The sequence below is a fragment of the Lissotriton vulgaris genome, chromosome 8 (assembly GCF_964263255.1).
Source record: "Lissotriton vulgaris chromosome 8, aLisVul1.2, whole genome shotgun sequence".
Lineage (NCBI taxonomy): Eukaryota > Metazoa > Chordata > Amphibia > Caudata > Salamandridae > Lissotriton > Lissotriton vulgaris.
Genome location: NC_141696.1, coordinates 1,480,739,155 through 1,480,811,243, shown reverse-complemented (window position 1 = coordinate 1,480,811,243; position 72,089 = coordinate 1,480,739,155).

Here is a 72,089-nt window from a genome sequence, read left to right as displayed (position 1 = left end):
GCAATCAGTAAGGTACGGATTAAGGGCTGCGAATGTAGCTACTTTTGGCGTGCGCTGTAATGCTAGTTCTCTTAGTGACATTCGTTTTACTTGAGGCGGGGTGAGAGGGGATCCTCCTACTGCTCCTCCTGAATTGAGATCGTCGACTATCACAGGCTGTGCTGTCGCTGGTAGTGTAGCTGGTAATGTAGGTACTGGTAACGTGGGTTGATCCTGAACTACAGGTGCTGTGTGAAAAGAATTGGGAGGGGGGTTGGTAAGAGGAGGAACGATGGGTGGAATCGTGTTAACAGGGTGCTGAGGAGGAGGATTAGTAGGTGGTACATGTACATTGACATACTCTGGAGCAGCGTCATCTAAATAGGAGGAAAGGAAAATGTCAGCTGCGGTCTGTCTATGACGGAGTTTAGTTGGAACCAGTGGTGGCGGTAAATTACTGGGTACTTCCGGGGTGGCCTTAGGTAGGCCCTCGGCGAGAAGGGGGTACATGCCTTTCATAAGGGCATTTCTTTGTCGGTCTAATTGTTCTGCTCTAACTCGTTCACCTTCTTCTAGTAGTTCTTTTTCTTGGGCTTTCTCTGATGATTCCCTACTTCTTTCTGCTTTTCTAATTTCTTTCTCTGTTCTTCTATGCGTTTCTTTACGCCACAATTCTATGGCATCTTTCTGGGATTGTCTGGCTTTCTTTTTCCAGAGTGCTTCTTCTACTCTCATAATGCAATCAGCATCCCATGTCCCTGAGACAGGCCATCTATATTTCTCTTCCAGATCCTTGGTGTAGTCAACCCATAAATCTAAGTACAGTATGGCATCTAAGCCATGTTTATGGTACATAAAATGACCGGGAGTGTCCCTAGGTGGGACGGGAACTGCTTCTTCGAGTATCCCTTTCCTGGTTCCTATCTGACGTAATTTCGAAAACAACTGCATATTTGAACTTACTTGAACGTGAACACAATAAACACAGTAATAAATTGCAAACAAACATTCATACCACGACATTAAACACATTGCGAACAGTGATTACCTAATACATAGAATAATACAATTCTGAAAATCTCGAAATACAACACTAGAATACTGAATTACTGGATGCACTGCTAAAACAGTACAGACATACCGGTCCCATAAAGAGACACGTCATACCGTATTCAACTAAGTGAACACGTCTGGACCGGGTCTGTGTACCCAGACCCGTCTGGACCGGGCACAAATTAATGAACCCGTCTAGATGCGTTCCCAACAACGGTACTCACCGGGAAGCAAAGCTGAAGGCCTCGGAAACTCGATACTGGACTGGACTGGACTGCTTCGGACTGCTACTGCTACTACGCATGCGCTTCAGAACAGGTGGGCCTCCGGATACCTCGGACCTTGCTCTCTCGGCTTGGGCTCTGGTCGGGACTCTCCGCATTCCTCACCGCCTCGTCTGGATGCCGGGTCGCAGTCTCCGTCTCCTCCGTGGGCCTGAGGGAGTTAGCGGGAAAACCAGCGGGTGTGCACAGGAGTCCGTCACGGCTGTAGAAGGGGTCAGGGGCCTGCGTTACATCGCCGGCACGTGGGGAAGGGGAGGGGTACCTATTCGGGTGCCAGATTGTGTGGTAAATAAAATTACCGGGACTATTTTTCTATACATTAAATGACAATAAGGATAGCTCAATAAAATGAGAGGCAGAGTCCGTGGTATCTGAGTCATACGGGCTTTAATTAAGTGGCTCGAGTCACTGGACATCGGGTTCCATCACCACTAAGGTTCAGGAAGGGATATTCAACGTTTTATTAACATCACACATTATATATAGTAAAACTGTGCAATTACAATGAATACAGTAGGCGTAACAAGTGAAAAGAGAGAGATAAGAACACATGGGCGTAAAAGAAGGCGTGTAAGGAGGCGTACACGTAGGCGTGCACTAGATGAGTCACAGAAGTGTCATAAGTGGGTGTATGTAAGGAGAAAGTTTGCAGGGTCAGCAGAAACCTTTACCACATATGCGCGCGCAACTGAGCATGACGTGGTATTGACGTGTAACTGGGGAGAGCTGGGGGGCTTGACTTTAGCACTAGTAGAGGAGTCTGGTGTCTGGGATGTCAGAACGACCTGCACCTATAGCATATCTGGTATCTTGTGTTTGGAGGATGTATTGTCTGAAGTAAAAGGTCTCTCGGGCAGAGGCCGTTCAATACTGAATGCTAGTGCGTGCATATGGTTCTTCATGCAATGTACGGGGGCCATGGGCCTACCATGGCAACGGGTTCGGTAAATCACTTGCAAGGAGACAGGAAGGCAGGGCCCTTTGCTCTGCAGCCGGGAATATGTTTACCTATTTCACTAGACTGGAATGTGTTTTTGCGGAGGCTGAGCAGATAACTGTAGGCAAAATACCGTCTTGGCAGGCAGGCCAGGCCGAGCCGGGCACCGCTCGTCTGGGCAGGTAGTAAGGCAGAGGTCAGGGATGCATACCTAAACTGCAGCTTTCTGAGACAGAAGAGGCTCGGAGCCTCAATTAAGGGCCTGGCTCGACTGAGCCAGAAAAACGTGGAAAACATGTGCTTTGCGATATTTAAAAGTGCACCATTTAAATGCATTGGAAACGTAGGCCTTAATGCGGAATCAGTACTTTATACATGGAGGGTTCACTAACTGACATGCTAACATTGGACGGAAATTCAGAAACATTATCATGGCAGACACGGGAAGGGATTTACATGACATACATGGGGCATGAGTGCATGGATAGGGTGCGAGTGGGGGTCACACTGACTACCTAAAAATTTCTATTTCCTCACAACAGCAGTGCGACATCCGTAAATCTGCGGTGAGACCTTGGCACGTCTTTCGTGTATCCCAGTACCATAATCAGGGGATCCAAAGTTATAGCCCCCTCAGTCATGATCTGTAGTGCATCATGAACCTGAGCCCAGAAGTCATGCACCACACCACATTCCCATGCTAGGTGGAGAAAGCCAGCCCCCTCTGCCCGACAGCGAACACATCTGTCATCCTCTGCCAACTGAAACCGAAATTTCCGAACCGGTGTGTAATAGAATCTCTGAACAAATTTATAGTGTATAATCTTAAGCCTGCAGCTTGATGAGATGTTAGCAGTGACCCCACAACAGTATTTCCATTGTTCATCAGTAATGTCAATGCCCAACTCCCGATTCCATTGCTCTCGTGCATAATTAATAGGAGTCTCTCGCTGCGTTCTAATGGTGTTGTACAATTTGGACACCAGATGACGGCCATCAGATACCAGCATGACGTGTAGCGGTAAAGCCACCCCTGGCTCGTCCGGAAAATGGGGGAGTAAATCACATAGACCCTGATGGAGCCTGATATAATAGAAGAGGTCCAACGGAGAGGGTCGCTCCACCCGAAAGAATTGGTCTCTCGTACGGAGTTGACCTTCGAGGAATAGGTCACCCCACTTAGTCAGCTGGTTTCGCCTGCACATGTTCTGAAACCCTGTTTCTTGCATTAGGTACAGCTTGGGGTGAAACGTAAGTGGCATCGCCGGCGAATAAAGCAGCGTGACTTCCAAAACCCTCGCGATACGAGTCCACGCATCAATCGTGCATGTCACCGTGGTAGCAGGGGCCTCCACATCTCCCACCCTCCCCTGTATCATGCCATTTAGTGGGAGTGGATGCACTATCCATTCCTCAGCAGCTATCTGTGGCATGAAAGGCGCAGGGTGTACCCAATAATATGCGTATTGCGCCTGGGTGCTTAAATAATATACCTCCATATCCGGGACATCGAACCCACCTTTTTCATAAGGCAGTATTAGGGTGGACCATTTCAATTGTGGCTGTTTGCCCCCCCAAAATAGTCTAAGGAGTTCAGATCTGAGCCGCTTGAAGAAGTAGGCGCCGGGGTGGTAGGGGACATTTTGAAATAGGTACAAGAAACGGGGGAGCACCACCATTTTCACCAATGAAGCTCTACCCCCCATAGAGAGCGGCAGGGACATCCATCGCGTGACATTATCAGTGAGTTTAGTGATGGCAACTCCATAATTAAGTCTGATCGTCTCCTCCCTATTCAGCGAAACCAATTACCCAGATATCGAAGATCGGTATCACACCACTCCAGGGGATAATCAAGTTGAAATCTCTCAACAGCCGCTGTGAGTGGGAAGAATTGCGATTTTTTCGAATTTATATACCCCTGATATTTGTCCAAAAACAAGGAGCTCACACAGGAGCGGATTGAGATTTACTTGCGGCTCTTTCACATACAGGGTGATGTCGTCCGCATAAAGGGACACTCCTATCTGCCACTGAAAGCAGTTGAACGCACTGTGCTCATGTAATTGTCTAATCCGGCATGCTAACGGCTCTATTGCTATGGCAAAGAGTAACGGGGAAAGAGGACAGCCCTGCCTAGTTCCTCTCGTTATAGGCATCTGGGGAGAGAGTGTGCCGTTAACAATCACTCTAGCCACTGGTCTGGTGTACAACGACTTCACCCACGCGATAAAGATTTTCGGAAACCCCGTTCTGCACAATACATCGATCAGGTATGTCCATTCCACCGAGTCGAATGCTTTCGTAGCATCCAAAAATACTGCGGCGACAGGGAGTTCAGGCGCTATAGTCGGTATTAAAGAGAAAAGTGTGCGAAGGTTATGGGTAGTGGCGCACCCGGGAACGAAGCCGGACTGATCCGGAAGCACTATAGTGGGCATAATCAAAGACAGCCACGACGCCAGTACCTTCGCCAGAATTTTTGCGTCGCAATTAAGCAGCGACAGGGGTCGGTAGGAGTCCGTGTCTAGGGGGTCCTTACCAGGATTCAGTAAAGACGTAATCGCCACCTCCCTCATCGAGCCTGGCAGAATCCCCACCTCCAGTGATTCCTCAAATACCTCCTTAAGCACCGGGGCCATCGTGTCCACATAGCATTTATAGAACTCAGCAGGGAGTCCGTCCAACCCCGCCGCCTTCCCATTACTCAAGGACATTATGGCATCTCGGATTTCGTCAACCTCAAGAGGTCCTCCGAGAAATGCTCTGTGTCCATCGGATAACCAACATAGTGCAATATCGTCCAGAAATCCCCCAAAGGAGACCTCCCCTGATTGCTGCGTAGAGTATAACTGTTCATAGTGTTGCAGGAAAGCCTTCTGTATCCCCAACGTGTCTCGGCACCGTGCCCCATCTTGCGTAGTAATTTCAAGGATGCCAGTGCTAAAGCGTTGGTGTCTCGTGAGAGCAGCAAGTACTTTGCCCGGTCTTTCCCCTTCGCAGTACTTTCTAGCTGTCCAATATTTCTCCCTATATTTCGCTTCTCTAGCGACCTCTTCTTCAAATTCCGTCAGTTTGTCCCTAAACTTATGGCAAATCCCAGGATCAGTGTTACTTATCATCTCTCTCTCCAAGGCCTTCAATTCCAATTCCAGTGGCGCTATGGTTTTGACGATGGCTCGTAATATCCCACAGCTTTTAGAGATTGTGATCCCTCGAATCATCACCTTAAATGCCTCCCAAATCATCTCCACACTATCAACCGATCCCTTATTCCTGGGAAAAAATGACTCAATCTCTTCCCCAAGTTCCGTCTTAAAGACCGGATCTAAGAGTACTGAAGGAAACAATCTCCATGGTGGTCGGGGCCTGTTGAGACCTGGGAAAGTCACAACAGCCAGCACTGGACAGTGGTCCGAGTAAGTCCTAGAAAGGTGTTCCACCTTATGTAAGCCTATGCTAAGGCCCAGTGAGAGAAAACAATAATCCAATCGAGCCCATGAACGTGCATGTGTAGTGAAATGTGTGCCCTCCCTGTTGTCGGGGTGTGTGAACCTCCAGCTATCCACCAATCCTGCCTCCTCCAGTATGCCTTGTAGGACGTCCCTCGCTTGTCTGTTATACTGACTGCTCCCGTCAGATCTATCCGCACCTGGCTACAAGGCTAAATTAAAGTCCCCGCCCCATATGATGTGTGTGGCTTCTGTGGCAAGAACGTGTCCCCAGAGAGTAGTAAAAAAACCCAGAGTGTCTACATTGGGTGCATAGCAGTTCACGATTACAACAGTATCCAACCCGAGCCTCCCCCACAATATCACATAACGCCCCGCATCATCCAGTCTCACCCCCAGCTCCTGAAAATGAAGTGACCTTTTAACTAGCACAGCAGTCCCTCTGGCGTATGACGAAAATGATGAAAATTTCCTAACAACAGCCCAGCGACTAGCAACTTTAGGGTCCACCCTTGGGCGTAGATGCGTCTCCTGTAACAAAGCGATCTGCACCTGGTGCCTATCCAAGTACGCCAAAACATTCCTGCATTTCCTTGCATCATTAAGACCTCTCACATTCCAAGACAATATCGATATTTTGTCCAGCGCAGTGTCAGCCATTACCCACCGTGCAAATCATCATCACCAGCATGGCCATGTGCCCACACCGCCGTGCAAATGCAATACAACTCAGCCAAATCTCAACGTGCAACCGCAACCACATCCAATCCACATTACAGTCTCTCCCCGTGATCCTCCCCCCCCCAGCTTGAGAACACCCAATTACAACACCCCAACCCCGCAGTATGCTAAGGCATAAGTCTAGAAACAAATACATTTCGATCAGTGCAGGCAGCCCAATACAAAGGTACACAACCCGCCACCCATCAATCCACAAGCAAAAACCTGCACCCCAGCAGCAGCAGGAGTGCAACTGAGAACTAAGCACAAGATTTCTATATGCTGTAAATAAACAAACGTGGCCCATTACGACATAACCTCGTCGAGGCCCCTTAACCAAAGTAGTAGTCAAGAGCACAGGAGTGAAAAGAACAAAAAACCAAAGGAAGGCAGTCCCAAGGGACCACCGCATCGTAAGACAAATGCACCCACCCTCCTCCCACTGAAGCTTCCCCAACCTGTCAGTAACCCCTACCCTCCCCCCACCCTGTACAAACCCCACACACCCCAACATTTGCATCAGAAGCAACAGAGACAATGGGGTATACCCTTTAGGGTGAAATCTAGAGGTGCACATAACCACCCCCCACACCTCGCCTTTGACCCACAGATCACACATTAGGCGTGGCCCAGGTAGTGGGAGGGGGGTGCCTGGAGTACATTACCACCGCAGTCCAGTGTTCGCCCAATGACCTCTCGCAGCAAATGTGATGTCCATCTCCAAGGCCTCCGCAACGGTTTCACAGACATAGGAAAAGGAAAAAAAAGTGGCGAGGCCTCTCAAGCGCGAAACCAGAGTTAATGCATATAATGTTCAGTGTCATTCGTCCTCATTGGCCGAGTGAAAGTCCTCCTGTCTATCTTCCCCATTTCGCCGCCCTGCTGCTCGCTCTCTCCTAAGTTGTTTCACAAAATCCTCCGCCTGCTGTGGATTTGGAAAGAAATACTGCTTCACCTGGTGCGTCACACGTAATTTAGCAGGGTATAACAGTGCGTAGTCCACCTGCAGCTCCCTGAGTTTCTTTTTGACGTCAATGAACTTCAGCCTCTGCTCCTGCACAACAGGGGTAAAGTCTGGATAGATGGAGAAGTTGACCCCCTCACAGGATAGTGTGCGGGTGGCACGTGCCGCTCTGAGAGCTGCATCACGATCTCAATAGTTGAGGAGGCGAGCGATAATGGGTCGCGGCGACGCCCCAGGATTAGGCCTCGGTCCCAATGATCGGTGTGCCCTCTCCACTATAAATTGCTTGGAGAACGCCTCCAGACCGATCGCCGCGAGTAGAATCTTCTCCACGTAGATCTCCATCCTCCCCACATTGGTCGACTCCGGAACATCTACCACGCGAATATTATTGCGTCGGCTTCTCGCTTCCAACTCCTCATTCTTCGCAGCTATAATCCGGAGCACATTGTCCATCCTCGCAATTTGCGTTGTGTGGGTAGCTGCGGCGTCATCATGGTCAGAGATACGCTGCTCGGCCGCTGTGATACGTTCCTCATGGACGTCCATTTTCTGTACCACGGCATCCATTCTTGATGACATCTTGTCCACCTTATCCACAATGGTGGCAAACCCCTGCCTCATTTCCTGCATCATCTGCTGAAAATCAGGAGCAATCGGTTGGGAATCAGTGTCTGGCATAGCAAGTGCCCGGGATCCTCCCGCGTCCTGCACATTTCGCAGTCCCCTCTTGGCCGCCGTCGAATGAAACAACAGCTTTGGTTGTTTATTATCCCGTTTGCCCTTGGTTGGATGTCAGCATTTGTCCGAAGCCGATAGCTGTATATCACAAAATCGATCCCCAACACCAGATAGGAAGAGGACAAGAACGCCGTGGTATTAGGAGCAGGAGTGGGATCGTGCAGTAGGCAGGCAGCACTTCACACCAATGTCGTGGCACCCCAGCAGCAGTCAAGGCAAGTTCAGTCCAGTGCAGTGGATGCTCTTCAGTAAGCAGGGTTGTGAATGCCAGAGGCGGTCACTCCTATGCGCAGTTCTCCCAGTCTCTGGAGTGGCCCAACAGCGCAGCTATTTGGAAAGAGGATCTCCAAGCCCGTGGATTCACCCCTAGCAGCTGGCACCCCCGCCGGGTACAACAAAGATCGTTCGGGGCGTCCGGAGTAGGCCCCAGGCAGCTAAACAATGCCCTGTAGCCACAGCAGGGCGGACCAGTGCCCTGAGGGAGCAGCACCCCACATCTAGCCAAAGTTAAGGGCGGATCTCAAATGCCCCCTCAGCAGACACCCGAAGCGGCTTCCGGGATCACCACAGAACAAGGAGACAGTGTCAGCGCACACCGTAGGCAGCACTCCTGGATTTGCGCAGTCCGGGTGAGTCGGCAGTTCTGGCGCTATATGCGCCCGCATGTAGGCAGATCAGACACCCGGCACAGTTCCCAGCACCAGGGAGACCATACCCGGCAGGCAGGCACAGCCCCGATAGGGCCCAGTAGTATCGCCCAGTGACGGCAGTAAGCAGGGACACGAGCCGCCAAAATGCTTCCCTTCCGCCGCCTCACGCAATGGCCGCCAGCTCTCCCTGCCTCAGGAGCCCCGTACCTTAGCTCGTCTCACCCGCCGGCCGCCTCCGCTATATACCTCAGCCGAGACTCGGGATGCACAGCAGGGCCGCTGCCAGTCTACTCCTCACCCGCTTAGGGGCCGCCAGTCGGCCAACGCCGGTCCGGTAGGGACTATCGAGGGCCCAACTGCAGGCCCACTCGCCTCGTGGTATGCCGGGGATTCACGTAGCTCGTAGCCCCGCCAGCGGCACCGGTCACTTCCTGGACGCCTCACGGGTGGATCTTCCAACGGCTATAACTCCGGCTCAGAGTGTCATAGCCGACCAAGACTTGCACCGAGGGTGCACCAGAGTCGGCTCAGCCGATTTACGAGGTCAGCACGAACACAGAAGGTGGCTGGGCAGGATAACTATCGGATGATGTCTCCAGGCTGCAGGAGCCTCACATCGGTGCGGCCATTCTGCTAGTGCGCCCTCTAGCGCCCTATAACAGAATGGTAATTGTTAGTCCTATCCATATTATCAGTACTATTGCTACACTACACACACATACTTTGCAGCATGTTTTACAACAGTTTCCTCTAGGTCTTCCATTCACATTTGAATCAGACATTTTGGCTCAAAAGAAGCTTTCCAACCCCTCTTTGTAACAGTGCACAGGAGGCTTACGCAGTTTTACTTTCAGGTTGGGTCTTCTTCTTCGGAACCCTGATCAGCAATCGATTCTCTGTCACTTTCGTCACTTATCTCGAGATCTTCAAATTCTTCTAGCACTAGGTATGTCCACTCGGGACCCTTATAATTTTCGTTTTGTCTTTTTATCCTGCTACTTCTCCTTTTGGTTTGGGTTCCAGCTCTCTATTTTTCACTGGCAGCCCTCTTCCGGTCTTCTAGTTTTTCTTCTACAGTTTTTAATCTTAATTTCAGTCTTTTTATGAATCTGGGTTCACTTTTCTTCTTTTTGAGTCTTTTAACTGGTACTGTGATCTTGTTTTCTTCACGGGCTCTTTTGTTTTCATTCAGTTGTGGCACATTTATTTCAACCCTTTCTTCTTCCCTTCCTGTCTGACTAGTCCCAGGTCTTACTTCAGTTTCTTCTGCCTGGTCACTAAGCTGGCCTGGTTCAGGTGTATGCTGAATTTGACTTTCGTTTGTTTCAAGTGCTGTTTCCTGAACACCTTCGTCTATTTCTATCTGATCCTGTTCATGCACTTCGAACCCTTGATTTTCTTCCGCATGAACTTCAGCTTTTATTTCTAACTGTCCCTTCTCAGTTTCTGGAGTTCTTGGAGGTGTGTCGATAACCTGTTCTGTCCCTACCTGGCCTTCCTCCTCAGAGTTGTCGTGGATTTCGATTATCTGATTTTCTCCTCCTAGTCCTGTCTCATCCTCACTATCCCACTCTCTATCTAAGTAGGTGTATCTCCTGGTTCTTATTGGATCAAAGGTTAGACCATCTGCAGGGAACCACTCGTCTCGACTGGTGCTTGGTTGCTCGTCACCAGCTATTTCAGGACCATCGTCTGGAGACCCTTCAGCTGCACAACCTTCAGCCTTATTTGCTTCTTCTTCTGTCACCCTCTTGGTATGACTGGCATGGATCCACTTTGGCGCGCCGGCACACTTTACCGCAGTTGTGGTGACGAGGATCACTTGTCTCGGTTTTCCCCACTTCGGTGCCAGGCAACTTGACCGGGTGTGTTTTTTAAGAACAACCCAATCACCTGGGTTCAGATTATGCACTGGAGTTGTTGGCCTGGCGACTGCGTCTTCCCCAATCTGGTGAGAGATAGAACGCACTTGGTCACCCAGCTGCTTGCAGTATTCTAGTACCAAATCATCAGAAATACTTAGCAGTTTGTGTCCTGGTACCCATGCCTGCCGCATCACTCTTCCCATTATTATCTCATGGGGGCTCAGGCCTGTCTTTCGGTCTGGGATGCTTCTCAGTCCCATCAGGACAAGGGGTAACGCGTCTATCCAATTCAATCCAGTAGAGTTACACATTTTTCCCAGTCTTGACTTTATAGTGCCATTCACTTGTTCAACTACTCCAGAAGCCTCTGGATGATATGCTCAGTGTAGTTTTTGGGTAATCTTAAATGCCTCAAAGAGCTGGGTTATTACGTCATTGGCAAAATGCCCACCTCTGTCCGATTCAACTGTGACTGGGAAACCGAACCTAGGTATCAGCTCCCTTAGTAACAACTTGGCTACGGTAATGGCATAATTTTTCTTGGCTGGGTAAGCTTCCACCCACCTTGAAAATAGGCAGACTATGACAAGGACATACCTCATTCCTTTGCAAGGAGGTAACTGTATAAAATCAACCTGTAGTCTGATAAAAGGACCCTCTGCCTTTCCAATCGTACTAGGTAACACTACTGTCTTTTTCCCAGGATTAAACTGCTGACACGTTAAGCACCTCTGGCAAAGTGCCTCTGCAATGTTTCTGAACTTCGAATTGTACCATATTTGTTTGAAAACATGGACCATCGCATCTCTCCCTATGTGTGCGTCCCCGTGTATTAGTCGAGCCATAGGAGCAATCATGCTGTCTGGTAACACAGGCAAACCACTACCATGAACAACAACACCATCTCTACTCCTAGGTTGACAATCATCCTTCTCCCATCTTTCCTTTTCTTCTGGTTCTGCAGCCCTTTGCAACCCTTTCAGTTCCTCCCAAGTTGATACATCCTCAAACACCATAAGTTGGCAGGTGTTTCCAACTCCCCCCAATTTGATATTCAAAGACATTTTATGTCTCGCACAATATTGGGCTACTTGGTCAGCATATCTGTTGCCAGCTGTCACATCGTCATTGCCAGATTTGTGAGCAGCACATTTGACCACTGCCAATTCTTTTGGTAACTGAATTGCTTCCAGTAGGTTCTGTACCACTTTTCCATTTCTGATAGGGGTACCTGAGGAAGTCCTGAATTCCCTTTGCAGCCATAATTGGCCGAAGTCATGCACAACCCCGTAGCCATACTGGCTGTCAGTGTATATGGTTACTCTCTTGTTTTTCGCATTTTTTACAAGCTCTCGTCAATGCAACCAGTTCGGCTACTTGGGCAGATTTTACTCCTAATAGGCAGGATGCTTCTATTGTTTTTTCTAGAGTAACCACAGCATAGGCAGTACTTAGACCTCCATCCTCATGTCTTAAACTTGACCCATCTACAAAATACTCAAGGTCTTCTATTGGCAAAGCTGTTTCCTTGATGTCTGGACGTGGTTTGGTGCTAAATTCAGTCAGATCAATGCAATTATGCTCGATCTCTCCCTCAACTTCTGCACCCTGGGTATTAGGTAACAAGGTAGCTGCGTTCAGGATGTTACATCGGGCAATCGTTACATTTGCTGCACCCACCAAGATTCTTTCATACTTAGTCAGCCGACTAGGTGTGAGGTACTGGGTTTTGGTTCTGGTCAGTAAGATCACAACAGTGTGTGGGACATACACAGTTACCGGATGTCCCATGACAATGGATTCACTTTGTTCAAGACTCGTGCAGGTTGCAGCTACTGCTTTCAGACATCCAGGTAATCCAGCAGCCACTGGATCTAAAGTGGCAGAAAAATATGCCACCGGACGTCTAGTCAGACCATGAGTTTGTGTTAGGACTGAGAGTGCACAATTGTCTCGTGTGTCACAAAACAGGGCAAAGTCTTTTGAATAGTCGGGCATTCCTAATGCAGGAGCCGAACACAGACAGTTTCGCAATTTCACAAAGGATGTCATGCTTTCATCATCCCATTCAACTGGATCCTTAGCTCCTTTCTTGGTCATTTTTATTAATGGTTTTGCCAGAACTGCAAACCCCACAATCCACTGTCTACAGTATCCTAGTACTCCCAGGAACATTCTGACTTCTTTCTGTGTATGCGGCAATTCCATGTCTCGAATAATCCTGATACTTTCTGAAGTAACCTTCCGGATACCTTCTTCTATCTGGTGCCCCAGATATTTCACTGAGGTCTTACAGAATTGTAATTTGTCTGGTGACACTTTATGTCCTCCTTTACCTAAGTGATTTAGCAAGGCAATGGTATCAGTAATACAGTTGCTCCGACTTTTAGACGCCACCAAGAGGTCGTCTATGTACTGGACCAAAACCGATTCTCTAGGCAAGACTAGTGATTCAAGGCATCGTTTCAAAATCTGATTGAAAATCGAAGGACTCTCTGTGTACCCCTGAGGGACACGATTCCAGACGTAGACGTGACTGTCAAATTCAAATGAGAAAAGCAATTTGCTATCTGGATGCAATGGGATGGAAAAGAATGCGTGACACAAGTCAATGACGGTAAACCATCCAGCATTCCAGGGAATTTGGTACAAAATCACTGCAGGGTTTGGCACAATAGGACAACAAGGGACAACAATCGTGTTTACCTTTCGCAGGTCCTGCACTACCCTGTACTTCCCACTAGGCTTTTTGATTCCAATTATGGGCGAATTACAAGGACTGCTCATCACCTTTTGTATGATGTTAGCTTCTAGCAATCTGTTTATTTCAATGGCAACTCCAGCTTTCACTTCTGCATTCATTTTATACTGCTTGGTATTTGCGTAAACTGCATTTGATTTTATGGCTATTTGAATCGGATCTACATTTGCCATTAATCCTACATCCTTTCCGGTGAAATCCCACACCTCAGGTATCACTGTCTGTTGGAGCTCTTCAAGTAAGCCTTGCAGAGTTAATTTCTTAATTTCTGAATCGGGCTTTAGTAACATTAATTTGTAAAGTCCATCTTCATCTGGGTTCTGAATTTCAACGCCTTTTGGTGTTCAAAAGATGGTACAGTTCATTTTTCACAACAAATCACGTCCCAATAAGTTCACAGGACTGGAATCACAGACGACAAATCTGTGCATCTCTTTAAAGTTCCCTATGGAAATCTCCATTGGTTCAGTTACTGGGGTACTTATTATTTGATTTGACACGCCTACTACTTGGATGGCTTCTCCCGAGAGGGGTAGGTTTGGAACGTCTGCTGTTCTCACAGTAGAACGGGTAGCACCAGTGTCCAACAGAAAGGTGACGTCATTTCCTTCAACCTTTCCTTCAATGTATGGCCCTGTCTGGTCTACCGGTAAGGAGGCGCCAAGTACGCACTCCTCGTCCTTCCCCCTCAGGCCCCGTCAGTATGGTTCATCACAGAGGAATGTATCATTCAACAGGAATTGCGAGGTTGCTGTATTTCTATTCTCCCTTCCTTCCCATACCTCGACCTCCTCATTCTGCTGAGTTTGGTTCCTATAATTAGGTCTAGGTGCACGAGGCAACTGACTCTGTTTTACCTGTTGCTGGGTCTTTCGTGGCCCCTCTTTCTGCACCTGTGGATTTAAATCATTATTGGGCACATTACCATTCTGTAGCATGGGACACTCGTCTCTCCAGTGCCCTATCTGACCGCACCCATGACAGGGAAACTTCTTTTTGGCCTCCTCTCGACTCATCTTTACTCAGGGTTTCCCTCCTCCCCCAGAATTTGTGTTCGGGGTAGTATTATTTACTTTACTTAACTGTTTTTCTTGCTGTTCCGCCAATTTTACTTGAGCCCACATGACCTTCTCCTTTAATGCCTTTCGTTTGTTTTCCATCTCATCTTCGCAGTATTTTGCGTACTTTAGTACCTCATCTATGGGTTTTCCCTGCCAACAGATTTTATTATCTCTAATCCACTGGGAAATTTCAGGTCTCAACCCCAACACGAATCGATAAATGAAATGGGTCATATCCTTCATTTCAATGTTATCGATTCCACTGTAGGTCTTGAACACCTGCAACAATCGTTCATAATAGGAATGTACAGTTTCATCACGATTTTGAGTAGTTCTATCTATACGGGTCCAATCAGTTTCTTTGGCTGGCACTTTCTCCTTCAAGTATTGTATTACTTTGTCATACTTTCTCATTACGTCTGGCGAGGGAGCTCCGGTTCTGGAGTCTCTCTCATACTCTTCACTGGGCCAATCAACTGCAATTTTGCATTCTGTCCACAAATCTACAGGAACAACAATGTCGAAGAACCCATCCAGGTCCTTCAGGAGACATTTTTGGACCTTAACGAATCTCTCGACCTGTCTATACCATTCTACGGGCTTCTCTCGTAATTTAGGGAAATCATTTGTGAATGACACAATGTCCTGTCTGGACCATGGAACATGTACATATTTCCCACCTGGCACTTCTCTCATGGGATACAAATTTTCTGCCTTGTCAACTGCCTTTAGGATATATTCAGAAGTCTTTGGTCTGGCCTTACTGTCTTCCTTTTTCTTTGCCCACCTGGCTTTCCATTTGTCTAGATCTCCCCATTTCTGTAGTAGGTTTAGCAATTCCTTTATCTGTATCTGTTTCCCCGACGCATTCATATTTTCTAAATCTTTGTCGGAAAATTCTGCTCTGTAAGGTTTCTGTAATACCTTGGATCGACTAACATCTATCCCCATATTTTCTGCAGTGCCCATTAATTTTTCATGGAACACTTTGGTGTTTCCGGGTAAGGCTTTTGCATAGGAACAGCAACTCCTCTTCATCAAGGGTATTTAACCTGTCTAATCCCACATTCCCAGCCACCAGTTCCTCCTGCTCTATTCTTAGCTTGTATATATCTAATGGTTTCGGCTGAGGAGTTTCCTTTTCCAATTCTCGGGACCATCGTTCTATTTCTTCCGGAGTCACTACTGTGGCACTCCGAGTACCTGAAGCTGTTTCTATCAGGACTTCCCTCGCACTAGTCTGAGTTCTTGCCCTGGGCACACTGCTTTCCGGTTCCCTTATGGGCAGATCCATCAGGGAGATCACAGATTCGCATTCACTTGCCTGATCATCAACAATCAGAGGTTCCTTTCTGGGCGGTGCTACCACTGGTGTAATAACTGGAGTTTTCGGACTAGCCTGTCTATCTCCATAAAGAGGAACAACTGGACCAATAGTTACTGGAATTGTCAGCGCTTCAGGACTTGGATTTATCTGTGCTATTTTCTGAATGAGCTCATCTCTCTGTTTAGCTAAAGCTTCTCTCTCTCGTTCTTGTAAAACCCTTTCAATAGTGGTGTCATGCATTATTTGGGGTACTAAAGGAGGGTATATACTCGGGGCAGTTGGGATTGCCATACTTGGTCTCTCATCACCGAATGTTCTATAATTTGGGATCGCTGTGATAGGCCTACAAAATCCATCGTTACCACTGGGCCTACTACTTGTACCAGCTATATCTGTCTCACTGGCCCTTCTACTTCTAGGACGTCTGAAAAATGGGTTTTTCGAACTCAGGGGCCTAGACTCCTCATCATAGGGTGGTGGATTTTTCATTAATAAATCCTCCAGGTATTCATCTTCTGAATCACCCATAGCCATTAAGTGTCGGGTTTTCTCTGTCCTCTTTCCTCCTACCAGTTAGTTTGCTCCAAATACTGGAAATAGTACCCTCAACCATCATATTCTGTCTCCACTGTTTCATCTTTTTCTCTTTTGCCTCTCTCTGCAATTTCGGGTACCATTTACAGACCCCCTTATCCATTCGGGGTCTGTCTCGCTCTAGAGCCTCAATCTCCCATTCCTCTAAAGCCTCATATTGCGTCAACCTGGGTCTGTGGTGTAGGTCATTCATTCGGGTCCTCAAGTTAAACAGGATTCTACTATTAAAGGTACCATCTAGGGGAAATGCTAGGAATCCGTCATCTTCGGTATACTTTACCCAATTCTCTAACCATACACAGGTATGATACCCTTTGTCAAACATCATAAATGATGCAGGAGTATTAGGTGGGGGAATAATCACACCCTCTCTAGTTCTGATGGGTTTGTCTTTCTTGAAAAAATTCTTGATTTTGTCCGCAAATGACATTTTTCTCTTATTTCCGTACATATTATAAGGTCTACCTCTTAGCATCTGCTCCTTATGAAACCCTAAATTTTGGGGGTCAGGTAGAAATTCGGGATACCACATACACCTCGACAAGCTGTCTTCAAGCTCAGAGTGCGTAAATTTTGTTTATAAAAGTACTTCCAATGCTAGCGCGTCTTTCTATTTTTCAACAACCAATCAACACGGAGGTTGCAAATATTTTTGACGAATGGGTGCGCGGCCTTTTCGTGAGACGCAGTCTCACGCTCCGGCACTCACCCCTCCTTCACAATACTAGCTCCGTAACACACCCACTGCACTGACAAATAACAGCGCGGCACAGAGTGACGTCAGCGCAGCTCCGCAACTGACTCCCTCCTTCACAAGGTAACGGAAACTTTGAATTCTTTTCTTAAAGTGCAAGTGCTCTATTTAGTTTACAACGTATAACATTCGCCACTGTACTTGAGTGTCTAAACTGGAAAGAATGTGTCTCTCTGCAAGTAAACCCCTTCTGTCTACTTTTCAAACACTGCGGATAGATCCTTCTGCCTACCCTTCACACAAGCATTAGAGAACCTGTTCCTTCTTTGACTCATCCACTCTATATACTAAGTCTAAAGTTTCACTAGCGAACTCCTTTGCTATCACACACGCTCCGATGAACCTACTACTCCTTCCTCGCGTGACCCTTACTAGGTAGTATCACAATTGAAGTTTCAATAGCGAACTCGTTGCTATCATTTATTCAATTATGCATACAGAAAATCCTGATTAGCGCTTCCAGTTCTGCCTAACAATGCACTAATTTTCCTCGAGCCACTGACCTCACCGCGGAGTGGATTCTACTCACCACCCGCTATTCTACCCCCGGGGAATTTCCAGACAACATATAACAATCACTAACAATTTGTTAATCACATTAAGTAATATAGCAGCATTTCATGAAAGCAATGTCAAACCAATTTATAACATTTTAAAGTAAAGAAAAATATTTAGCAGCACATTTTATAGTTTCACGGTTTATCTACAAAACATCTTATCTGCCTATCTTAACTAGTCCTAACCATAGCTCTGCTACCAGAAAATTACTGATAGCGCGCGCAGGTGACCCGACTCTTTATATTACCAAACATACGAACTTGGGCCCATAATGTGCTTACTAATTTTCTCTGAATCAGGTAACCTACACGCTGCTATTCAGCAATTTGAGTTTCCTTTCTAATTACTCTCGTGTACCCGACTTACCAATCTTCATCACAGGTACCTATATTCTCAACAGATCAGGAGCTAGCAGGGGTAAACAGATAATTCTAAACAATATATCTTGTTCATTGACTAATGATTTATACCTTTCAATAACAACAAACACAAGAAGTTTTAAACTCTTTATCTAGTCATCAAGAAAAACTTTCCATATGCCATGAGAATGAAATATACACAGATCAGACTATCAATAACTAAGATCAGAAACACAGTGAAGCTATGAATCAAAGCAAATAGCATTTGAGATTTTCAAGAATCTAAGGTTGGGAAATGAGGAACATGCTATTATATACTATAGACTTCTCAACGTTACTAAAGGCGGGTAAAGAAAAGGAACATATTACTCAAGGTGATTTCTAATATACTGTGGGTCTAAGGGACAACGTCACTCCTAAGAGCTTCTATATCAACAAGTTCTTATTCCCTAAAGGAGGGGAAAAATGGAACATACTACATAGGCAAACAGTAATGGAGGTTTGACTAAAGGAAGGGGAAAATGCTAATAAACACTTTTCATGAAGGCAGCGTTATATGATGACAGGAAATAACACAGGCAAGTTTGCTTTATTTGGAAAATAGGAGAGAAAAGATTTAGAATAGACGAACACCCACACAAGTTATATTTACCTAGAACAGGTCGGACACTAACCCTGGCCACGGGTCAGTTGGGAAAGGCGGGAAGGGACCCTCAAGGGCTTAGGATGCCAGTAGGCGAGCAGGTACAGCTCATGGACAGTAAGGACAGGATACCCTCAGGATTGGATCAGGACCGGGATCATCAAAGGGGTACGACCAACACCTGCAGCTTCGGATGCAACGCCTGCGCTACGCCCTCTCTGCAAGGAATCTGCCAAAAACCCCGATTGGGTTCTCGAATCTCCCAGCAAAAGTGCTTCGCTAGCACTTAAGGTTTCTCCACCCCGGACTGAGTTTGCGGAAATTACGGACAGAGTGCTCCGCAGCTCTCTGTATCAATCACCTATAGAGTTCGTAGGGTCGGTGACAGGTCAGCTATTCGGACAAGTCGGACAATTTCTCTAGCTAAACCTAGGCTAGTTATACTGTTTTCGGGTCAGTGGACCACCCACAAATGTTGCTAATGAAAGGATCCCCAACTTTGGATTGGACAAGAGAGGTGGTTAGGTCATTGTCACCACCTAGAATCTTGTGTTCCCATAATTAATATTCAATTTCTTGAACCCACCCCTTACATTCCAGTTCCCATGGCATAGGAATACAGAGACAATAGCGTACAGAGTAGAAATATTACAATGTTACAAATAAAGGTAGGCATTTGAGTCTTCTCGCTGGGGCACAGGTCGATTCCCAGGAGCATCTCAGCTTCGGCAGCCATCTGGCTGGGTTCCACTGCTGCTAGACTCGCTTGCCTACATCACGTGATGAGTACCGTTCGGGCTTCAAAGATGGAGTGGCGCACAGCTCACAGGCCCCCAAAGTATGATACATGAAAAGTAAGCGAAAACAATTTAGAAACACAGAAAAATTGAATACACTGTATACCGTGATTGGCTATATTATCCCCTTACTTGTATAATAACTATAGCGTTAGGAGTTAAGCAGGACGAAACAGCATTGCGAAAGCAGCGGTGGCAAGCGAGTTGCATGTTAAAAACAAAGCGGCCATTTTTGCAATACTGCGCATGAGCGAAAATTCCCTCCAGAACTGCGAGTGCGTCACATCACGTGAGTATAACCGACGCATGCGCAGACTAGAAATCTGCAAAGCAGCGATCAGTCAGTAGGCAAGCGTTGTTATGATTAGCAAACACATAGGCAAGCGTCATTGGGACACCTGCGTGTAGTGTAAAAGTGCAATATTAATACAGTACACATTGTTGATTATAACGTTAGTGATTATACGAGGTTCATGAGTCCAGCAAGTCGTGTAACGTGCAAATCCTTGCTCTATCAGGGTGAAACAGGGACCAGCGCGCCTGGCCCCTGGCGCCGGCTCAGCGCGAACTGGCGCAGACGGGCTTGACTTAGGTGCGACTTCGGCGCGCGTCCGCTAAGCGCGAAGGAAGCCATAGAGCCTAAATAAGGTTGGGCCTCAATGGCGAGCAGCGCGTGACCCTCCGTGAGCCAATGAGGGCAGGGCCTCCAAATGTATGCCGGCGCCCTCCACAACAAACGGGAAAACCCATGGTGGGCCGGAGCGCTGGCAAGAATAGCGGGAGGCGAGGGCGGAGAGCCTCTAACACGTAGGAGTCAGCAGAAAAGAGTGCAAAGAAGCAAAGTTACTTTTAAAAAAACACAGCAGTTTTAAAAACCCAACATAGTAATCATTTGGCAAAGCTAATTTTCATAATAGCAGCAGTATTTAGAGCTGAGACATCGCAGTCATGCACTCTGCGAAATCAAGACTAATCATGTGGAAAAGATCATTTTTAAAATAGCAGCAGTATTTAGAGCAGAGGCATCGTAGTCATGCACTCGGAGAAATCAAGACAAACAATCATCACAACACACACAGATATAGACACTCAGGCATCACCTGGGGGACATTTCATTTGACAAGTTACAGATCTCTTTTCTCTGGTTCACCACCTGAGGGCCCATGGGCTGATGCTGTGTTTGATATAGTAGGCCCATTGACAGGAGCAAATCGCTCTCCATACATACTGGTACTCATGGATCTATACTCCAGGTGGGCTGAGATAAAGTTAGTCTCAGAGATCACCACCATATCGGTCATTGAATTCCTACTGGAGGTGTTCCTTTGGAAGTGCTTACCCAGTGGCATTCTGACAGATGATGGGGTGCAGCTCTGCTGAAAAGAATAGAGGGAGTTCCTAGAGTGCAATGGGATTAAACACAAGTTATGTGCACTCTACCATCCAGAGAGTAACGGGATGGTCGGAAGATTTAACTGTACCATCAAAGAAGGTATCCAGTTAGCAAGGGCCAGTGGTTTGTGCTCAAAGGTTGAGGTTGTAAAACGTCTAGAGGCTTACAGGCTAACACCTCACCAAACCACAAACATGACGCCTTTTTAGCTATTGAGAGCTAGAAAACCTAACTCTAGATTGGTACCCGGATGGATGAAATGGTACAAGGGGTGGGCATCTCTTACTGAAGAGATGCAATAGAGAGACAGAGAAAAAAAGGCCATGGCTGATAGGAAAGTTAGGTTTGACAAAACACATGCAGTAAAAGGCGTTCAGTTCAAAGTGGGTGACCTGGTCAAAGTCAGATCTCCTACGGGTAGAGCAAGCTGATCCGAGTTCACAGAGCCCACAAGAATTGTTAAGTTACTCAGAAATGCCGTCAAAACTCAAGGTGGGAGAATTTGGAATCTGGGAAGGGTGGTGAGATGCACTGCTCCTACAGCACTCACAAACACCTCAGAAGGCAGAGAGGTTGTTATCCCAGGTACTGCCATTTCTTTTGGGCTTGCTGATGTTGGGCAGACCAACACTCACTGCAGGGTGAGTGGCAGAGTGTGTTGTCATCCTAAATATTTAGAGCAATATGTTGACAAGTAATTGTTGTGTTTTTATTCTATTCTTCCCCCGCTTTCCTTTCCTGTCAATGGTATTTTGTTTATTTGTAAAGGAGGGGGAAATGTGGTATCAACCGCCCCGAGGGGTGGATTGTCTATTTATCCTCACCCCCCTCCTCTTACCACGTTGTGGGTCATACCTTTGTGACAGGTCTTAGAATGTCACTGCCATGAAGGTTCTATGTTGAGCTACCTGGGAGAGTTTGTGTGGACATGAGGTACAACAGCTGTGGCTGAGGTTCTTTTGCTTGTACAAGTGATAAAGCTGCCTTGTCTTTACACCTACATTTCCTGTGATTTAACCTCCAAATTGTGTGCTTGTTAAATTTCACATAGGGCAAGCGACAAAAGAGAGATTATGAGAAATTCACCACTTATCAAAATGAGCCCAGTGCTTAGAATAGGACGAGATACCCTCCTGGACCCTTGTACCCCTGAAGCGACAAAAGCGGAAAGGCCTTCCCTCTCTAAAGATCTCCGGTAAATCTCCAAACCGCAAGGGTACGTGGAATCGGGGAAGGAAGGTCCAGAGACTCCAGCTGTGAAAGAATCCAGGGCAGATTCCATAGAGGCAACACCGCAAGACTCTTTAACAGAGGAAGCCAAGACCTCCGGGGCCAGTTGGGAAGAACTGCAACCACATGCGTCCTCTCCTACCTGCCCTTCACCAGAAACCTCTGGACACGAGGAAAAGGAGGAAAAGCATAGATTAGACAATGACAGAGTCAATGCATCCACGCCTTAAGCCCCCATTTCGCTCACTCTCGAACAGAACAACGGGAGCAGTGCATCCTCCTTGGATGCGAAGAGATCCATGGCAGGACCTCCTGCAGATCATCTGAAAGGTCCTTGTTGCAAAGAAGATGACACCAGGATAAGGTAAGAACAACCTTTATTCTGTCACCCAACTCTCCAGACTGCCTGGAGGATCTCAACATTCTGAAGCAGACTCTTGTGGAACACACCAACAGGTAGGGTCCAGAGGGGGGGGACGGAATGTGCCACTATAAGGGCTAGATGTAGGTAGAATAGATTTACCGATTTTTAATTACCGAATTTTACCGATTCAGTAATTAAAAATCGGTAAATCTAAGGGGTGGATATGTAGGTATTCCAGATGTGCTGGAATACCGAATCGGATAAATTCGGTATTTACCGATTCGGTAAATACCGAACCGGTAATGCCCATTCATTCCTATGGGCTTTGAAGCCCATAGGAATGAATAGGCATTACCGATTCGGTATTTACCGAATCGGTAAATACCGAATTTCACAAGGGTGCAGGGGGTGTCACTTTGACACCCTCTGGCACCCCCAAAACAGGCTCAGGTGCCATGTGGCAGGCAGACCTGCCCTAAAGGTCTGCCTGTCACATGGCATAGGTGTGCATGCACACATGTGCATGCACACAGGAATCTGTATTTTACCATCAAATTGGATTTGATGGTAAAATACCGATTCGGTAAGGCCTCTGGGACTCTGAAGAGTCCCACCTACATCTGGGTGCATCAGAATCGGTAAATTTACTGAATCTTTATTTTACCGAATCGGTAAAATTACCGATTCGGTAATTTTACAGGTTCGGTAAAATAATGCCCCCTACATACCTGTCACCCTTTTACCGCTCGGTAACGGCCGAAAATACTGATTTTCGGCCGTTACCGACCGACCTACATCGGGCCCTAAATTACATAACAGCATAAGCAGATTGCAACACATCTCCCTTCGCTAAAAATAGGGAACAGTGGAGGAGGGAGGGGGGGGGAAGGATAGCACAGGGAGAGTGGAAAAATGAGAGAAGGTCTGGTAATAATACATGCGAAACAGAGAGCAAAGTATGGCAAGGATGCAGAAAAAGATCACCCTTGATGTACAACAGCAACAGGAGAGGTGGATGGGGACGGAGGAGTCCGTGGGACCTATAGGAAAAGAAAGGAATGTGGATTGTACTAGCATTTACAAGAATAACAATTTTGTCATGTCGCAGACCAAAGTAACCCATGCACTACTGTAACAAAAGAAAAAATCTAAAGGCACAGGAAGAAACGTATAATGCATAAATTCCTAGGCATGCAGCTAGAAAACCTTGAGGGGGAAAAGCAGAGGTCACCCTGCCATCCCTTTAGAACAGGAACTTGGGAGTCTGTTCATCTTCACTGTGTACCACCTTTACCTGATTCATCTCCCCATCTTTGCACACTCTAGCAAAATGGCCCTTTTTGTTGCACTTAATGCAAGTGGAATTACGTGCAGTGCAATGAACCCTGTTGGACAGGTGATTGCAGCTCCCACATCTGAAACATTTCAACCCTTCCGTAATACTGATCGGTTTCTCACTTTTACTATCCTTAGACCTGATCTTGAGAACTTCCACCTCCCTACTATCCTCCAGAACATAACCTTTAATTTTGTTCACACCACTGACAGTTTCTTCGGTTGATTCATTTCCAGAATACACTTTGCCGTGTGTTCAATGGATTGAGCCATAGAAATGGCTTCTTTCAAAGAGGGATTTTTAGCAAGTAACTTCTCTTTTATTCGAGGGTTGTGTGTACACCTCACCAGCTGATCCTTGATAAGGGTGTCATTCAATTCTCCAAATTTGCATAACTGAGTAAGACCCCGGAGTGCAGCTATATAATTGGTGATGGACTCATGCTTACCCTGAACTCTCAAAAAAAACGTATGCCGCTCTAGGACCACATTAATTTTGTCCCCGAAGTGGGTTTCTAGTTTCAACATGGTAATTTTAAATACATCTAAGTCTATCTCATCATCCTCCAATACTGGATAAGGAAGGGTGTCATACATTTTTCTTCTCTGAACTCCTAGATTATGGAGTAACACATGTTGCTTACGTACAGCCGAAAATTTCTCCCCCCCAATTGCAATGAGGTATGAATCAAATAAATTGATCCAGTCTTTCCAGTGGATATCTGGATCACCGATTTCGTTTAAAAAGGAGGGGGTGGGTTCATGGACGATGCCGCCATGAGAAAAGAAATACAGGGCTTTACTACAAATTACGAAAAGGCAAAAGGTCGAGAGTTGCAGAAATAAACGTTAGCTCTTAAAACTCACTAATGTTACAACTGATATACAAGCCTTACAAAGTACATGCACTGCTGTTTGAATGTGTACCCACTGCTCGATAAGAAAGAAGAATTTTACCCTTACTGTGCTAAATAGCTCTGAGAATGTACTGGAAGTACAAAATGGACTGAAACATACAGAGTGCTCACAATAGGGAATGACTCTACTGCACTGCAGAAAGTACTTAGTGTACCAGGTTTTCACTACTACCCCCTTATACTTGTACTTAGTCATACTGCACAGTGGGCCCGATTCACAGAATTAACTTAAGACTCAATCCTAAACTTACTACTATTTTGGTATTCACAGAATGCACTTACTACTTTTGGCATTCACAGAATGAACTTACTACTTTTGGTATTCACAGAAGTTAGGATTTTGTCTTAAGTCTGTCTTAAGTCTGTCTTAAGACTGTCTTAAGACAAACTTAAGACAAAATCCTAAGTTCTGTGAATACTAAAAGTAGTAAGTTCATTCTGTGAATGCCAAAAGTAGTAAGTGCATTCTGTGAATACCAAAATAGTAGTAAGTTTAGGATTGAGTCTTAAGTTTATTCTGTGAATCAGGCCCAGTATCACTAACACAGAGTTTGTAAAGTGCACAGGACGCACAATCCCCCACCCCGAGTGGTAAAATACCTGCAGGAAAGTAACAGGGAAAAGCTGAATACAGGATTCTATAATGTACCTAATAACTATGGTAAATTACAGCAGCACACAGTGTAACCACAGGAAGTATATATGGTCTCTGGTAAGGGGAGAGGGAAAAAATGAGCTACATGAGAGCTAAAGGTGGCACAAAGAAAATAATAAACCACTGACAGTTTCTTTCAGGTGAAACTGAATACAGGTTACTATAATGTACCAAGTACATAAGGTAAAATACAGCAGAAAATGTAACCCCAGGAAGATCACTGATCTTTGTTAAAGGAGGGGAAAATGAGCCACAGGAGGGCTAAAGGCTGCGAAAGGTTAATTAGCAAGAAAATAAACAAGGGGGAAAGGATATATTCAGAGGCTTAAAAGGTTGAACCCCCACACAGTGTAAACAGGGATCAAATATATATGTGGAACGTGAACAGTCTAGTAGCAGACTTACTTCAAAAATAGGCAGTCCCCACTTCCACCAACACAGTCTAACAAGGACCAAATAGGACTGTGAGAGTAGCAGTCTTGCAACAGTCTTACTTGGAAACCAGCAGTCCCCAATACTTCCTTCTTCCACAGGAGTAGCATCGCAGGCCGAAATTACCCGCTCTCACAATCCCCGATTACCACACAAAGACGCTTCAGATCTTGGTTTACAGCCCGAACAGGAAGAAAACTGAAGATTAAAGTATGGCGGCCCTGAAGGGGCTGGAGCGCCGGAACAACGCCTCCTCTTCAGTTGCAGGGCTTCCTGACAGGATTTTCCTGCAACACAGCTGCGCAGGCAAAACAATCATGACGAGACCAGGAGAGCAGTGTCTGAGGACTGCGCCTGTCCACCGCTGATAGGGAATCCCCTTCAGACACGCAGCGCTGGCAAAAGGAAACTGACGAGGTTGCTCTGAGGAGATTGACGAGCGCCTATTGGCTGACAGGAATGACTGCAGGTTTTGAACTGGCGGGGCACCCTGACGGAAGCTACTTTCGGCGCTCGGCAGGCAGTGAGACAGCATGGAGCAGCGATGGATGCAGGGCCATAGGCAGGGCAAACCGAGAGAATACCTCGGTGGACACGTCGAACTGTTGCAATGGAGAACGCGGGCAAAGGCACTGGAGGACGGAGGGCTAGATAAGGCACCTCAAAGCACCGTCCCCAATCAATGCCTAGTTCATCACCACCCCCTTTTCTGAATCATTTTGTCCACCATAAGCGTGGAAGGGTATACTCAGATGTGAGTCCCTTGCTCATTGCACCATCAGGATTCAAGCAAGCCGGGCCGACGACGGCTGAAATGCCAGAAACCGGTCCCCGGAAGCTTGTTTCCTTCCCAGTATAAGAATTGGCTTGGTAGTTTGGTTTGCCCTGTTCCCATCATGCACTGGGACAGGAACAGACTAATTTGCATGTAGCCAAGTTCTGAGCTGGGATGGTGCAGTGAGCTAAAAAACGGTGATGGATCAAGCCCTGATCTTTGGACTGGGTAAGAGTGGTCTGCCTAATTCAGACACTCTGTTCATCACCACCCCCTTTTCTGAATCATTTTGTCCACCATAAGCGTGGAAGGGTATACTCAGATGTGAGTCCCTTGCTCATTGCACCATCAGGATTCAAGCAAGCCGGGCCGACGACGGCTGAAATGCCAGAAACCGGTCCCCGGAAGCTTGTTTCCTTCCCAGTATAAGAATTGGCTTGGTAGTTTGGTTTGCCCTGTTCCCATCATGCACTGGGACAGGAACAGACTAATTTGCATGTAGCCAGGTTCTGAGCTGGGATGGTGCAGTGAGCTAAAAAACGGTGATGGATCAAGCCCTGATCTTTGGACTGGGTAAGAGGGGTCTGCTTAATTCAGACACTCTGTTCATCACCACCCCCTTTTCTGAATCATTTTGTCCACCATAAGCGTGGAAGGGTATACGCAGATGTGAGTCCCTTGCTCATTGCACCATCAGGATTCAAGCAAGCCGGGCCGACGACGGCTGAAATGCCAGAAACCGGTCCCCGGAAGCTTGTTTCCTTCCCAGTATAAGAATTGGCTTGGTAGTTTGGTTTGCCCTGTTCCCATCATGCACTGGGACAGGACAGTGGCGGTTTTTCTATTAGGGCGTCGGGGCTCTGCCCCTGTTACATTGTTGGATATGTAGTTCATAGTAATTTACAAAAAATGCCCATTTATCAGCTGCCGAAAATTCCAATAACTTAATGGCATTAATACCAGTCTCGAACTCGGGGCTGCAGAGAACTCAGGAAGCCTAGCCTTCGTGTTTTTGCCGGCTGAGAACCTCACAGCCCTGAAGGCTGTGATGTCATCAGCTCGGCAAACAACTAGCTGTGAGCGCAGTCTCCACCCCCTGATGGCGTGGAGGTTAAGTTAGCCCCGGGCGTTTTGAAAACAAGCCCGGGATCACTAACCCTCCACGTCAATCAGAGAGTGGAGAGCTTGTCATCACACCCTTTCCCAACTCCTTACAGGGTGGGGGTGGGACCCCTCCCTGTGACGTGTTGGGAAAGGGTGTGGCAGGTGGGAAGCAGTAATCGAGTCTGTGCAGACTCGACCACCTCAGATGGCTTCCCGCGCATGAGTCTGCACTCTGCATGGCCTCTGGCAGTCGGAATGGATTTTTTACTGCATCAGGATTACTCACTACTTGCTGGCGCTTACATCATGGTATTTGTTGCTACCAGAGAGTAGGCTGGACTGCCTGCCTGCTGATGTCTGATTCTGAACTAAGTCTGTCAGTTGAGCTCGCCAGCCGAGGTAAAGCACAGGCGTTTATTTTTTATTTCTAGTAAAGGCCTGTTCAGGGTCTTGTTGTCACGTCGGGGCCGGGGCATGGCCTATTTCGGAGTTCAGTGCACCTGTCCACTTTTAATATGAAAACGGTTCTGTAATTTAGATATGAGATCTATTATATGAGGTTTTGTGTCTGCTTGAAGAGTCATGGCAACGTGGATACGAGAGGTCTCGTTTGTTAAAAGGCCAGTTCAGCAAATGTTAGTGATTATAACGTTCTCTAAAAAGCGCTTGTATAAGAAGAAATTTGACTACCTGCTGCTTTAAAAAAATTTTTTAACAAAGAGCTTTCTGTGCAAGTGATGTTCACTGCGCTTTCCTTTATTGGGGACTGTTCAGTAAAGGCTTGTTTATTATATTTTTCTTTACAGGCCGGGTTGTATGAAATGTTCATCTATTACTTTTCTGAAATGGCGGCAAAGTAATATGCTGAACACTTTACAAACCTCTAAATAAATGAATACATTTTGCTTTGGTTTAAGGGGTCAGTACACTGTGCAGTGCTCTGGTATAAGCGCCCTTTAAAAGTGCCAGCATTTTAACGTTTGGTTTAAGCCTGGTCTATCCAGTGTTCCTTCAGTTTTTCTTCAATGGTCCTGTTGAGGGAGGGGTCACTGACTGCTTGTTTTGTGAAAGCTTCTATCCATTAACACGTGGGTCATTCCGAGCAGGGAGAATGTTTGTGTGTGCACAAAGGATGCATAGCTATCTCCTGGTTACTGCCTGTGCTCCAGGTTTCTCTGTGTCATGTAGGGTGCTGTGTGCATGTGTGGGGGCAAGACGCAATTTAAACCGAGCAGGGCGCCGTGCATGCACTGTAGATGTGCTGGGTTTGTGAAAGTGACCCGTTGCTGTGCTGCACTGATGTTGAGATGTGTTGAACTGTGGGGACAGGTTGCTGTGTAACAGTGTTAAGCTCTGCAAAGGTGCTAGATGAAAAAAGTGTTGTTAATTTACATTGTTAGCTCTACCATATGACTTGTGCTGAAGTGCTGGTAGTTATATTCATTCCAAGTATGGACAGCAACATTATTTGAGTAACAGATGTACTACGATAAGAAGCAGAAATACGTCCGCAGCAGAAATACGGCTGTACACTCACACAGACTGCTAGCCCAACTCTTGTTTAGCTTGAGAACGTCAGCAGCAGAGTGGAAAGGTCCTGCATGCACGTGGAGAGAGGTTGTGCATTTGGAAGACATGCGTTTTTCTATACTTTAATATCTATCAGTTTAACAGTTGCGTTTACAGCTACTCCTGGCTGAGGGCATTTCTCCACTCTTTTTAAAAAAATGTCTCCAGGGGGAACCCCCGGACCCCCCATACGTTGTTCGGTCTCGGTCTCTACGCTTGCTCGCTGAAGGTGTATTACGGCAAAATGTTTACGCCCCGCCACGTTCAAATGTCACCAGCCGCCACTGGGACAGGAACAGACTAATTTGCATGTAGCCAGGTTCTGAGCTGGGATGGTGCAGTGAGCTTAAAAACGGTGATGGATCAAGCCCTGATCTTTGTACTGGGTAAGAGTGGTCTGCTTAATTCAGACACTCTGTTCATCACCACCCCCTTTTCTGAATCATTTTGTCCACCATAAGCGTGGAAGGGTATACTCAGATGTGAGTCCCTTGCTCATTGCACCATCAGGATTCAAGCAAGCCGGGTCGACGGCGGCTGAAATGCCAGAAACCGGTCCCCGGAAGCTTGTTTCCTTCCCAGTATAAGAATTGGCTTGTTAGTTTGGTTTGCCCTGTTCCCATCATGCACTGGGACAGGAACAGACTAATTTGCATGTAGCCAGGTTCTGAGCTGGGATGGTGCAGTGAGCTAAAAAACGGTGATGGGTCAAGCCCTGATCTTTGGACTGGGTAAGAGTGGTCTGCTTAATTCAGACACTCTGTTCATCACCACCCCCTTTTCTGAATCATTTTGTCCACCATAAGCGTGGAAGGGTATACTCAGATGTGAGTCCCTTGCTCATTGCACCATCAGGATTCAAGCAAGCCGGGCCGACGACGGCTGAAATGCCAGAAACCGGTCCCCGGAAGCTTGTTTCCTTCCCAGTATAAGAATTGGCTTGGTAGTTTGGTTTGCCCTGTTCCCATCATGCACTGGGACAGGAACAGACTAATTTGCATGTAGCCAGGTTCTGAGCTGGGATGGTGCAGTGAGCTAAAAAACGGTGATGGATCAAGCCCTGATCTTTGGACTGGGTAAGAGTGGTCTGCTTAATTCAGACACTCTGTTCATCACCACCCCCTTTTCTGAATCATTTTGTCCACCATAAGCGTGAAAGGGTATACTCAGATGTAAGTCCCTTGCTCATTGCACCATCAGGATTCAAGCAAGCCGGGCCGACGACGGCTGAAATGCCAGAAACCGGTCCCGCGAAGCTTGTTTCCTTCCCAGTATAAGAATTGGCTTGGTAGTTTGGTTTGCCCTGTTCCCATCATGCACTGGGACAGGAACAGACTAATTTACATGTAGCTAGGTTCTGAGCTGGGATGGTGCAGTGAGCTAAAAAACGGTGATGGATCAAGCCCTGATCTTTGGACTGGGTAAGAGTGGTCTGCTTAATTCAGACACTCTGGGCCCGATTCACAGAATGAACTTAAGACTCAATCCTAAACTTACTACTATTTTGGTATTCACAGAATGCACTTACTACTTTTGGCATTCACAGAATGAACTTACTACTTTTGGTATTCACAGAAGTTAGGATTTTGTCTTAAGTTTGTCTTAAGACAAACTTAAGACAGACTTAAGACAAACTTAAGACAAAATCCTAACTTCTGTGAATACCAAAAGTGGTAAGTTTATTCTGTGAATGCCAAAAGTAGTAAGTGCATTCTGTGAATACCAAAATAGTAGTAAGTTTAGGATTGAGTCTTAAGTTCATTCTGTGAATCAGGCCCTCTGTTCATCACCACCCCCTTTTCTGAATCATTTGTCCACCATAAGCGTGGAAGGGTATACTCAGATGTAAGTCCCTTGCTCATTGCACCATCAGGATTCAAGCAAGCCGGGCCGACGACGGCTGAAATGCCAGAAACCGGTCCCCGGAAGCTTGTTTCCTTCCCAGTATAAGAATTGGCTTGGTAGTTTGGTTTGCCCTGTTCCCATCATGCACTGGGACAGGAACAGACTAATTTGCATGTAGCCAGGTTCTGAGCTGGGATGGTGCAGTGAGCTAAAAAACGGTGATGGATCAAGCCCTGATCTTTGGACTGGGTAAGAGTGGTCTGCTTAATTCAGACACTCTGTTCATCACCACCCCCTTTTCTGAATCATTTTGTCCACCATAAGCGTGGAAGGGTGTACTCAGATGTGAGTCCCTTGCTCATTGCACCATCAGGATTCAAGCAAGCCGGGCCGACGACGGCTGAAATGCCAGAAACCGGTCCCCGGAAGCTTGTTTCCTTCCCAGTATAAGAATTGGCTTGGTAGTTTGGTTTGCCCTGTTCCCATCATGCACTGGGACAGGAACAGACTAATTTGCATGTAGCCAGGTTCTGAGCTGGGATGGTGCAGTGAGCTTAAAAACGGTGATGGATCAAGCCCTGATCTTTGTACTGGGTAAGAGTGGTCTGCTTAATTCAGACACTCTGTTCATCACCACCCCCTTTTCTGAATCATTTTGTCCACCATAAGCGTGGAAGGGTATACTCAGATGTGAGTCCCTTGCTCATTGCACCATCAGGATTCAAGCAAGCCGGGTCGACGACGGCTGAAATGCCAGAAACCGGTCCCCGGAAGCTTGTTTCCTTCCCAGTATAAGAATTGGCTTGTTAGTTTGGTTTGCCCTGTTCCCATCATGCACTGGGACAGGAACAGACTAATTTGCATGTAGCCAGGTTCTGAGCTGGGATGGTGCAGTGAGCTAAAAAACGGTGATGGATCAAGCCCTGATCTTTGGACTGGGTAAGAGTGGTCTGCTTAATTCAGACACTCTGTTCATCACCACCCCCTTTTCTGAATCATTTTGTCCACCATAAGCGTGGAAGGGTATACTCAGATGTGAGTCCCTTGCTCATTGCACCATCAGGATTCAAGCAAGCCGGGCCGACGACGGCTGAAATGCCAGAAACCGGTCCCCGGAAGCTTGTTTCCTTCCCAGTATAAGAATTGGCTTGGTAGTTTGGTTTGCCCTGTTCCCATCATGCACTGGGACAGGAACAGACTAATTTGCATGTAGCCAGGTTCTGAGCTGGGATGGTGCAGTGAGCTAAAAAACGGTGATGGATCAAGCCCTGATCTTTGGACTGGGTAAGAGTGGTCTGCTTAATTCAGACACTCTGGGCCCGATTCACAGAATGAACTTAAGACTCAATCCTAAACTTACTACTATTTTGGTATTCACAGAATGCACTTACTACTTTTGGCATTCACAGAATGAACTTACTACTTTTGGTATTCACAGAAGTTAGGATTTTGTCTTAAGTTTGTCTTAAGACAAACTTAAGACAGACTTAAGACAAACTTAAGACAAAATCCTAACTTCTGTGAATACCAAAAGTGGTAAGTTTATTCTGTGAATGCCAAAAGTAGTAAGTGCATTCTGTGAATACCAAAATAGTAGTAAGTTTAGGATTGAGTCTTAAGTTCATTCTGTGAATCGGGCCCTCTGTTCATCACCACCCCCTTTTCTGAATCATTTTGTCCACCATAAGCGTGGAAGGGTATACTCAGATGTAAGTCCCTTGCTCATTGCACCATCAGGATTCAAGCAAGCCGGGCCGACGACGGCTGAAATGCCAGAAACCGGTCCCCGGAAGCTTGTTTCCTTCCCAGTATAAGAATTGGCTTGGTAGTTTGGTTTGCCCTGTTCCCATCATGCACTGGGACAGGAACAGACTAATTTGCATGTAGCCAGGTTCTGAGCTGGGATGGTGCAGTGAGCTAAAAAACGGTGATGGATCAAGCCCTGATCTTTGGACTGGGTAAGAGTGGTCTGCTTAATTCAGACACTCTGTTCATCACCACCCCCTTTTCTGAATCATTTTGTCCACCATAAGCGTGGAAGGGTATACTCAGATGTGAGCCCCTTGCTCATTGCACCATCAGGATTCAAGCAAGCCGGGCCGACGACGGCTGAAATGCCAGAAACCGGTCCCCGGAAGATTGTTTCCTTCCCAGTATAAGAATTGGCTTGGTAGTTTGGTTTGCCCTGTTCCCATCATGCACTGGGACAGGAACATACTAATTTGCATGTAGCCAGGTTCTGAGCTGGGATGGTGCAGTGAGCTAAAAAACGGTGATGGATCAAGCCCTGATCTTTGGACTGGGTAAGAGTGGTCTGCTTAATTCAGACACTCTGTTCATCACCACCCCCTTTTCTGAATCATTTTGTCCACCATAAGCGTGGAAGGGTATACTCAGATGTGAGTCCCTTGCTCATTGCACCATCAGGATTCAAGCAAGCCGGGCCGACGACGGCTGAAATGCCAGAAACCGGTCCCCGGAAGCTTGTTTCCTTCCCAGTATAAGAATTGGCTTGGTAGTTTGGTTTGCCCTGTTCCCATCATGCACTGGGACAGGAACAGACTAATTTGCATGTAGCCAGGTTCTGAGCTGGGATGGTGCAGTGAGCTAAAAAACGGTGATGGATCAAGCCCTGATCTTTGGACTGGGTAAGAGTGGTCTGCTTAATTCAGACACTCTGTTCATCACCACCCCCTTTTCTGAATTATTTTGTCCACCATAAGCGTGGAAGGGTATACTCAGATGTGAGTCCCTTGCTCATTGCACCATCAGGATTCAAGCAAGCCGGGCCGACGACGGCTGAAATGCCAGAAACCGGTCCCGGAAGCTTGTTTCCTTCCCAGTATAAGAATTTGCTTGGTAGTTTGGTTTGCCCTGTTCCCATCATGCACTGGGACAGGAACAGACTAATTTGCATGTAGCCAGGTTCTGAGCTGGGATGGTGCAGTGAGCTAAAAAACGGTGATGGATCAAGCCCTGATCTTTGGACTGGGTAAGAGTGGTCTGCTTAATTCAGACACTCTGTTCATCACCACCCCCTTTTCTGAATCATTTGGTCCACCATAAGCGTGGAAGGGTATACTCAGATGTGAGCCCCTTGCTCATTGCACCATCAGGATTCAAGCAAGCCGGGCCGACGACGGCTGAAATGCCAGAAACCGGTCCCCGGAAGATTGTTTCCTTCCCAGTATAAGAATTGGCTTGGTAGTTTGGTTTGCCCTGTTCCCATCATGCACTGGGACAGGAACATACTAATTTGCATGTAGCCAGGTTCTGAGCTGGGATGGTGCAGTGAGCTAAAAAACGGTGATGGATCAAGCCCTGATCTTTGGACTGGGTAAGAGTGGTCTGCTTAATTCAGACACTCTGTTCATCACCACCCCCTTTTCTGAATCATTTTGTCCACCATAAGCGTGGAAGGGTATACTCAGATGTGAGTCCCTTGCTCATTGCACCATCAGGATTCAAGCAAGCCGGGCCGACGACGGCTGAAATGACAGAAACCGGTCCCCGCAAGCTTGTTTCCTTCCCAGTATAAGAATTGGCTTGGTAGTTTGGTTTGCCCTGTTCCCATCATGCACTGGGACAGGAACAGACTAATTTGCATGTAGCCAGGTTCTGAGCTGGGATGGTGCAGTGAGCTAAAAAACGGTGATGGATCAAGCCCTGATCTTTGGACTGGGTAAGAGTGGTCTGCTTAATTCAGACACTCTGTTCATCACCACCCCCTTTTCTGAATCATTTTGTCCACCATAAGCGTGGAAGGGTATACTCAGATGTGAGTCCCTTGCTCATTGCACCATCAGGATTCAAGCAAGCCGGGCCGACGACGGCTGAAATGCCAGAAACCGGTCCCGGAAGCTTGTTTCCTTCCCAGTATAAGAATTTGCTTGGTAGTTTGGTTTGCCCTGTTCCCATCATGCACTGGGACAGGAACAGACTAATTTGCATGTAGCCAGGTTCTGAGCTGGGATGGTGCAGTGAGCTAAAAAACGGTGATGGATCAAGCCCTGATCTTTGGACTGGGTAAGAGTGGTCTGCTTAATTCAGACACTCTGTTCATCACCACCCCCTTTTCTGAATCATAGTTCACCCCCAAAGCGTGAAACAGCGCAGGCGGTCCCGGTGCAGGGAGGGGCTGGACACACAGCGTTGAATCAGTAACCAGCACCCCAACCACAGGGGCCTCAAGGTTCACTTGACTCACCGACCACGTCCCACGTAGTACCAGCGGAGTCAGGGATATGTGTACCAGCTGGAAATCAGTCTCTGACAAAGCAAGGACCACACCAGACGCCTCTTCCACATCTGCCAGAGTTTCAACGTCCTCTTGCTTTGGCACCAAATAAACAAGGTACTGTCATCAGGGACACAAGTCTATCTTCGCATCAAGAAACTCCTTGAGTATACTTCCAATGGCGCATCAGAATCACTAAGCACTTGCAGCAAACGGAGAGAGCACAGAAAGGGGAAGTGACAGGATGGCCCCCTACGCCAATGTCGTCGCCAGTGTTGCAAAGAAGATTCTTGACACCAGGATAAGGTAAGAACAACCTTTATTCTGTCACCCAACTCTCCAGACTGCCTGGAGGATCTCAACATTCTGAAGCAGACTTTTGTGGAACACACCAACAGGTAAGGGTCCAGAGGGGGGGACGGAATGTACCACTATAAATTACATAGCAGCATAAGCAGATTGCAACAGTCCTCTTGGCCAACTGCAGAGTGAGAGGAGATGGAAACTTGCGAATGAGCACATCAGCAGTCATATTGGCCAAGCCTCTGATATGGGTCGCTGATAGAGAGAGGAGATGGATCTCTGCCCATTAATCCAATGAACATGCCACCAGATTCAGAGACTGACTGTCTGTACTGTCCTGATGATTGATGTTCGCAGCAGTCACAGTATTGTCCGAGCAGACCATGACATTAAACCCCTCTACATGGGGCTGAAAGCAGCGCGGCGGGCTCTCCACTGCAAATAGCTCCCTCCAATTGGATGGCCTGTTGTCTTTCAATGCCCTACAAGGGGCCTGTAGAGAAAGGGCATCCAATGTGGCATCCCAACCCAATGAACATGCATCTGTCATCAGGAGCTTGGGAGCAGAAGGGTGAATAACCATCCACTTCTAGAGGTTGGGAGTATGGAACCACCACTGTTGCTCCTGGATGATTATCTGGGAGACTGGGTGAGAACAAACCATTTAGGAAATGAGTAAAACATGGACCTACGATGATCAAAGACAATATGTGACCAGAAAAGAGAAAGTATCAAAAATATAATTTTTATTATTTTTATATTAATAAACAAAGTATTGGTAAGAAATATTTTTATAGATATTTGATATTTTTAAATAATAAGAGAACATGTGATGGTAATGACAATTTTGGTAAATATACAGTTCCACTTTTGGCCTATGTAGTAAGTGCAAATTGAATATATAGTTGTTACTAATACTTTTCACACATACTTATCCATTCATACATGGCCTAATTCAGCAGTGCATATCAAACATGATGTTGTGATTACAGACATGGATTTGTATAATAACATTGACTAAGAAAACAAAAGAAACTTTTTTACACATATATTATTATAGAAAATTAAGAAATGTGGTCATGGCTAACATAATTTGTGTCTACACGAGTTTCGGCGGTACTCCTTCATCAGGTAGCCATGGTGGTCTAGTAAGGTCTAAAAGAAAAACATAAATGTAAGAAATAGCGATCACATATTGGAAGGTCCTACTAAGGTTTATTAGTATGATATAAGTCTAATGTTATTCATTTAAATGTTTTTAAAATGTCACAGAAAATGGCAATTCTATATTTTAGTAAGATTAAGGGGAAGATGGAATGCAACAAAAAAGAATAAAAGGGATTAGATCCACGTCTGGGAGACTGGTACACATATCTCCAAGTTGAGAATTGGAAAGGTGATGATCTTGTGCAGATGCCAGAGTAATGGACCCAAATGCATTCTCGCCCAGGAAACTGTAAACCCAGGGGCATATTACCAACAACTAGCGATAATTATCGCTATGTTGGTTTAGCGGCGATATTTTTATCACCGAGCTGCTGCGATTTTTATCGCTTAGGAACCTTGGGGCATATTACCAAGGGCATTATCGCCGCATTAGCGGGACTTTTTCCCGCTAATGCGGCGATAATTTTATCGCCCTATTACCAAGCTGTCGCTAACACCAGTTAGCGACAGCTGGTAGGCGATAGCTGGCATTTAGGGGCCCACTTTGCATGTCAGCGATAATTATCACTAATGACATGCAAAGTGGGCGTGCCAAGATGTTAGCGACTGAAAACAGCCGCTAACATCTCTAACTCTTATTAACAACTTTTGGAAATATTCGCGCTAAGCGCGAATATCTCCAAAAGCTAACGCCTGCTAAAAGCAGTTCTTAGCCATGTTATCCAATGGAAGGTGGATAACATGGCTTAGAGCATTGTCACAATAATGCATGAATATCGCTGATTTTTCTGCGATATTCATGCATTTCGCAGGATTTTTACCGCTTTTCAGATAAACCTTGATAATATCAAGGTATCTCAGCGGTAAAAATCCTCGGTGCTCGGCGATATTTTTTCCCGCTAACCAAGCAATAGCGATAATTATCGCTATTGCTTGGTAATATGCCCCCTTGCTATTATCAAGGTTTATCTCCTAAGCGATAAAAATCGGCCGCAATGCATGAATATCACTGAAAAGTCAGCGATATTCATGAATTACCGAGCTAATGCTCTTAGCCATGTTATCCAACTACCATTGGATAACATGGCTAAGAACTGCTCAGGGGTAGGTGTTAGCTTTTGGAGATATTCGCGCTAAGCGCGAATATCTCCAAAAGTTGGTAATAGGAGATAGCGATGTTAGCGACTGTTTCCAGTCGCTAACATCTTGGCACGCCCACTTTGCATGTCATTAGTGATAAATATCACTGACATGCAAAGCGGGGCCCAAGATGGTCGCTATCTCCTACTAGCTGTCGCTAACTGGTGTTAGCGACAGCTAGGTAATAGGGAGATAATTTCATCTCCGCTTTCTTGGCGTTTAAAGCCAAAAAAGCGGAGGTAAACCCCCTTGATAACATGCCCGTCAGTGGCTTCCATATGATCCTGCACTTCCATTCGTTCGTGCTGAGACTTGAGCTAAAAGATTCTGCAATAGGAGCTGATGCTGAGTGTGCTTTTCAATGGGAGGAAGACCATGCCCTGTATCAAATGTAAAAGGGCCCTTTTGAATTGAATCTGAGTGGAAGGCTGCAACTGGCACTTCGGAAAGTTGAGAAGAAAGCTGTGAAAAACTGTGGTGAGGAGTGGAGCCAAATGAGAAAAGCTATCCTACCAATGCTGGCCCTATACGGAAAAAATGAGATACTGCTGAGATTGATGCACCATGGATATGTGCAGGTCAGCGTCCATGAGATTCAGTGTCGTCATCATCCGCTGAGACTGAATCAATGGAATGATACGCTGTCATGTCTCCATCTTGAAGGGAATTTTGCTCACATGCTTGTACTGAAATTTCAAACAGATCACAAAACTTAGAGGCATACTTATAACAACTTGCCATAAATATCGCAAAGCGCACTTAGCGCTATTTTTTTTATCGCAGGCTATCGCTGGATTTTAACGCCGAGATAGCGCATTATGAGCGTCCATGAGATTCAGTGTCATCATCACACACTGAGACTGAATCAATGGAATGATGCGCTGTAATGTCACCATCTTGAAGGGAATTTTGCTCACATGCTTGTACCAAAATTTCAAACTGATCACAAAACGTAGGGCCATATTTACAACAACTTGCGATAAATATCGCAAAGCGCACTTAGCGCTATTTTTTTTATCGCCGGCTATCGCTGGATTTCAACGTCGAGATAGCACATTATTATCAATGCTTATCTCCGAGGCGATATGAAATCCAGCAATAGCTGCGACAAGGGCTAATATCGCTGGAAAACCAGAGATAAATTGTGGGAGATAATTAAATCCTTGCTGATACGCCCCTGTGACCTTAACCCTGCAATCCACCTCCCATTATGTAGATGACTTAGTCAACCTTTAAGCAGGTGTTAAAATCCTGCGATAAGGGGGCTTAGCGCGATTATTTTTGTTGCTAAGCGGGTCTGCTGCAGGCTTGTAAATACCGCGAAGCCTTGTTAACGACTATTTCCATGTAGTTTTGTTCCGAAACCCCTACTTTTCATTTCATTAGCAATGGCATGCAGGGCGATAAAAAACGGGAGCAAACTCACGGAAACTCGTGCTAACAAGGTTTAGCGCAAGCTTGTTAATAGTGCTTTTAAAGCCAGAAAAGTGGCGATATGGCCCTTGATAATATGCCCCGAATCCTTACTTCACCTTAAATACCATGAATATGATCGAATATACTCCCTTCCCCCATTGTTCTAGAGTAGCAGAACAATTGCTTTTTTCGATGGGAGAGACTGACTACCCTCCAAGAATGCTATCTGTTTTGCCTGGTCCTTCGGAAGAGGTGTGGAGAGAGTCCCTGAGAACATTGGAAGGGTGGAGATCTCTCGGTAATACCCCATCCAGATGATTTCTATTACCCTTTTGTCTGTTGTCATCTGCTGTCTAGCTATACAAATGTTCTGGCGCCTGACATTAATCTCTGGCAGTAAGCCATATATCCCATGGGAATCGCCATAATTCAAGGTGTTCGACTCTATCTCCGTGATTCAAGGTGTTCGACTCTATCTCCGCTTCTGGTGATTGGAATACAAAGGCTTGCCTTTGAACTTCTGACCACCAACAGAATTCCGCAGTCTTTTGGATGGTTCCCGAAAAGATGTAGAAAAAAGAAAATAATTTTTATTCTGCTGCTGGTCTTGTTTTTAGAACGAAAAGGAATGTTTCGGTTCTTTATGAATTCTATGAAGTCTATCCTGCCGTTCTTCACCAAACAGATGTTGGCCCATAAAAGGTATTTGGAGGGCTGCAGTACTCTAGGCAGAATCTGTATTCCTTTCTTTTAAATACAGATTTTGGCAAGCCACATTAGACAGTCCACATGACAAGGCAAACGCTCAAATAGAGTCAAAAGGAATGTAAGACTGTTGGAATGTGGATTTTTGGTAGAGGCAAATGTAGGTCTGCCACTGGCATTAAGGCCACTAACGCAGTATAGGGCTCAGAATAGGTCTTATAAAATGACTCCTATGCTCAATTCCTAGTAATGTGGCTGCGAGCAAACAGTCTTAACTTCAAAGACAGGTATGTAAAGCATTTAAAAACACCAATTCAGTAAATAATGAAGACACAACACATATGTGACCGCCCTGCTGCTTCCAGAAGCGGTCGCTCCCCCACCTCCTCTCCTCTCCTGGTATTGTACCATATTGCCTCGCAATCAACATTATTTATACTCATAGCTGCGCCGCGCTCTGTAACGCTGCTGTGCCTTGTATTTGTTTGCTGCCTATTGCAATTGTGCTTTAACTGTGGTGTGCCTCATGGTTGCTCAGCTCAGCGCTTTCTGGCTGAGCTTGGTGTGGCGCTTTCCTCTGCTGGCCTGAGGTGGTCTTGCCCCCATAGCGCTCCATTGTCGTTGTGGCTTTTGTGGTAGGAGACCCTCGTGGCATTTGTTTACCTGATTGCCATTTTGTTTGTCTTCGGCCCGTCCCAGACCCTCCCTGCACCTCGCTCCCGCCTCCCAGCTGACCCTCCCACGCTCCGCCCCCCTCCACTCACCATTTAGGACAGATGTCCCAACGCGCAGCGTCCACGCGCAGCCGCCGCGCCGAAGGTGCGCCAAAGGTAAGCCCGTCTACGCCTGTCCGCGCCTGGACCGCGCCCAGTGCCATACCCCCTGGTCCCCGCATCACCCACCACTCCTGCATTACATACGACGCCCCCACCCTCTTAGCACTTAACCCCGGCCGACTCCCTAACTGCGCCCAAGCAGCACCAGGACACACCCACGGACCCTTCACCTGCCACTCCTGCAAATTCACCTGCATTAAGACCCACACCAAACCCTCAAACATCAAACCAAGATCCAATACCAACCACCTGAAATGCATCCTTCTCAACACCCGCTCGGTTCACAAACACGCCATCGACCTTTGGAATCTACTCGACACCATTTCTCCAGACATCGCCTTCCTAACAGAAACCTGGATGAATGCCTCTTCAGCTCCAGACATCACCATAGCCATCCCGGACGGCTGCAAGATCATCCGTAAGGACCGCACCATCCAAACAGGAGGAGGCATCGCCATCGTCCACAAGAACACCATCCGCGTCTCAACCAGCTCAGAAGACAACCTCGCTATCGCCGAACACCTTCACTTCCAGATTCACACCGACCCCAAGACCACACTGAGAGGCACCCTCCTCTACAGGCCACCAGGACCCCGCACTAGATTCAGCGAAGACATCACTTCATCACCCCACACGCCCTCCCCTCGGAAGAATACATTCTACTGGGAGACCTCAATTTCCACCTGGAAAAGAGCAACGACAGGAACACTACCACCCTCCTGGACAACCTCGCCAATCTCGGACTCAAACAACTTGTTAACACCCCCACACACTATGCAGGACACACACTCGACCTTATCTTCACTTCCAGCAAGCACATCTCCTTCACGCACACCACACCCCTCCACTAGACGGACCACAGTTGCATCCACTTCATTTACAATAAGACCACGACCCACAACCTCCCTCAGCCAACTCTGCGAAGAAATTGGAACAAAATCACCATCGACCAGATCTCCACATCGCTTCTTCTAAAACCCCCGGCCTATTCAACGAACCCTAACCAAGCCGCCATCAACTTCACACAATGGTTAATCCAAACCGCCGACATACTAGCTCCCTTGAAAAAACATCAAATCAAACAAGGCAGCAAGAACGCCCCCTGGTTCAACGATGACCTTAAAAAATCCAAGAAGCTCTGTCGTTCCCTCGAGAAAACTTGGAAAACAGACCCAAACACTATCACCCAAGCTGCCTTCAAAAACGCCACCCGCAAACACCACCAACTAATCCGGACAGCCAAGAAATCAGCACTCAAAGACCGACTAGACAACATCATCAAAGAACTTTTCAACATCATCAAAGAATTCTCCAACCCCACCGCCAGCTCAAACGACATCACCCCCTCTCAAGTCCTTTGTGACTCCCTAGCCTCATTCTTCCATGACAAAATCGCGGACATTCATAACAGCTTTGACAAACAACCCGTAAACCAGTCAACCTCACTTACCTCCGAACCTGTAACTCCTCCGAATAACCTTTTCGACTGGAACCCAATCACCACAGAAGACACCATTCGCCTAATGAACTCCATCCACTCAGGATCCCCTACAGACCCATGCCCCCATCACATCTTCAACAAAGCAAACTCCATTATCGCACCCCATCTCCGAGACGTCATCAACTGCTCCCTCAACTCCGCCACATTCCCAGAAAGCTGGAAACACGCCGAACTCAGCGCCCTTCTGAAAAAGCCCACAGCCGACCCCACCAAACTCAAAAATTACCGCCCCATCTTGCTCCTCCCATTCCCTGCCAAAGTCATTGAGAAAGCCATGAACAATCAGCTCGCCGCCTTCCTCGAAACCAACAAATCACTCGACTCCTCTCAGTCTGGATTCCGAGCCAAACACAGCACCGAGACCGCCCTAATCGCAGCAACAGAAGACATTCGAACACTACTGGACAACGGAGAAACAGTCGCCCTCATCCTCCTTGACCTCTCTGCAGCCTTCGACACAGTATGCCATAGCACCCTGATACAACGCCTCAGAGACATCGGAATTCAAGGAAAAGCATTAGACTGGATCATCTCGTTCCTCGCTGGAAGAACTCAGAGAGTCCGCCTCCCCCCTTTTAAGTCAGAGGCCTCCGAAGTCATCTGCGGCGTCCCGCAAGGATCATCACTCAGCCCCACCCTCTTCAACGTCTACATGAGCCCCCTCGCAACCATCGCACGTCAACACAACCTCAACATCATCTCCTACGCCGATGACACTCAGCTGATCCTCTCACTCACCAAAGACCCAATCTCCGCCAAAACCAACCTACATAAAGGGATGAAAGAAGTAGCCGAGTGGATGAAGCTCAGCCGTCTGAAACTAAACTCGGACAAAACTGAAGTCCTTATCTTAGGCGCACCCCCTTCCGCCTGGGACAACTCTTGGTGGCCAACGGCACTAGGAAAAGCCCCCACACCGACGGATCACGCACGGAACCTGGGCATCATCCTGGACTCCTCACTCTCGATGACCAGACAAGTCAACGCCGTCTCATCATCATGCTTCAACATCCTACGCATGCTCAAAAAAACATTTCGCTGGATCCCCACCGATACAACAAAAACGGTCACCCAGGCACTGGTTACAAGCCGTCTGGACTACGGAAACACCCTTTACGCCGGTACCACCGCAAAACTGCAGAAAAAACTCCAACGCATCCAAAATGCTTCAGCCAGATTCATACTAGACATCCCCCGCACAGACCACATTTCCGCTCACCTGAAAGACCTCCACTGGCTCCCCATCAGCAAGAGGATAACGTTCCGTCTCCTTACCCACGCACACAAAGCCCTATACGAACTTGGACCTGATTGCCTCAACACGCGCCTTTCCTTTTACACCCCCACCCGCCAGCTGCGTTCGTCCAACCAAGCCCTCGCCGCTGTGCCGCGCATCCACAAAGCCACCATGGGGGAAGATCCTTCTCCTACTTAGCGGCCAAAACCTGGAACTCCCTTCCCACCCACCTACGCCTTACTCAAAACCACCTAGCCTTCAGAAAACAGCTTAAAATCTGGATATTCGATAAATAAACCTACCCCCTTCCTCAAGCGCCTTGAGACCCTCTGGGTATGTAGTGCGCTATATAAATGCCGACTTGACTTGACTTGATATTAAAAATCCAACACCAATTTATAACAAAAGGAAATATTTTATCTTTAAAATGACACCAAAATGACAAAAATCCAATGTAGGGAACTGGAGATTTGAATTAGTAAAGAGTTATCACTTTATAGCACTTAGAAACTTATAGCACCCTATTGGGACATCTGGTCGTGATAGACTGGCTTGAAGTCAAAGTTTCAGGCCAACTGCGATGGAGCCCTGAGCGGCTACCATCCCGGCTACCAGCTACTGGCTACTGTCCCGATCATAGTTTTTACCTTCGTACTTAGAAACTTTTCTGGAGCTTTTTCTCGTGGAGTCCCTTGACTCTCTTCACCAGGCCTAATTCAGTGAGGGTTCGCCGGCCTCAGATTTCTTCTACTCTTGGTCAAACTCTGGAAGACGGACCTATGGAGCTTTTAGCAGGACAAACCTGGATGGCTTAGCCTGCTCGCGGTGAAGACAGGCAGCTTGGCTGGCCATATTGAGTCGGTCCCCCTATGGAGGATTTTTTCAAAATTGCTCCAAAGGTCCCCAAACTTCTTGATCTTCTTCCTGAAGTCCCCCAGGGGGTCCTAATGGGTCTCAAACTCACTCCAAGAGTCTAGAAGCTCCAAGATGGTCCTTGAAAGTTGAGGACTTCAGTTCCCAGAATCAACTTGGACAAAACCCTTACAAATCCACTGAAAGTTCTCCAGGTTGAGGATCCTTGGTGGTGATGTTCCAGGCGAGCTCTGTTAACCTGTAGCTTACAGGGAGTCCACTGGGCTGTAGTTTCAGCTGGTGCAGTCTTCAGAGGGCAGGCCTTAGAATTTTGCACCCCAACTTCTCAGCATGGCAACGTCTTGCCTTCTTAAGTTTCAAGCAGCAGATCTGAGATACTCTGCCCCTCACAGATACTTATCCCAAGTTCTCTGGGTCAAGCAGGAAGTCACTCCTGTACAATAGGAGCAGGGCAACTCTCCAAGGATATGACCACATCCTGTAGATTGTGGCATTGATTTGTCCCAGAGTGCACCAAATCCTCCAAATTCATAATGGCTAATTTTCCAACAGGGCTGGCTAAACACACCTCTAGGATGGCTACTTTCCATAGACTCTCCCCCTTGCATCTGTGCATTCCTTCCATAAGCCTAGCTCTGGCTTTGGGGTCAAAAGAGTAGAGTTGTAATGTAAATTACAACTTCCCTTTGAAGACCATGGTTTACGACTCCTCCCCCTGCTCTGGCATACCTGTGTAGCAGCACACTGCCCTCCCAGAAGAGATGGTTAACCCCAGGGGCTCTTTGCCACCTCTTCAAAGCAGCCTGGCTAATCCACTTAACTCTGACCAATCAGGACAGACCACTGGAAGGTTGAATCTGGACTTACAAACAAGAAAGTCTTATAACTTCTTGTCTGTACATTTTAGGAGAAATTCAGCAATATGATATTGTTGGATTTATCACTACCATTCTGGGAAGTCTTTGAATGGAAGTTCTATCATTCTCCTATCAGGAGTTATTAGATAATTACTTCTTGCCATGTTAACCTATGTGGCATGAGATTTGAAGTGGGAAAAATAACTTGGGCCATTGTTCCAGCACTAGGGCGTATAAAACATATGTTATAAGTACTTTGCTTATATCTACAGCACCCCCACCCCATGAGACAACTAGGGGAGACTTTAGGGGCTCTGAATCTGTAGAAATATTGCAGATCCTCCACCCCCCCCCAGTGCTCATAGCATCAAAGTCGAATTTGGGCAACACTTTATCACAATGTGGGGAGTGAAATGTGAAATTTCACTTAACCAAGGGCATATACAACTCATTGTGTAAGGGTCTACCTTATATAAACCTGACCCCCCAACCCTGGGACACCTAGGCGAAACCCTGAGGATTTCTAATATGCCAAAACATTGTAGGTTATCCATTTTTAAGTGCCCCAACCCCCGAAATCAAGTTTGAGCACAATTTACTTTTTAAAAGCAGTCCTGCCACCCAGGGCTACTTTTAAACTGACCCCAGGCTTCAGCAGTACATACATGCAAGTGCAGAAGAAGCTGATAACCTCTAAAGTGCTGTACCCTATTGTGGGATCGGGACTTCTAGGTAGTTTTAACCCCCCCTGCCATATTATTTAATAGGGTCTGATAGGGTAGGTCATGCCAATCAAAGGGGTACCCCAACCCTTAGTGTACCCTAGTTTATGTAGGTGTTTTTCCTGCATTGTAAGTGTTTTCATCATAGGACTGGCCTTGGGCCTGGTTAGTGAGAGTCAGTTACCACCTGTACCATTCATCAAAAAGTAGGGTGTGCCCAGGATACAGGATGACTTTGGAACAAAGATAAAAACAGTGCCTGCTTCTTCATAATTTCCAGGAGTTCAGGGCATTTACTGCCCTCCTGCATGGTCTTGAACAGTTCCTTAAAATCAGTGAGGAGTGACTGAGCCACATAGGAGTCATAAATACAAGAGCTTAAAGCTATATGTGATCCAGAATATACCGTCTTAAGAGAGGTATCAACCTTCTTGATGGATGCATCTTTTAACACATTTTCCACAGACACAGAAGAGCGTCCAACCAAACTCACCACCACCGAATCCACATGCAACACATCAGGCATCATGTCAATCCATATTCTCCAATGGATACAGCTATGCCATAGAGCGTGGGACAGAAATTCACTTCAGATCATTCCATTCATTCAGGACTACATCTTGTACAAACTGGTGGATGGGCAATGAGGTACTGGAAGGCTTCTTGAATTGAGGCTGTACAGTATTCTTGGTCGAAGAAAAGGAACCCCATATTATCTCTGACAAGCAATAATATTTCAGGAAGCATGTTGCTGCAGGGTTTCTCCTCAGGAACAGAACTATGCTTGGGACCAAAGGACGTCAGAATGCAGGGACTAGGTTACCATACTACATCGGCGTCTATGGGCCCGAATCTGACTAGCTTAGAGTACCTCACTTTCCCTCCTAAACCTCCTAGAGAGACAAGTGATTAGCACCCCTGAACACAACAGTCCTGGCCCTCTCAGGGAAGGTGGTGCCAGGTCACACCTTTTCAATTGCTCACTTATACCTGTCCACAACATAATAAAGTTAAGACACAAAAACAGTTTACAATATTTATTTAAACAATCGTGCTTTAGTATGTTCTAAGTGTGTCACAAATTCTAAGCCGATGCATGTCAATAATGTCAGTAGCATACTTAATAAACCATATACAATGAAAAATACTGTCATAATATTTGATAGAATTGCCTAATCCCACCCTTATTACTAAGGCTAAATGATTTTAGAACTCTGGGATTTGGTTGTGGACCCCGTACCTTAGCACATGTAGAAGGTTGTTCTACAGCTCAGCTGACGCAGCCCTCTTGTCTACAGGTCCTTGGCTCTGTTTGTGTCCCAGAACAGCACTGTCAAAGTTGTATTCCAAAATGTATATGTTCAAAACAGCAGCTGGATTTTTCTATTGTGTCTGGATGCTTGTGTCAGACCATAACGAATAACAAGGAGCGATATTTATTGAACTTTGCTTAGGCTGTTCAGGAAAAGAATAAGCTACTAAAAACGTGCTGGCTATATATGAATTATTACATGGCACAAAAACAAGCATGGTATTATCATGTTCAAAGCAAAAGTGGCATACATTATGCAGAATTTTGATAACATATGGAAAACGAAATCAATCTCCATAGGGAACACACTACACCCTCCCTTTGGTCAGAACAATTGCAAGAAAAATGACTAAATAGGATTGAATATAATGAAAGAGAAGCAAACTCAGAGCGTGATCATTAAATATTGCATAGATGAGAAAATAACTAATATGTCAATTTAGAAAGAATAATCACATTTATGGCATGTCGGAGGTATCCATGATGCCCCTCGCACAGTCAAAGGCCAGGAACTCCAAAAGGGAGTTTCTCTCCACTGAAGACAATTGTTCAACAGCGCAGTCGGTAGTTCCAGAGAACAAACATGGTCCTCATTCTTAGCCGATGCTGAGAGTGTTATCAGGTAACTCGCTTGTAGGAAATTGCCCTTTTCAACATGGTCTCCCCCACTTTTGCCTGATATAGCTAAAGAATGATGATTGATTCAACCCAGATCTGTTACTGGAAGTGAGTGTCTGAAAAGTTTCAGTGCTCCCTGTATCATCTCCTTATGTTTGCTTTGTTTGCCCTAAGTTGGCAGGGTATGCTTGGACGTCGGTCCCTTGCTCACTTTGCCACTGGATTCAAGCTTGCCTGGCTGATAAAGGGTGTTACCCAGAAACTATTCTGCCAGGATGCTTGTTTCTGGTTCAGGGAAGGTTTGGTTTGGCAATTTGGGCTTAATGATGGATTCAACCCAGATCTGTAACTGGGGGTGAGTGTCTGAAAGGTTTCAGCGCATTGTCCATTATCTCTTTGTGTTTGCTCCATAGGAGGGTGTAGTCACCTAAAGGTAAGTAGCCTATAGACTACTACCTAGGACTTCCTCTAATACCACAACATTTTGTATTTACCTAAGAAGAAGGAGGACACTGAAAGAGCCGCAAAAGCAGAGAAGACTGAAGAGAGCATATGACTTGGCCCCCAACCCTGCTGGCCTGTCTGCAGACCTCTCTGAAAACTGCACCAAAGTCAACTCATCCTGCAGCTGTTGTCTCCAGAAATTGGGATGACTGCCTGTCTTTAAAAAAGGCTCAATACATCTTAGGACAACTTTATAAAGGCTGAGAATGTCAGTCAATCTGTTTGTTTATAAAAATAAAAGAGACAATAACTGTAGAGGATTTAAATAAATAAATAAATAAATAACTGTAGAGGACCACTGCAACCAGTGTCTTAACCTCGAAGGGTATATTAAAAAGAAACATATTTGAGACCAGTTAAGTTAACCAAACCAGATTTATAATCTCATCTGTCCATATTCCTAATTACTGTGTGTTAGACCTGGCACCATTGGGGTGGGTCTCCCTTCCATTTTTGCACTGTTGGCTCCTATGTTTTTGATATGTTTTGATGGTCTAGATGCTTTGGGCACTTTGCCACTGCTATGCAGTGCCAAAGCGCAAGTGCTTCCTATTGTAATTTGTTGTATTGGATTAGTGACTCCATGATTGGCTTATTTGATTTGCTTGTCAGACCCTAGTACAGTGCACCATGTGTGCCCAGGGCCTGTAAAGAAAATACTGCTGGTCGGCTTGCAGCACTGATTGTGCCACCCACTGAAGCAGCTTGTAAAATATGGCTCATGCCTCCCATTGCAGAGCCTGTGTGCAGTCTGGGACTGCCATGTCGACTTGGCCAGTGCACACACTTGCCAGTCCATAAACCTTCCCTTTTCTACATATTAGTCACCCCTAAAGTAGGCCCAATGGCAGGGTGCATTGTATGTAAAAGGTAGGACATGCTCTGATGTGTGTGACATGTCATGATAGTGAATTACAGCCAATTTCCGATTTTCACTATCGCAAGGCTACCTGTTCCCATAGGCCAAAATGGGCAGTTTGATTATAACATCTTATAATCCTAACTGACCCAGGGAACAAGGTAGAAATTCAAGTTTAGTGTACCTGAACTCAGAGTGTTAAAATATATATTTTAGTGTGGGTCTTTTTACATTCTGTGTTTGAAAATACTACTTTTAGAAAGTAGGTATTTTCTTGCCTAACCATCCAGCATGTCTATGCTAGGGTTGTGAATTCCATGTCTGGTTTGTGAGTGACAGGGGGCTGGAGAGGGCCTTGGCTCCAGCAGTCTTATTGGTCAGGGTGGGGCTGAATAGGCCCTGCATTGAATAGAGAGTAGGGGGCGAAAATTTCCTTTCAGTTACCTGGGCCAGGTATTCTCTCAAACAATGCTGTCTTCACCTCCTGCCAGGAAGCTGCACCCAGGAGGACATGACTGGTTTTGGCTGGGTACAGACACCCTCTGCCTTCGGAGGACAAAGGAACTTTTCATAATCTTGAGGAAGAATGTCCAAAGGCTTAAGTGTGTTTGCCTACTGCCTAAAGCCTCAGGGATACAAGACTTCACCACCTGCTCCCCTGAATTCCTTGCGGGAATTGTACCAGCAGAGAGGTGCCTACTGTTGTTTGGGGCCCTCTGAGAAGACTGAGTGGTACTGGGCGCTGGAAGCGCGATGCATCGAGGAAGAAGGTTGTAGCCGCTGCAGCTGTTCGCCGTCGCAGCACCAACGAAGCCCGTTGCATCACCGGAGAAGCGTGTCGCTGCCGCAGACGTTGCCATCGCATCACCAGAGAAGCGTGTCGCAGGGCCTGTCATGTCTCAAAAGTCTACCGAGTTTGCCGCACGGACGTCGGGCGTGCACGCATTGCATCCACATTGTCACAGCGCATCGAAGACGCCACGTTGTCGCATCGTACCGTATCGTCTCATTGCGGTGCTATCTTGTCGCATCGTCACCGGGCCGCAGTAAGAAACGACCTATCAACTCCCCACACAGTAAAGAAGCGACGCATCACCTCCCCTGCGCTGCAGTAAGGAACCAACGCATTCACTCCCCTGAGTGTAAGGAACAATGCATCAACTTTCCTGCGACCCTTTTGTTTGTATTGCGTGACACATCCCAGGTACTTCGAGAGTAAAGTGTTGCTTTTACCATCTACATTGAACTAAGCTATTTCTACCATTTAAAAGTCATATTTTTGGTACAGTATTGTGTATTTTTGTTGTTTGGTCTTGGCTTAAGTCTAGTAAAGATTACTTATTTATCTAAACTGGTGTGGTGTCCATTTGTAACATTTTCACTGTATTACTGTACTAGCAGCCCGTACCGACGTTGTCCGGGTATGAATTGCTGCCGGCCAGTAGTATATTGTTTCGTAGGATTTCATTTTGATGGCATTTATTATCTGTGACAGGCCTGTGAAACGCTCCGATTCACAGTGCACTGCTGATGCACTTAAGAGTGCGCGTTCAGTAGTGTGTGAACTCGAGTTTCCCTACTTTATTTTCCTTGCAATATTATATAGCGCTAACTCGACAACATGGCATGAGCACAATTTACATTACAGAAGAACACATTGATTTGTGGTAGGCACGGGGAGACAAAGCGATTTGCCTGTAATCACAGGATGTTGAGCTGATGCCGAGATTCTAACGTAGCTCCCCATCTCTAAAGTTCGCAATTCTAGAACTTGTGGTGGGAGGTGTGTCTAAAAGTGTATGTCGGTGCTGGGCATCAATGAGAGAGACCTGTGCATTTTTCCAATTGGTGGTGAAAAAATATGAGTATGTTGCTGGAGATGTGGGCAGCCGTGCCACCAATGTACTTACGGGGGAGGGTAAATACCCATTATTCCGCAAATTTCTTTCTGCATACCATCACTCTGCATACTTTCATTACGAAAGTACCATGACTCCACAATGCCATTATAACGCATTGCATTACATTTTATATGCTTTTACCACGCATACATTTACAACGAAATTCGTTGTAAATGCATGAATGGTAAAAGCATGTTTTTAAAAAATGTTTGGATAAGGCAAGTATGGGTATAGGGGTATATGTTTTGGGGTACTGAGGTATATGTTTTGGGGTGTTTGGGTATTTTAATGGTTCAGATATAGTTTTGGGTTATGGGGTACAGGGGTATTTTTAGGGTTCAGGGCTAGGTTTGGGTTTTGGGGTATAGGGGTATTTTTAGGGTTCAGGGGTAGGTTTGGGTTTTGGGGTACAGGCGTATTTTAAGGGTTCAAGGCTAGGTTTGGGTTTGGGGGTACAGGGGTATTTTTAGGGTTCAGGGCTAGGTTTGGGTTTTGGGATACAGGGGTATTTTAGGGTTCTGGGCTAGGTTTGGGTTTTGGGGTACAGGGGTATTTTTAGGGTTCAGGGGTAGGTTTGGGTTTTGGGGTACAGGGGTATTTTAAGGGTTCAGGGCTAGGTTTGGGTTTTGGGGTACAGGGGTATTTTAGGGTTCAGGGGTAGGTTTGGGTTTTGGGGTACAGGGGTATTTTTAGGGTTCAGGGGTATGTTTGGGTTTTGAGGTACAGGGGTATTTATAGGGTTCAGGGCTAGGTTTTGGTTTTGGGGTACAGGGGTATTTTTAGGGTTTAGGGATAGGTTTGGGTTTTGGGGTACAGGGTATATTTATAGGGTTAAGATGGGTTAGTGTTTAAGGGTGTTGGGGTATTTTATAGAGTAAGGGTGGGTTATGATTATGGGGTGCAGGGGTATTTAAAGTAGGGGTGGGCGGAATTGGCGAGAACTTGGTACAATAAATCCGCAATATTTCGTTCCGTCAGATTTCCAATTATTAAAACAGAAGCCTCATATATTCAAGGTAAAATAACAAGTATTTCTACATGCTAAAATGCATATTGTCATTTCACAAAAGTGAAATTAGCTTCCAGCAAGCAGTGAGAGAGGTGATGATTTTGAGATCAAGCCCCTACAAACCATTATGGGACGAGATTAGCAGTGGGAAGTGAATATTATCGTATCCAAATAATTCTACAAAGAGCTGCAGTTCACCTCGTTCTCCCCAGTTGTCCCCAAGAGGCAAATGCAATAGCATTTAAAATATTATACATCAAGCTGCAGTTCACCTCATGGTCCCTAGATGTCCCTGATGAGGCAAATGCAATAGCATTTAAAATATTACACATCAAGCTCCAGTTCACCTCATGTCCCTAGATGTCCCTGATGATGCAAATGCAATAGCATTTAAAATATTATATATCAAGCTGCAGTTCACCTCGCCGTCCCTAGATGTCCCTGATGAGGCAAATGCAATAGCATTTAAAATATTACTAGCAGCCCGTCCCGACGTTGTCCGGGTATGAATTGCTGCCGGCCAGTAGTATATTGTTTCGTAGGATTTCATTTTGATAGCATTTCTTATCTGTGACAGGCCTGTGAAACGCTCCGATTCACAGTGCACTGCTGATGCACTTAAGAGTGCGCGTTCAGTAGTGTGTGAACTCGAGTTTCCCTACTTTATTTTCCTTGCAATATTATATAGCGCGAACTCGACAACATGGCTTGTTGTTGTGTGTTGTTGTGACGCATCAATCCAGTACAATATAGTTACTTTTACAGATTTGGTGAATATCTAGACTCCACAGGAGGGTGGGATGTAAAGCAAGTCACCCCAATATATGTATTTGTTTTAATGATATTTTGGGAAAAAACATTTTAGCATCTTCCCTAACCCTGGAACATGCAAATAGATTATGCCACACACGCGAGCTGTGGTTCAGTATATATCTAGGGGCAGATTTATGTCGGACTTGCGCCACGTTTAAGCCGCCGTTGGTGTCAAGCAACGGAGGCGTAAACGTGGCGCATCCCTGTGACCCATTTACAACGTGACGCATCTAGGCAGATGCATCACGTTGTAAAGCCCTGCGCCACATGTGGGCGTTCCGGCGCAGGGTGGGCGCTCCGGGGCAGGTGCGCCTCGCAAAAGTGGCTGAGTGAAATCTACAAGAGTTCACTCATTCACTTTTAGGCCAATGCTGCGTCAAAACCCTGCGCCTGCTTGAAGCAGGCGTAAGGCTTGACGCAGCATTGGACAGGTAGGGCATCCCCAAGCCTTGCTGGAGCTGCGTCGCGCTTGCGACGCAACTCCAGTAATGCGCCACCTTTACGGCACAGATGCGTCACGCATCTGTGCCGTTTTTGCACCATGGGTGGCGGAGCTGCGGCTCACAATAACTGTCGCATCCCTGGGGATGCGCCAGTTATTGTAAATCTGCCCCCCAAGTGTCCAACATTCTTTCACACAATGCACTTATGTCATACTTTCACACCCACACCCTAACACCTCCCCCGCATATCATGTGGTTCCTGTTTAGAGTCTGCCCAGAACAACAAGGGTCCTAGGGCATATAGCATCAATATGCTACATCTCCTGGCAGTTTAAGGAATAGAGCCACCCAATAATCCCACCAGGACTGGGTAATATCAGATAGATAAGCTAAATGTCCAGTTAGGAATCATTCAAAATAACCACTTTACTTTTATAAGTGTCACCTGAGTGATCACACAAATCAGTAGAGTAACCAAAGGGCTTATATCAAAAATATATTCAGTTTATTTTTGATTCTCAATTTTTGGTTTTCAATATATGCAAGGAATTTTTTTTTTTTTGAACTGGCAACAGACAGACTAACATAACATGTAAACTGATGGTAGTCTACATACACCTACAGCATAGTATGTGGCTATATTCTATAGACCACATCAAAGTAAATATTTACACATAAGAATTCACAAATCAATTTATACAGTGAATTATACAGTGTATTGCATGTCAGGTGTCAAGCGTCGACGTTTCGGTCCATGCTGGTCAGGTCGATCCATCGGACCATCTTCAGGACAAAAGACGTTGCACAGCAATGTCTAATACAAACACAATAATGATAACAATAATAAACCCTGAGGCACACGGAGACCAATATCCAGCTCAACACGAAAACCAACACAAAAAACCAACAAAGTGCAGACCAAATCCCGAGTTAGATAATCTCACCGCATGTAACACTCACAGCATGCACCCATGAGTGCATTCAGAATTAGTGGGGTGATGTATATCTGTGACTTATACCATAAAGCTCAATGCATGCAACAGTAGCCGCTTGAAACCACAAGTAAACAAATAGATTCAGAATTAGTGGGCTGATGTATCTCTAACTAATTCCAGCAATTCTAAAAACCAGAATGACTGAGCAATACTTACATGGAATAAATAAAACGCCACCCTGGTCGTTCTGTCAATAAATCGAAACAAAACAATATCACATGAATTACAAAGAGACATGTCTAAAAACTGCCTACTGCTGCGTTACCCTGCACCAATACACCAAATAGCCAGGGACCAACTCACATGTGAAGCTGTCGCCACGGGATCTATAAACAAATAACAAAGGGGACATTAACGAGTCCGCCTGCACAACCAAACATGTAGCAATACAGACAGCGGACCTGGCTTCAGAAACGAGGCAGGAGTGAGGGACTTACTGTAACAGCAGCAATGCGCCGGCTCTCTAAAGTCCGTGCTGAGTTCCCGGTGAATACTCGGGACGCCAGGGAATCGCCACCTCTCACGTGGTTAAGTAGAAAATGACGAAAGCGCGGCCCGCTAGAGCGGCGGCCATCTTAGCCTAGTCAGTAGGGGCAGTAAGAAAAACTAAACCTCAGAGTCATAATAATAACAAATAATGAAAGCGGTCAACTAAGTGCAGCAATCGTGTATATACTTAACTTACACCCACTGTGGTATTTAACAATCAAAATGATTAGGATTATAAATATAAATGTCGGAACAATAGCAACAGCCAACTAAGGCTAGTCGTACCTACATAATTGTACAGCAAGTGAGGGCAAACAGTACCATTGAGCGACCAATAGTCTTAAGTCTTTAAACACCATATACAGGCATGTACTCCAGGCGTGAAACCAGTCAAGTAAGAGTGGCTAAATTATGCCATTCAATAAGGCTATTCAGCCCATTTTCAACTGTATCACACAGCCAAATCAGTTTGTTTTCTCTTTGTGTCAGTAATCTTTCGACATTGGGTCTTCTCCTTGTGCCTCTTACACATTCTATTACGTACCATTTCATATCAGTTGGCGCATGAGACATGTTAATAAAGTGCTCTACTAGTGGTGCTGTCAAAACTTTACATCTGATACGGGACTGGTGTTGAGTGATCCGCTTTCTTATTTCTTGTGTTGTTTTACCAATGTAATAGAGGTCACATGGGCAAAGGATACAGTAGACCACATTTTTGGTCAGACAGTTAGAATGATGTTTAAACAAGAGTGTTTTTCCGTTAATGCAGCAAGTTTTTTTGGCCTGGGTGGTGGCGCAAGCAGTGCAGCTACCACAGGGGAAGTGTCCCACAATAGGAGCCAAACCCCAAATGTTTGGGAGGGTGTTGGGTTTAGGCTCAGTATAAGCCCTAACCAGATGATCCCTTAGATTTCTTCCCCTTTTGAACGCAAATCTAGGCATAGCCAATTGGGGTTCAGCTTTTTTGATCAAATGCCAATTGGTTCTAATGATTTTGGTTATTGCTGTCGATTCTGTACCAAAAGTCAAGACACATGTAATCTGCTCATTAATAGGCTCAGAAACTGCCGACTGATTTTTCTGCAGTAGGGCTTGTCGGTCGTAAAACCAAGCACGCTTCATTGCGTGTTTTACCAGCCGGTAGGGATATGCACGCATCACCAGTTTCTCTTGAAGTACTCTGGCCTCCCGGAAATAATCCTCCCTTCTGGTACCTTTTGGCCGTCTGTTTATATACCAAACCGACGGCTCGAAACACACTTCTAAAATATAGCAGCCATCATCCCCGCAGTTTACGGGATAACCTCCCTTTTGGCCAGTTCCTCCGTATTCGGAGGAATTGTACCAGAAGGGAGGATTATTTCCGGGAGGCCAAAGTACTTCAAGAGAAACTGGTGATGCGTGCATATCCCTACCGGCTGGTAAAACACGCAATGAAGCGTGCTTGGTTTTACGACCGACAAGCCCTACTGCAGAAAAATCAGTCGACAGTTTCTGAGCCTATTAATGAGCAGATTACATGTGTCTTGACTTTTGGTACAGAATCGACAGCAATAACCAAAATCATTAGAACCAATTGGCATTTGATCAAAAAAGCTGAACCCCAATTGGCTATGCCTAGATTTGCGTTCAAAAGGGGAAGAAATCTAAGGGATCATCTGTTTAGGGCTTATACTGAGCCTAAACCCAACACCCTCCCAAACATTTGGGGTTTGGCTCCTATTGTGGGACACTTCCCCTGTGGTAGCTGCACTGCTTGCGCCACCACCCAGGCCAAAAAAACTTGCTGCATTAACGGAAAAACACTCTTGTTTAAACATCATTCTAACTGTCTGACCAAAAATGTGGTCTACTGTATCCTTTGCCCATGTGACCTCTATTACATTGGTAAAACAACACAAGAAATAAGAAAGCGTATCACTCAACACCAGTCCCGTATCAGATGTAAAGTTTTGACAGCACCACTAGTAGAGCACTTTATTAACATGTCTCATGCTCCAACTGATATGAAATGGTACGTAATAGAATGTGTAAGAGGCACAAGGAGAAGACCCAATGTCGAAAGATTACTGACACAAAGAGAAAACAAACTGATTTGGCTGTGTGATACAGTTGAAAATGGGCTGAATAGCCTTATTGAATGGCATAATTTAGCCACTCTTACTTGACTGGTTTCACGCCTGGAGTACATGCCTGTATATGGTGTTTAAAGACTTAAGACTATTGGTCGCTCAATGGTACTGTTTGCCCTCACTTGCTGTACAATTATGTAGGTACGACTAGCCTTAGTTGGCTGTTGCTATTGTTCCGACATTTATATTTATAATCCTAATCATTTTGATTGTTAAATACCACAGTGGGTGTAAGTTAAGTATATACACGATTGCTGCACTTAGTTGACCGCTTTCATTATTTGTTATGATTATGACTCTGAGGTTTAGTTTTTCTTACTGCCCCTACTGACTAGGCTAAGATGGCCGCCGCTCTAGCGGGCCGCGCTTTCGTAATTTTCTACTTAACCACGTGAGAGGTGGCGATTCCCTGGCGTCCCGAGTATTCACCGGGAACTCAGCACGGACTTTAGAGAGCCGGCGCATGCATTGCTGCTGTTACAGTAAGTCCCTCACTCCTGCCTCGTTTCTGAAGCCAGGTCCGCTGTCTGTATTGCTACATGTTTGGTTGTGCAGGCGGACTCGTTAATGTCCCCTTTGTTATTTGTTTATAGATCCCGTGGCGACAGCTTCACATGTGAGTTGGTCCCTGGCTATTTGGTGTATTGGTGCAGGGTAACGCAGCAGTAGGCAGTTTTTAGACATGTCTCTTTGTAATTCATGTGATATTGTTTTGTTTCGATTTATTGACAGAACGACCAGGGTGGCGTTTTATTTATTCCTTGTAAGTATTGCTCAGTCATTCTGGTTTTTAGAATTGCTGGAATTAGTTAGAGATACATCAGCCCACTAATTCTGAATCTATTTGTTTACTTGTGGTTTCAAGCGGCTACTGTTGCATGCATTGAGCTTTATGGTATAAGTCACAGATATACATCACCCCACTAATTCTGAATGCACTCATGGGTGCATGCTGTGAGTGTTACATGCGGTGAGATTATCTAACTCGGGATTTGGTCTGCACTTTGTTGGTTTTTTGTGTTGGTTTTCGTGTTGAGCTGGATATTGGTCTCCGTGTGCCTCAGGGTTTATTATTGTTATCGTTATTGTGTTTGTATTAGACATTGCTGTGCAACGTCTTTTGTCCTGAAGATGGTCCGACGGATCGACCTGACCAGCATGGACCGAAACGTCGACGCTTGACACCTGACATGCAATACACTGTATAATTCACTGTATAAATTGATTTGTGAATTCTTATGTATAAATATTTACTTTGATGTGGTCTATAGAATATAGCCACATACTATGCTGTAGGTGTATGTAGACTACCATCAGTTTACATGTTATGTTAGTCTGTCTGTTGCCAGTTAAAAAAAAAAAAAAAAAATTCCTTGCATATATTGAAAACCAAAAATTGAGAATCAAAAATAAACTGAATATATTTTTGATATAAGCCCTTTGGTTACATCTCCTGGCAGGCATCATTTGAAAACAAATCTCCTCAATCAGTCTATGAGAAGCTCGCACTCGTCTGCTGGCTCGGGTGATCCAGGGTGATCAGGGTTCATCCCTATCATGCAACTGATTCACAGGCTCAGGATCGAGAACTGGATCTGCAGACATGGTCGCCTCTGATGTAGTTTTAGGAGCTGGCAAGTGTTGAGGTGGTGTTTGAAATATGATTTTCCCAAGTGATGGATTTCCCAGGTCGATGTGCTGACACCTTGAGTTGTGTGCACGCCACCACCTGTAAAGGATCAAAAGTGAGAGGGATGTCTGTCTTTCGTTTTTGTATCTGCTTTACCAGTACCAGCCTCCTTTGTCAAAGACTGTTTCCTGGGCATGGCGGAGCTGAGCAGCATGTGCTTTCATTTTACTCTTATGAGTAGCGTCGGAGGTACAAAGTTTGTCAGCATTAACTGATCAATCAGTTGTCCATTGAAGTAGGTTTATTCTGATGGCTCTCCCAAACAACAAAGTAGCTGGGCTCTCACCCGTTGTGGAGTGAGGAGTTGATTGATAGGCCCAGAGGGCATTGCACATAGCTTGGTTCAAGCCGATTCCCTCCATGGACGCTTGCTGAATTACCCTCTTGAGGGTGCCCATAAATCTTTCGACTACACCATTGGCTTGGGGCCAGACGGGTGTACTCCTTTGATGTTTGATGCTGAGTCGCACAAGAAACTCTTTGAACTTTTTAATGTTGAATGGCGGGTTATTATGAGAGTTGAGGATCTGGGGATGCCCCAAGTTGCAAAGATGTCATCAAGCCTTTCTATGACTTTATAATGAGTTGTCGAGTGTCACACCACCCACCTGGAGTACTTGCCCATGGAGACAATGCTGTACCTCTACTCACTCCAGGGAGAGCACCTGATCAAGGAATGGAGGGGCATATTATCAAGGACCGGAAGCCCATGGAAGCCCATGTTAACACAAGAACATGGGCTTCTATGGGAATTAACAAGGGCGTATTATTAAGCCCATTATCGCCGTTTTATCAGCAGTTTCCTGCCGATAAAACTGCAATAATTTTAACACCGGTCCTTGATAATATGCCCCCTAGTCCTCAAATCAAGCGATGCCCCAAAAGGAAAGGGAGTTAGGATAAAATAAGAAAGAAAGAGACTTGTATCTTCTGGATCTGTTCCGAATCTTCTAGAGTGCCTGTTTAACCAGCTCTTTAAGCCCCTGGACAATATCTTCTAAGCAGTGTTAATGAATTGCACTAAAAGTAATAAACAAAGACTGTATTATTAAAACATATCAACCTTCATGAGTGCATATGACACAGTTGATTACATATATCAGTTTGTTCACTTGCATTTAGTCTGTTCTATTACAGTATAGAATATCATGATAACCAATTCCTTGTATAAATATTCTGGAGTCTCCCTTGGGCAGATCGCAAAATATCTCCATACAAAAATCCGCACAAGTTGTACATAAGAAGCAGTTTGCTCAACACACTTTAAAGTCTTTATAGTGTCACAAGCTCATTCTATTTCAATGCGCACAACAATGTGTCTCTATGCTCAAGTCTATTTGTAACAATGCGTGCTCCGGTGTGCCTTTATGCACCCGTCTCAAGCCTTTCTAGGCTGGGAGCAATGCAGGTAAATGCATCTGTAGGAGGTCGGCTTAGTATATTGTGCTCACTTATGTAAGTGTAGCACCCTGCACTAATCCAGACAACCCTTTTGGGGCTTTTAGTGGTCTTAGACAACCTCAGAAAGCTTTCTAAGTGTCAGATGTGGAGAGCAGCCTTCAGGCTTAGTCCAGAAAGAAGTGTAAACCAGTTTGTTTTTCCTGCACTTAATCTAATGGTATGAGTTAAGTGGAAAAGAACCACAGAGTGTAGTTATAAAAAATAGGTATTTATTATTAACACTAACTAACACGTTGCAGTATCTCCTACCCGGAGATACAAACACAATACGCACAATACTTTGTCAATGGGATTCGTAAATAGCACAGAACACACAGTGGTCTGCAGGGGGAGACCAAACCATATACTAAAATTGTGAAATTCGTAGGGGGTGGCCAAGATGGCATCTTGCAAGGATGCATAATCGGAGCACTCCGCTCCCACTGGGCCATTTAAGCACTTCTAGCGGGATGAAGGAGCCCGCATTGGCAGTGAATTTCCCCGGTGTGGTGCCGCTTTATCGATAGGCGGCGGCACCGGGTCTCCCGCTACGGCGACGACCGTCGTAGACGAGTCACGGGGCGGAATGACCGATTGCCTTGCGAGGCCCTTAGCGCTCCCGGAAGCGGGAGCGGGTCGCTGGCACTGGGCGGCAGCCCCTGTGAGTTCTTGGGGGCTGCCGCGAAGTGAACTGAGGCGGCGCCCTCTATAGCAGCACAAAAGCAGGTCCTGCCCAGAGGCTGGAGAGAGACGCAGACAGTGCCGCTAATTCGAGGTACAGGCGCCAGCGTGGGGCGAAAGCCATGAGGCCAAGTTGGGGGAGGATCTCCTGTGCCTGTGGTCGGCGCAGGATACAGCCACCAGTTAGCTGAAGACGGCGCAGCTGGATGAGCCGCTGAACGACCATGCACAGTGCGGCACTGCCTCGCAGTTTGCGGAGGATGGAGAGAGGATACGCGCTGCCATGGGAGGCCTCTGAGTCCCAACCTCGACGCTCACAGATTCCATAAGGTGAGCACGGGCTGTGTGGGTTTCGGGTTGGGCCCCCCTGCGCATGGATCTGACTCGAATATACGGCACTAACTGCTGCTTCTCCCACCCTGAAAGAGGCACTCCTGCAGACCACGCTGCCCAGCACAGAAACGGAGGTCCCCGGTCGGGGGAGGTAACGGGGGCCCTAAACGGTGTGCTGCCCACGTACTGAGACTGAGAAGCCAGCACAACCAAGCCCCGTACAGAAAACATTAGGCCCTGAGTACAAGCTCCTGACCGCTCCTGCTTGCTTCCCCTTTTGTACCGCTTTTGGCCACCATAAGTGTGGCAGGTTATGCTCAGACGTGAGTCCCTTGCTCACTTTGCCACTGGATTCAAGCAAGCCGGGCTGAAAACGGATGGAATGCCAGAAACCGGTCCTCGGAAGCTTGTTTCCGGTCCAGGGAAGACATGGCTTGGCAGTTCGGGCTGGACTGTTCCCATGAGGCACAGGGTCAGACTGATTTGCATATAGCCATGTCTGAACTGGGGTGGCAGAGTGGGCTAAAGAACGGTGATGGATTAAAGCCAGATCTTTTGACTGGGTGTGAGTGTTTGATTGATTCAGATGCTCCGTCCATCACCACCCCCTTTTGTACCGCTTTTGGCCACCATAAGTGTGGCAGGGTATGCTCAGACGTGAGTCCCTTGCTCACTTTGCCACTGGATTTAAGCAAGCCAGGCTGAAGACGGCTGGAATGCCAGAAACCGGTCCTCGGAAGCTTGTTTCCGGTCCAGGGAAGACATGGCTTGGCAGTTCGGGCTGGACTGTTCCCATGAGGCACAGGGTCAGACTAATTTGCATATAGCCACGTCTGAACTGGGGTGGCAGAGTGGGCTAAAGAACGGTGATGGATTAAACCCAGATCTTTTGACTGGGTGTGAGTGTTTGATTGATTCAGATGCTCCGTCCATCACCACCCCCTTTTGTACAGCTCACTCGTGGCGCTGCAGACGGCTGGGGAGCCGTGTGAGCCTAAGTACCAAGAAGTGCAGCCCTGACGTTGCAGCCTGCAATTGCCTTTTGATGCCTCTCTGTGGTCCCCTCCTACATGGGTCTCCGGGTTCTCTTCTACTGCACACGCAGTGCGCCCAGAGTGCGCTCTTACAATGGCGGCCCTAAAAGGCAGAAAGGATGGTTCTGTAAAGGACATACTGCTCAAATCTATCCAACAACCCAGAAGCCAGATGGGCCCGGGCCTTGCGGATGACCCTGAGGAGAGTGAGGGCCTGGGGGCACCGGTCGACCGCTCATTCTTGGAGTCCCTGTTTTCCACTCTCCGTGACGATCTCGCTACAATGAATCGCGAACTCCAGGTGGTCCTAAAAGATGTACGTCACAATGTGGACTCCCTGGGGGAGTGAGTTCATACCCTGGAAGACCATGAGACGGGACGGGACGAAGAAATTGAGCACCTTCAGCAAGAAGTTCTCCGGCTGCAGGAACAGAATCTGGACCTGCAGGCCCACACCGAGGACTAAGAAAACAGGTTCAGTCGGAATAGCATCTGCATCCGAGGCATGGCGCATGGAGATGGTGATGATAATATCGAGGTTCTCGTGGTGGGCTTTTTCTGCTCTCTCGTGGGAGAATCCCCGGAGTTCCAGATCAAGCTTCACCGCACTCACAGGATAGGCCCAGTATTTCTCTTCCCTCCCCACCAAGAAGGCAGGAGTGGCCCTCCTGGTTGCACGTACATTCCCCGGGACTCTAGGGGCTTGAGTTTTGGAGATCAAGGGGTGACTTTTGGAGCATTCACTGACCGTCAGAGGACACACACTAACGCTGACCACCCTATATGCCCCCAACGACAGGCAGGAGCCTTTCCTGCACAAGGCAATTGGAGATTTGACTTCTATATGTAACTGCCAAGTCTTTATAGGGGTGACTTGAATATAGTGTTTGATGGGGCGCTTGTCTGCTCTGCACAAAGACAGGGACAGACGGGGGCTTGCTATGACACGCATCACCAGTGGTTGCAGGATTTGTGGCTGGTAGACCTATGGTGGCACTTCCACCCTCATGCCTCTGATTACACTTTTTACTCTCATACCAGGGGGACATATGCATGACTCGATTATTTTGTAGTGACGCATTCCCTCCTCCCTATCACCCAGGCCTCTACGAACACACCCAAGGCACTCTCAGATCATGCAGCCCTCATAGGGATGCTGCAGTTTCCACTCACCCATAGGCCATCATATTCCTGGAAGTTTAGGGAATCACTTCTCCACCGCCCTGACGTTGTTACATGCCTCACGAAAACATTGGAGGACTTCTTAGCTATAAATGATACACCGGACACCTCCTTTGTCTACCTTTGGGAAACCCTCAAATTGGTAGCTAGGGGCGATTGTATAGCGACATCAGGCGCAGATAACAAGGTGCGAAAAGAGAAGGGGGATGAATTCTCCACACAGGTGCTTGAACTGGAATTGATTAACAAACGTACAGGGGCGCCCAGCATATGGGGGGAAGCTGAAAGCAGAAGGGCGCAGCTCAGTATCCTTGACAGGGCAGAACACGCTGCGCTCCGCCAGAAGCACACATTTTATGTCGGGGGGACAAATGCGGATGGCTACTATTCCATAAACTGCACGCACAGCAACAGGCTGTGACGGTCCCGCTCATTCTTATTGACACAGGCGTCGAAAACATGTTTCTAGACTTTTATGTCTCTGCCTGAACAGAACCCCTCCAGGTATTGTCAGGGCATAGCTCATTCTAAGCTCACTACAGATCAAGCTGCGACTCTAGATAGTCCCATTAGAATAGAAGAGGTCATCTCAGCCATAGCCCGGCTTAAGCTGCTTAAATCCCCTGGCCCGGACAGATTCACCGCCCTTTTCGATAAAACCTTTTGATCCCTCATAGCTCCGATACTGACAAGACTCTTTAATGCCATAGACGACAATACAGAGCTGCCACCCACAATGTTCTTGGCATCTTTAGCAGTACTGCCTAAACCCGGCAAGGACAACAGATTATGCGCATCCTATAGGCCAATCTCTCTGTTGAATATTGACTTCAAGATCTTTATGGGCCTTCTTGCGGCCCGGTTGGTACCCCTGATGCCTGGCTTCATGGCGACTAGACAGTGCAGTGACAACACTAAGAGGTTGTTGCATCTGTTGGACAAATCCCACAGGCAACAGAAGGAACGGGTCTCCCTGTCCAAGAAGGTATTTGACAGGGTCCACTGGCCTTTCTTAGAGACCATCCTGGAAAGGTTTGGCTTCCGACAGTGGGTGTTTAGTGGCTATCGCCACCCTTCGGGCACTGTCCGGGCAAGTGACTTTACATCTGACCACTTTACCATCTCCAGAGGCTTGCCTCATCTCTACAACGGCCCCCCACAGACGCCGGGGATGCCTGGTTTCACCTTGGAGATGCCCAGAAGGGACCATCTTACAGGGAAAGCCAGGACGGGTTCCCCAGCGGTCTTCAGCGCCAGGACACCCCGAGATGGGGTAACAGTGCGCTTTACAAGTATCATCATTACATTACATTACATTACATTTGCCCTTTATATGGACTTGCTTGCCCAGCGGGTCTGGAACAATCCACAGATTCTGGGGATTCTTTTCAGAGGAGAGCGCCATACTATCAGCCTTTATGCTGATGATGTTGTTGCCACACTTGAATCCCCACATACTTCAGTTCCGGTGTTCCTGGCCGAACTGGAGGGGTTCTAAGCTGCCTCTGGCTTGAGAGTTAATGTCACCAAGTCTCAGGCATTAGGCTTCTCCTTGTCACAGGCCACCATCACGTCTCTTACCCATGCATGTCCTATTCCAGGGGATCAAATGTCTATGCCATACCTGGGTATCACTTTGTCCTCCTCTTTCACTGAGAGGACATCTCTGAACTACTCTCAGTTGCTCCACCAGACCAGGCAGGAGCTCAGGCGCTGGCAGCCATTTAATCTCTCATGGCTGGGTAGAGTGGCGGCTCTTAAAATGAACATACTAACTAAAATTCTTTATGTTTTCCAAACCCTACCGATCAAGCCACCCCGGGGCGTCCTAAAACAACTCCAATCTGAGTTTATTAACTATGTCTGGGCGGATAAGAGACCACAAAATGCTAGAGTTTGGAGATTTCCCCCCCCCCCCACGGAGAGGGGGTTGTTGGTAATTCCTGATCTGGGTCGCTACCATAAGGCTATTCAGCTACACTTGCTTTTAGAGTGGGTGCGGCCTGAATCGGAGATGAGCTGGCTCTTCATGGAGCGTGCATTAGCGAAAAAGGCTCTGTGGAAGGTTCCCTTCCTCCGTAGGGCCTCCATGCCAATCGGGTTGTATGGTTCCCCAGTGGTTCGTGCCATACTAGGCGTCTGGGATGCTACTGCTACCCGTTATGGCCTGACAACTTTCCTGTCGCCCTCACCCCTATTGTCGAATATCCGGCCTTTACCCCAGATCTGGACTGGAATGCATTTAGTCGCTGAGATCTACTTGGACACAGGTCATTAGGGTGCTTCTTTGACGCAGAGGGCCCTCAACCTGTTGAGGACTTCAAAACTGGCTATGACATACCTGAATCTGAATGCTACCACTACTTCCAACTACGACACTGGGCCCTACACCCTAAAACGCGCGCTGGCACAGAAAGGCCTGTCACGCAGTATGAGCGCTGGCTACTTTCAAAACACTCTACGAAACGATTCATCACAGAACTCTATCACATTTTGCGCCCCCCGGAACAGGCGGTTAAATCCAAGGGCCGAAAGCAGTGGGAGGCCTAGCTGGGCCGGACCTTGACACCTAAAGAATGGTCAGACGTTTACTATAGAGCGCAACACACAGCACGCAATACATCTAGCAATGAGACAGCCACTAAATCATAAATCATAAATATGACCCGGATCGCTCCCCTACTTGCTGGTGGGGCTGTGACGCTGAAGGCACGCTCCTGCATCTTTTGTGGGAATGCCCACTCCTTACCTCCTACTAGACGCAAGTGTTGGATGAGATAGATAGGCGCTTCAACACTACGCTCTTATGCTTTCCCGCCTATGTGGTCTTAGGAGTGTCTGACAGACTTACCTTCCCCCTCAAATCTCACAAGGGTAAACAATTAGGCATAGCCTTGGGGGCAGGATTAAAAACACATTCGCTCACACTGGGGCACCGAAAGGATACCAACCTTGCAGGTATCGTTGCACTGCCTGTGGTTTGTTCTTGGTATGGAACACATCTCTTCTACGCTACAGAGAGATGGGGCCTCTTTTGCATAATATAGCAGCCATTTATGACCGTGTTGTGCACTGAATTCCGTGAGTTGTTCTGCCCTAAATACTTACGACTTTTACTACATCAAAGTGCTTGTTAAGCAATACGGTCATGTGAAATTAGAAACAGGACTTGTTTTTTTCCCTATATCTTATTATCAAGCAATTCACTTGGGAGAGGAGGCAGCAGGGGGAGGGATGGGAGGGTAGAGGGGAGGTGGGAGGAGGGTTGGTTCTGGGGTTACCCTGATGCTCTGCGAAGCAACATGTTGGATGCCAGCCCGTGTGATGGGCCTTCTTTCTTGCTGCATCACGCATGTTCATGGTTCAATAAAAAGATTTCAAACTAAAATAGTGAAATGGGAATCATGACTTAAGTTAAGAGTGGACTCAGAAGATGTAGAAGAGTCAGAAACCAGCAACCACCCATGGTGAGTATCTAGGAACCCCATGAAGGCCGTGTGCAGAGTGGGAACACAACTGTGTACTCAATGGAAGTCTATATTTCAAGTTTAAAGATGGACACTTTTCAGCAGACCCGGAAGAAACCCCATCTATACTACTATTATAAAGAGAGAACTTGCACCTTTTGGCCAGGTAAACTCGGGAACCACAGCACCAATCACAACACCCAATACAGCGTTGGAAAGGGCAGTTGCAGCAGAAGGACATAGGCTATGCAGACGCCCACCATATACATTTAAAATGTAAAAGAACCGTGCCAGCAAAGTAGTCCCTTGTGGGCGTGTCTGCATTGTGCTGTGGGTGTGTGCTGGGGGCGTGAAAATCGCTGGGGGCATTCCGTCACGAGTGTTGTTTTTTCTTCTTAGGTTCTATACATTCCTGCTCCCTTTAAATAGTAATTCAGTGGAGGTCCCATTCTCTTAGAACCACCCCAAGCACAGTTATGGGCAAAAATACAACTAAAAGGCCCAGCAAAGCATTATGGGATAAGCTTAGCATAATTTTTAGCATTCATGAAAGGGTTTCAATGTTTTTGAATTTTACTCATCAGGGACATCTTGGGACGACGAGGTGAACTGCAGCTTGATGTATAATATTTGAAATGCTATTGCATTTGCCTCATCAGGGACATCTAGGGACGGCGAGGTGAACTGCAGCTTGATATATAATATTTTAAATGCTATTGCATTTGCATCATCAGAGACATCTAGGGACATGAGGTGAACTGCAGCTTGATGTGTAATATTTTAAATTCTATTGCATTTGCCTCATCAGGGACATCTAGGGACCATGAGGTGAACTGCAGCTTGATGTATAATATTTTAAATACTATTGCATTTGCCTCTTGGGGACAACTGGGGAGAACGAGGTGAACTGCAGCTCTTTGTAGAATTATTTGAATACTATAATATTCACTTCCCACTGTTAATCTCGTCCCATAATGGTTTGCAGGGGCTTGATATCAAAATCATCACCTCTCTCACTGCTTGCTGGAAGCTAATTTCACTTTTGTGAAATGACTATATGCATTTTAGCATGTAGAAATACTTGTTATTTTACCTTGAATATATGAGGTTTCTGTTTTAATAATTGGAAATCTGACGGAACGAAATATTGCGGATTTATTGTACCAAGTTTGCGCCAATTCCGTCCACCCCTACTTTAAATACCCCTGCACCCCATAATCATAACCCACCCTTACTCTATAAAATACCCCAACACCCTTAAACACTAACCCATCTTAACCCTATCAACCTACCCTGTACCCCAAAACCCAAACCTATCCCTAAACCCTAAAAATACCCCTGTACCCCAAAACCAAAACCTAGCCCTGAACCCTATAAATACCCCTGTACCTCAAAACCCAAACATACCCCTGAACCCTAAAAATACCCCTGTACCCCAAAACCCAAACCTACCCCTGAACCCTAAAATACCCCTGTACCCCAAAACCCAAACCTAGCCCATAACCCTTAAAATACCCCTGTACACCAAAACCCATACCTAGCCCAGAACCCTAAAATACCCCTGTATCTCAAAACCCAAACCTAGCCCTGATCCCTTAAAATACCCCTGTACCCCAAAACCCAAACCTACCCCTGAACCCTAAAAATACCCCTATACCCCAAAACACAAACCTAGCCCTGAACCCTAAAAATACCCCTGTACCCCATAACCCAAAACTATATCTGAACCATTAAAATACCCAAACACCCCAAAACATATACCTCAGTACCCCAAAACATATACCCCTATACCCATACTTGCGTTATCCAAACATTTTTTAAAAACATGCTTTTACCATTCATGCATTTACAACGAATTTCGTTGTAAATGTATGCGTGGTAAAAGCATATAAAATGTAATGCCATGCGTTATAATGGCATTGCGGAGTCATGGTACTTTCGTAATGAAAGTATGCAGAGTGATGGTATGCGGAAAGAAATTTGCGGAATAATGGGTGTTTACCCTCCCCGTAAGTACATTAGTGGCACGGCGGCCCATATCTCCAGCAACATACTCATATTTTTTCACCACCAATTGGAAAAATGCACAGGTCTCTCTCATTGATGCCCAGCACCAACATACACTTTTAGACACACCTCCCACCACAAGTTCTAGAATTGCGAACTTTAGAGATGGGGAGCTACGTTAGAATCTCGGCATCAGCTCAACATCCTGTGATTGCAGGCAAATCGCTTTGTCTCCCCATGCCTACCACAAATCAATGTGTTCTTCTGTAATGTAAATTGTGCTCATGCCAAGTTGTCGAGTTTGCGCTATATAATATTGCAAGGAAAATAAAGTAGGGAAACTCGAGTTCACACACTACTGAACGCGCACTCTTAAGTGCATCAGCAGTGCACTGTGAATCGGAGCGTTTCACAGGCCTGTCACAGATAAGAAATGCTATCAAAATGAAATCCTATGAAACAATATACTACTGGCCGGCAGCAATTCATACCCGGACAACGTCGGCACGGGCTGCTAGTGGAAGATAAAAGGTTAGCGAGTCACCCCACCCATGGATACCCCAGGAACCTTGATACCTAAACCAGGGGGAAAACCGGGTGCATAAGTGCAAAGTGACGTCAGAAACCGCTGTAGACCACAATGGAGAACTTCACGAATATGCCTCTGGTGAGGTCGGTGAAAGGGTCCGGTGGAACCCAAAGGTGGATTTAAGATGAGAGGTACCTTCAAGCAGAGGAGACAGAGTCTATGCCACTCAGGAGTGACCAGTAGTCATGGAAGACGAATGCCCACCGCTGTCAAGAATGCAGTAGAGTTGACGGTGCCTTTGATGTTGCATCTGCACCAACCATGCAGCGCTAAAGAAGACCTGGAGCCGTTCATGAGCTGTCCCACGTCGGAAGTTGAGAGCCAAGGGGTTAGTGACCGGCAGGGGCACCAAAAAGCCCTGGCAGTGGCAAGAGGCGCAGTGGATAAAAAAGGTGCAGTGTCAGGACCAGCAATCTCCAAGTGATTCACCACAGGCAGGCAAGTCAGAGTAGGTCTTGAGCAAGCAGGGGAGCCCACTGGAATTGAAGAAGACCCTCAAAAGGACACACAGGCCAAAGGCACAGGAGTCACAAGAGGACCTCGAGCAGCTCACCAATGGATGAAGGCCCACAGTGCAAGGGATGTGGTGCAGGCAAAGATGTTGGCTACAGGAGATGCTGAGGCTAGAGCTTCTTGGAGCCCGAAGATCTTTGATACCAAACATGATAGGATTCGTTACAGCCCATTTAAAGATAGTCATCGCGTAATGCTCATGCAGCAGCACCCTCACACTTAAAACCGAGCACCCTGCCTTCAGAATTGAAAGGCCTGCCTTAGGGGTGACTTATATGTTTTAAGTGCAGTGACCTCAGAAATGAGGAACCTTGTATCAGTCGTAAGTAGTGCTAGCACCACCCTACACAGGCTGTAATGGCAGGCCTGTAGTTACAATTTGAGTGGTCTCTCATGTGTGGCATAATATATGCTTCAGCCCATGGGAGACACCTGGTGCACCTATGCCCTGGGTAACTTAGTACCATATACTAGGAGCTTACAAGGGTACCCCAGTAGCCAATCTGGAGTGTACCTAGGTACTAACCATGTCCAATTTAGGGAGGAAATAGGGATACTGGGGTTCTGATTAGCAGGATCCCAGTCAGACTAGTTCGCAAAACATAATGGCACCAGAAAAAAGTGGGGGTAACCATGAAAAGCAGGTCCTACTTTCATACAGCATCAACTAAGATACGCCAAGACAAAAATAGTCCATTATGATCTGAAAATACAGGCAAGCAGGTACTCATTTAACATCCCAGCTCCCTGGTCACACACAGGTACATTTGGCAGAGCCTTTAACAGCAGCGATCATGTATCATTTCACAATATAATGGTTGCAACTATCAGCAAGATTACTGAAGCAGACATATCAATATTGGTCAATTATTTATGAAAACATGCAGGAGGTGACCGTGCCACACACTTAAAAACACGAAACTAAATAACCCCCTTCCACTTATCCCTCCCTCCTCCCTGGCGTATGACACATATTAAACCATATGGTAAAAGCTAGGTGTAGCCCTAAGAAGGTACATTACAGGTATACTGTAGTCAGTATCAGGGAGTTCTGCAGCGTCAGAGGACAAGAGAATCAGGAAATCTCCTGGTAGAGGTAACCAATTAAAGAATACACCTTGGTCAGGGCAAAACAATCTGATCCCCAGTTGTGGGGACACATCCTGATCAGCCTCCAGGACCTTCAGCAGTATTACTAACGCTTCCCAAGTCCTTTAATCCACTAAGATACGTCATGTGCCAGTATCTATGCTTTCAGATTCATTGTCTTGTGGTCCAATGTCTCTTTACAGTCTTTGAAATAGTGCACTAACCTCGAGTCTTGTACTTAACTTTGTTCTTTCTTGTCTTTCTTGCAGGTGTCCTGATGCACTGTTAAGACGATTTGGGAGTGGAACTTGTAGAAGAAAAGCGCCTCGCTAATGGACGACGGTAGCATGAGCGCACAGCAGTTCTCAGGAAAGTTGGGAGCATTGGGTGGTGTCCTTGATGCCAAGCAAGGGTCCTCCAGGAGAGTGGGAGCAAGATATATTGGGTGCAATGCCAAGCACTGTGTTGTATATTTGTGCTTCCTTCAATATGGCTACTTGGTGTCAGTAGGCCTTCCTTTGTGTTCCCACCTTCCCAGCCTCCCATAGTACCTGTGAGTGTTCTAACTTGTATGTGAAAGTTCCAGTCTTGTCAGTTGATGGTCTGGTCAGCTGGCGAGGTGTACTGTTCTGCTATGTTATCTTAATAAATCTATCTTGTACCCTGAAGATGTGTCCTGCTACCTACCTAACCTACTTACAACACACTGCCTCATGGTTTGGGTGTGGTATTTATTGCGATGCCCAAACTGTGCCCAAAATCAGTGAGCATCAAATGTGTCTCCGAAGTCACGCAGCACCAATGATCATCTGGACATGAGGCATAACGGCCTCTGAGCACCTGGAAGAACACAAGGCACAAGCGGCTTGAGAAA